This window comes from Tachyglossus aculeatus, chromosome Y4, assembly GCF_015852505.1.
Source record: "Tachyglossus aculeatus isolate mTacAcu1 chromosome Y4, mTacAcu1.pri, whole genome shotgun sequence".
In the NCBI taxonomy this organism is placed as follows: domain Eukaryota; kingdom Metazoa; phylum Chordata; class Mammalia; order Monotremata; family Tachyglossidae; genus Tachyglossus; species Tachyglossus aculeatus.
In genome coordinates this window covers 1148459-1219154 of record NC_052096.1, presented here as the reverse complement: position 1 = coordinate 1219154, position 70696 = coordinate 1148459, and the positions used below count along the sequence as shown (strand labels likewise).

Below are 70696 nucleotides of genomic sequence, written 5' to 3'. Positions count from 1 at the left end.
CCACTGACCCACACTGCTTCTCTAACAGGACAACAGCGAGGTGAGGTAGGAGGGGGCAAGGTGATTGAGTGCATTAAGGCCTGTGGTAAGGAGCTTCTGTTTGATGTGGAGGTGGAGGGGTGAATATCAGGTGCCCTTGCTACACGTTGCAAGGAACTCGAATACCATATTAGAATATTTCTCTGATTCTTTGCACTTGAATTTATATCCTTAAATCACCCCTTCCTTAGCCCTACAGTACTTACGTCCATATCCCATTTGCACATGTATATTAATGTCTGCCTCCCCCTCTAGACTGTAAGCTCGTTGTGGACAATCAATCAATCGTATTTATTGGCGCTTACTGTGTGCAGAGCACTGTACTAAGCACTTGGGAAGTACAAGTTGGCAACATATAGAGACGGTCCCTACCCAACAGTGGGCTCACAGTCTAGAAGGGGGAGAATAATAATAATAATAATAATAATGATGATGGTACTTCTTAAGCGCTTACTATGTGCAAAGCACTGTTCTAAGCTCTGGGGGGATACAAGGTGATCAGGTTGTCCCATGGGGGGGCTCACAGTCTTCATCCCCATTTTACAGATGCGGTAACTGAGGCCCAGAGAAGTGAAGTGACTTGCCCAAAGTCACCCAGCTGACAAGCGGCGGAACCAGGATTTGAACCCATGACCTCCGACTCCCAAGCCCGGGCTCTTTCCACTGAGCCACGCTGCTTCTCCTCTCCCAAACGCTTAGTGCAGAGTAAGCTCTCAATAAGTATGACTGGTGGATTAATCAATCCCCCAGGAAGCTCTTTCTACTTGAGGAAAGGAAGGTTAGCAAAAGTCTCATTGATTTTCATTCTAGAGTTGGCCTAGAAGGGTCTAGTTGGGTATCTGCCCCTTAGAGATCCAGCCCCATAAAGGCCAGGAGCTGTTTTTCAAAGTGATTGCAAGTCCATCAATCAATCAGATTTTTTCAATCAATGTTATTTATTGTTTACTGTGTGCAAGCACTGCATGAAACACTTGGAAGAGCCCAGTACAACAGAGTTGGCAGACCAATTCCCTGCTGACAAGGCACTAATACAGTTTAGAGATTAGTTTACAGCTTGAGAAGCAGCATGGTATAGTGGCTAGAGCCTAGTAGCCTGGGAGTCCGAAAGACCTGGTTCTAACCCAGCTCTGTCGCTTGTCTGCTGTGGGATCTTGGGCCAGTGACTTCAATTCTCTAGGCCTCACTTACCTCATCTGTAAAATGGGAATTAAGACTGTGAACCTCATGTGGGATGTGGAGTGTCCAATCTGATTAGCTTGTATCTACCCCGGTGCTTAGAACAGTGCCTGGCACCTGAAAAAATCCTGGGAGATTTAATAATCACAGTAATAATAATGAATACCGGTGAGAGATTGATAGGAGCGTCATCTTCGAATCAAAGCACACCTCTGCCTCGCTGTCAGATGAGAAGTGAGAGGAAAACCAAGATAGTATATCATTTAGGTAACCCGACACACACAACCCAAGACCTCAATCAACAGCGGGAACCAAATAATCTCATGGTGTCCTATTACCTAAAGGGCCCAGTGCCCAGGGATGGAACAACAGACGAGGAAGCAGAAGTCGAAAAGGGAATCGCGAAAGTTGGTCAGGAGGCCTTCCCAGACTGAGCCCCCTCCTTCCTCTCCCCCTCTTCATCCCCCCTGCCTTACCTCCTTCCCCTCCCCACAGCACCTGTATATATGTATATATGTTTGTATGTATTTATTACTCTATTTATTTTATTTGTACATATTTATTCTATTTATTTTATTTTGTTAATATGTTTTGTTTTGTTGTCTGTCTCCCCCTTCTAGACTGTGAGCCCGCTGTTGGGTAGGGACCGTCTCTATATGTTGCCAACTTGGCCTTCCCAAGCACTGAGTACAGTGCTCTGCACACAGTGAGCGCTCAGTAAAAGCGATTGAATGAATGGTCAACCTATTCAGGAAGTTGTCGGAGAGAGGGGTGGTGGTTATCATTAATACCTCTGATTGACTGACTGTATTGCAATCAGTGGCATTTATTGAGCACGTGCTGGGCTCGTCAAGTGCTTGGGAGAGTCCGATGCAACAGGGTTGGTAGGCACGGTCTCTCTCAGGTGCTCAGTACGGTGCTCTGCTCACAGTAGGCGCACAATAAATACTATCGACCGCTGGGATGAAAGTTGCGCTTCCTGTCCCCCGCGGGCTGATGTCTCTGGGGCGAGTCTGAGGTCGTTGACTTTTCCCTGGAGCGGTGCATTTCCCGGTAAGGCCGGCAGGGGGCGGGAGTCCGATGCAACAGAGTTGGTAGGCACGGTCTCTCTCAGGTGCTCAGTACGGTGCTCTGCTCACAGTAGGCGCTCAATAAATACTACCGACTGCTGGGATGAAAGTTGCGCTTCCCGTCCCCCGCGGGCTGATGTCTCTGGGGCGGGCCTGAGGTCGTTGACTTTTCCCTGGAGCGGTGCATTTCCCGGTAAGGCCGGCAGGGGACGGTCCAAGCCAGTCGCGGGCGGGAGGCCGCCAATGTTGCCAATGTTGCCAATTGGCAACATTGTTATGTTGCCAATTTGTACTTCCCAAGCGCTTAGTACAGTGCTCTGCACATAGTAAGCGCTCAATAAATATGACTGATCGATTGATTGAGGCGAACGGGCCCGGTCCGGCGCGGGGAGGGGGCGACGAAAGAAGCGCCCCCCATGGCCTCCTCCCAGCCCCCCAAACCCTTTCCTCCTCCCTTCCGGCTCCCCCAGATTCTGCTTCTCTCCCCCTTCCCCACTCACTCATTCATTCAATCGTATTTATTGAGCGCTTACTGGGTGCAGAGCACTGGACAAGTACGAGTTGGCAACATATATTCATTCAATCATTCACTCAGTCGTATTTATTGAGCGCTTACTGCGGGCAGAGCGCTTGGGAAGTACGAGTTAGCAACATATATTCATTCACTCAGTCGTATTTATTGAGCGCTTACTGCGTGCAGAGCACTGGGCAAGTACGAGTTAGCAACATATATTCATTCAATCATTCACTCAATCGTATTTATTGAGCGCTTACTGCGTGCAGAGCGCTTGGGAAGTACGAGTTAGCCATATATATTCATTCAATCATTCACTCAATCGTATTTATTGAGCGCTTACTGTGTGCAGAGCGCTTGGGAACTACGAGTTAGCAACATATATTCATTCAATCATTCACTCAATCGTATTTATTGAGCGCTAACTGTGTGCAGAGCGCTTGGGAACTACGAGTTAGCAACATATATTCATCCACTCAATCGTATTTATTGAGCGCTTACTGCGTGCAGAGCGCTTGGGAAGTACGAGTTAGCAACATATATTCAATCATTCACTCAATCGTATTTATTGAGCGCTTACTGTGTGCAGAGCACTGGACGAGTACGAGTTAGCAACATATATTCATTCAATCATTCACTCAATCGTATTTATTGAGCGCTTACTGCGTGCAGAGCGCTTGGGAAGTGCGAGTTAGCAACATATATTCATTCACTCATTCACTCAATCGTATTGAGCGGTTACTGTGTGCAGAGCACTGGATAAGTAAGAGTTAGCAACATATATTCATGCAATCATTCATTCAATCGTATTTATTGAGCACTTACCATGTGCAGAGCACTGTACTGAGAGCTTGGGAAGCAGCGTGGCTCAGTGGAAAGAGCCCGGGCTTTGGAGTCGGAGGTCATGGGTTCAAATCCTGGCTCCGCCAATTGTTAGCTGTGTGACTTTGGGTAAGTCACTTCACTTCTCTGTGCCTCAGTTACCTCATCTGGAAAATGGGGATTAAGACTGTGAGCCCTCCTTGGGACAACCTGATCACCTTGTATCCCCCCCAGCACTTAGAACAGTGCTTTGCACATAGTAAGCGCTTAATAAATGCCATCATTATTATTATTATTATTACAAGTTAGCAACATATATTCATTCAATCATTCATTCAATCGTATTTATTGAGCTCTTACTGTGTGCAGAGCACTGTACTAAGTGCTTGGGAAGTACAAGTTGGAAACATATAGAGACGGTCCCTACCCAACAGCAGGCTCACAGTCTAGAAGGGGGGGGGGGAAGTGCTCCAGCCCCTGTCCCCCTCCCCGCAAATAATAATAATAATAATGGCATTTATTAAGCACTTCCTATGTGCCAAGCACTGTTCATTCATTCATTCAATCGTATTTATTGAGCGCTTACTGTGTGCAGAGCACTGTACTAAGCACTTGGGAAGTACTCGTTGGCAATATATAGAGACGGTCCCTACCCAACAGCGGGCTCACAGTCTAGAAAGGGGAGACAGACAACAAAACATATTAACAAAATAAAATAGAATAAATATGTGCAAGTAAAATAAATAAATAAATAGAGTAATATGTACGGAGGGAGGGCATTCCGGGCCAGGGGGAGGACGTGGGCCAGGGGTCGATGGCAGGACAGGCAAGAACGAGGCACAGTGAAGAGGTTAGCGGCAGAGAAGCGGAGGGTAAAGCGCTGGGGAGGATACAAGTTGATCAGGTTATCCCACATGGGGCTCCCAGTTTTAATCCCCATTTTACAGATGAGGTAACTGAGCCACACAGAGGTTAAGTGACTTGTCCAGAGTCACACAGCTGACAAGCGGCGGAGCAGGGATTTGAACCCATGGCCAAATGCCCCTGCCCCCTCCCCATGACACCTCCCACCGAGGTTCAGGGAGTTGGCTGGGACTACAGTGTGGCTCAGTAGCTAAGGCCCGTTGTTGGGTAGGGACTGTCTCTATTTGTTGCCGAATTGGACTTTCCAAGCACTTAGTACAGTGCTCTGCACACAGTAATTGCTCAATAAATACGACTGAATGAATAAATCCTGGGCCTGAGCGTCAAAAGGATCCAGATTCTAATCCCGGCTCCGCCACGTGTCTGCTTTGTGACCTTGAGGAAGTTGCTTCACTTCTCTAGGCCTGTTACCTCATCTTGTAAAATGGGAATTGAGACTGTGAGCCCCAAGTGGGCCAGGGACTGTGTCCAACCTGATTAACTTGCATCTACCCCAGTGCTTAGAACAGTGCTTTGCACATAGTAAGCGCTTAACAAATACCAACATTATTATTATTATATAGGAAGTGCTAAACAAGTACTATAATAATTAATAATAATAACCACCAGGTTCTGGCTCAGTTTACCCTTTTTCCAGCCATGGTGGATGGGACACACCCAGCCAATCCAGAGGGGAGAAGCCCCGGCCTATCCTGGGGGGTGGGGAGCCCCATCTGATCCCGGGGGGAGAAGCCCCAGCCGATCAGGGCGGGGCGGAAGACCCTGCCGGATAGATCAGCTTGAACAAAGGACAGTTTCGGTCCAACAAAAACCAAATTGTGGCCCAGCCCTGCAGGAGCAGGTATTCCGGGGGTTCTGGGTTCGGGGCAGGAAATGGAATCAGAGCCAGCTCGGGATGAGAGGCAGGAACAATTTGGGGAGCGTACTGGATCCTGCTAATCCATCCCCCAAGGACCATCACTCATTCCAAATCACCTGGGCGCAGGCCATCAATCAACATGTTAAGCAGGAGTATTTACTGAGCACTTCCTGGGTGCAGTGCACTGTTCTAAATGCTTGGTACTCAGGGTGAGAATGAACCTAACACCAGTCAATCATCAATCAATCCACAGTATTTTGGGAGAGCTTATTGTGTGAGGGCACTGTACTAAGTGCTGGGGAGAGCACGATACAACAGAGTCGGTAGACACACAACGAGCGAGGGGGAAGGTGGACACTAAAATAAGTTACAGATGAGGAAAATGGAGAGTACGAGGATAATATGGATCAGTACACTTACCTGTGGGGCTGAGGTAGGTATCAAAGGGTTTAAGGGGCACCCAGTCAAGTGCAGAGGCGATGCAGTGAATGGAGGGTGAATAGCGTGGGGGAAATGAGACATTAGCTTTCTCAAATTCTTAGAGTGGCCACTGTTGGAACAAAAGAATTCCGTGGCCCCCTAAGCCAAGCCCACCCTCACTTGTGCATTCTAGCTTAAAAAGGTACTGTAAATAAAAATGACTATTAAAATAACAAAAATGAAGGCTAGTTTGTCTCTACTTTGCAGGCATAATAATAATAGTATTTGCTAAGCACTTCTTACATGCCAGGCACTCTACTAAGCACTGGGGTACATACCAGATAATCAGGTTGGACATAATAATAATAATAATAATAATAATGGCATTTATAAAGCACTTACGATGTGCAAAGCACTGTTCTGGGACATAGTCCCTGTCCCATACGGGGCTCCCAGTCTAAGGGGGAGGGAGAACAGGGATTGAATTCTCATTTTGAGAAGCAGCGTGGCTCAGTGAGAAGCAGCGTGGCTCAGTGGAAAGAGCCCGGGCTTTGGAGTTAGAGCTCATGGGTTCAAATCCCGCCTCCGCCTCATGTCTACTGTGTGACTTTGGGCAAGTCACTTAACTTCTCTGCACCTCAGTTACCTCATCTGTAAAATGGAGATTAAGACTGTGAGCCCCATGAGGGACAACCTGATCACCTTGTAATCTCCCCAGCGCTTAGAACAGTGCTTTGCGCATAGCAAGCGCTTAATACATGCTATCATTATTACAAATGTGAAAACGAAGGCACAGAGGAAGGGAAATGACTTGCCTAGGGTCACACAGCAGGCTAGTGGCAGAGCTGGGACTAGAACCAGACTCACAGGCCTGTGTTCCTTCCACTAGCCCACACTGCCTCCAATCTACTGAGAGCCAGAGTCTGGGATGGGGGGGAGTTAGATCTGCCTGGAGGCAGGGGATTGACTGTGATGATCCCTCTACACTGTAAGCTCATTGTGGGCAGGGAATGTGTTTGTAATATTGTTATAGTGTCCTCTCCCAAGCAGTTAGTACAATGCTCCGCACACAGAAAGCGCTCAATAAATACGATCGACTGACTGACTGACCTCCAGAGAGTGATTCTAACTCCTCAAAACCATCCACTCTGTTGTATTGTCCTCTCCCAAGCGCTTAGCCCCAGGCTCCGCACAAAGTATGTTTGTACATATTTATTACTATATTTATTTATTTTCTTTGTACATATTTATTCTAATTATTTTAGTTTGTTAATATGTTTTGTTTTGTTCTCTGTCTCCCCCTTCTAGACTGTGAGCCCACTGTCGGGTAGGGACCGACTCTATATGTTGCCAACTTGTACTTCCCAAGCACTTAGTACAGTGCTCTGCACACAGTAAGCGCTCAATAAATGCGATTGAATGAATGAATGAATGAAAAGTAAGCGTTCAATAAATCCCATTGATGGATTGATCAATGCTCCCCCCGACAGCATCACTTGGGGACCAGGGCTGGAGTCCTGTCCTGGCTGTGTGGGTGAGGTCAGAGGAAGGGGAAGATGAGAGTTCCTTCTCCCAGAGGAGCAGACAGCTACTAGATGACCTGCCTGCCCCCAGCCACCCCATCCCTTTCCCCTCCTCCCCCACTTCAGTCTAGGCTTCACCCGGCGGGCCGGATTATTTTGCAAAAATACCATTCAGACCACATCACTCCCCTCCCCGGAAGCCTCCAGTGATTCCATTTCTCTCTGCCTCAAACAGGAATTCCTAACTGCGGCCTAACTACTACTAATAATGGTAAATATGGAGTGCTTACTACGTGCCAGGCACTGTACTAAGTGCTGGTCTAGATACAACTTCATCAGATCTGATGCAGGCCCAATCTCACGTGGGGTTCACATTTTAGTGAGGAGGGAGAATGGGGAGGGCATCCCCATTTTACAGATGAAGGAACTGGAGCACAGAGACGTGAAGTGACTTGTCCAAGGCCACACAGCAGACAAGTGGCAGAGCAGGGATTAGAACCCAGCTCTTCTAACTTCCAGGACCAGGCTTTATCCATTAGGCCATGCTGCTTCCAGGTTAGTGGGAAAGTCCAGGACTAGGAGACAGAGAACAAGAAGGAAGAGGAGGAAGGGGAGGAAGAAGGGGGAAGGAAGAAGGGGACGAGGAGGAAGGAAAGGAAGAGGAGGAGGTGGAAGGGGGAGGCAACGGAGAGGAGGAAGAAGGTGGGAAGGAAGAAGGCGACCATTAGCCGCGGGCTTTCTGCCATGCCTGTTGTCCCGGCTGCTGCGGCAACCTTGCCCCCTCTCCCCGCGGCCCCCACCCCCCACCGTCGGCAGACTGGGCCCATCATGGGCCGCTCCTTAACCTGCGGCCCCATGGACACTCTGAGCAATGAGCGGTAGGTGCCTGGATGGGCCGGATCCACCTGCCCACCATCCGCCCTTCTCCTGCTCTGCTCCCCTTTCCGCTTCTCGGAGGCTGGGGCTAAACCCGTTTTTCGGGTCCCAAAAAGGAGGGGGGCCATCGGGCCACGGGGCACAGTTGGACAGGACGGTTGGCTCGGGGACCACCACGCTCCCGCCCGCCCCAAGACCACCAACTCTGTTGTACTGTCCCTTTCCCAGGGGAAAATCCATCAATCAATCAATCATGGCATTTATTGAGCTCTAAATGTGTGCAGAGCACTGGACTGAGCACTTGGGAGCAGGAGGCCCGGCCTCGGTCATCCTCAGTGCACCCGAAAAGCCAGCTGGGCCGAGGCCTGCAGGAAGCGGGTGGAAGACGGTCAGAGGGCAGCCCGAGGCTTCTTTTACTGGCCGGGGCTGCCGCTCAGGAGATGGACGGAGACACGACGTCAGCCAGGCGGGGCCGGGCCGCCGTGAGCAGGCCAGAGGCCGCGAGCCAGAGGAGGCGGTCGGGCCCCCCCAACTCCTGGTACTCGTTCCAGGAGCGGATTTTCCCAGCTTTCATTTCCCCTCCCTCCGGCCACCCCACTCCGGTAGCTCCTGTCTGGCCTTGCTCAGTCCCTGGCCGGGCTCCAGGAGGGGCCTGCAGTTCCTGTAGGAAAATGCCAGGTGCTGCCGCTGCTCAGGGAACCAGAGACTCTCCCCACTCTTTTTCACGGTCTCCGTCTCTCTCTCTTCTTCCATATATCAATCAATGGTATTTATTGAGCGCTTACTTGCGCATTGGACTAAGCGCTTGGGAGAGGACAACAGACACGTTCCCTGCCCACAACGATCGATCAATCATCAGTGCCATTTATAGAGCGCTTACCGTGTGCACAGCACTGTACTAAGCGCTTTGGAGAGTACGTTACAACAGAGTTTGTAAACCTGTGCTCATGATAAGTTTACAGCCTAGAGGGAGAGACAGACACTTCCACTCCCTTCCACATCACCCTGCCTTGCTCCTTTTATTCATCCCCTCTCCCAGCCCCATATCACTTTTGTACATATCTGTAATTTTATTTATATTAATGTCGGTCTCCCCCTCTAGACTGTAAGCTCATCGTGGGCAGGGACGGTGTCTGTTATATGGTACTCTCCCCAGTGCTTTGTACAATGCTCTGCACACAGGAAGCACTCACTGAACGGGATTGACTGACTGACATTAAGATAAATTACAGAGAATGGAAAATGGCCTGTAATACTATATACAGTCTGGAGGGAATCATGGTCTCTCCCTGTTTTGCTCTGTCTCTCACTGTTTTGCTCTCTGTCTTTCACTGTCTCCCTCTCTGTCTCTCTTTTTCCCTGTACTTCTCAATCTCCTTCTCTCTCCCTCTTTTTCCCTTTCTCTCTCCCAATTTGACCCCACACCCCCTCTCTGTCCCTCCATCTCTCCCAGTTGGATAGCTCACACACACTGTCTTTCTCTCTGATGATGATGGCATTTATTAAGCGCTTACTATGTGCATTGCACTGTTCTAAGCGCTGGGGAGGTTACAAGGTGAACAGGATGTCCTAAGGGGGGCTCACAGCCTTAATCCCCATTTTACAGATGAGATACATGAGGCACAGAGAAGTTAAGTGACTGGCCCAAAGTCACACAGCTGACAATTGGTGGGGCCGGGACTTGAACCCATGACCTCTGACTCCAAAGCCCGGGTTCTTTCCACTGAGCCACGCTGCTTCTTCTCTGTCCCTCCTTCTCTCTCTGTCACCGTCTCTGGCCGCCTGCCAGTGTGTCTGTCTGTGTCTCACTGTGGCTCTCTCCAGCTGAGATCCGTCCGGTCTTGAGGTCAGTTTGGATCAGACTGCTGAAAACCCCTGCCTCTTGGGGGTTGGTGGTGAGGACGGGGGGAAGAGCAGTGAGGAGTGAGGGGGCGGGGAGGGGCACGTGAGACCTGGGCCTTGCCCAGCCACGGAGCAGCGGAGATATCTCGGGGCCATCCCCGTGCACATAAGATGTCCACACATGGTGTGTGGACATAGCACTTGGGCTGCGTGCAAAACCCTTGGGTGCGTGCTGCGAGAGCAAGCCCGGGCTGGATCCCGGGAAGCCTGGGGCGATGTGGGCCGGGCACGGGAGGGAGGCACGGGGGACCCCACCCACGGTGGTGCATGTACCTGTGCCAACCTGCTCTGCCCTGGACCAACCCCAAGAGCAGGCACTGGAGCGGGTGCCCTCCTGCTCAGAGGTCAGAGAACATCGGATTCTGGGGAGGGGGAGAAACTGATGACTAACTCCGTCGGACTCTCCCAAGCGCTTAGAACAGTGCTCCGCACACAGTAAGGGCTCAAAAAACCCATTAATTGACCAATTGATCAATTGCTATTCTATTTTTGTTAATATGTTTTGTTTTGTTGTCCGTCTCCCCCTTCTAGACTGTGAGCCTGCTGTTGGGTAGGGACCGCCTCTATATGTTGCCAACTTGTACTTCCCAAGCGCTTAGTACAGTTTTCTGCACACAGTAAGCGTTCAATAAAAACGATTGAAAGAATGAATGAATTGCTGTCCTGAAGCAAGATGGATGACATTTTTCAAGTGCTATTTTTTTTGTAATGGTATTTGTTAAGTGCTTACTATGTGCCAGGCACTGTACTAAGCACTGGAGAAGACAAACACTAATCAGGTTGGACACAGCCCGTGTCCCATCCGGGGCTCTTAGTCTTAATCCCCATTTTTACAGGTGAGGCAACAGAGAAGTTGGGTGACTTGCCCAAAGTCACACAGTAGACATGGGGCAGAGCAGGGATTAGATCCAGGTCCTCTGTGATGCCAGGCCCATACTCTATCTACTAGGCCACCCTGCTTCTCATGTCCTATGTGCGTTATTATTATTAATAATAAAAATAATAATAATAGTATTTATGTGCTTACTATTCATTCATTCATTCATAGTGCTTACTATGTGCAAAACAGTGTACTAAGCACTTGGGAGAGCACAATTCAACAATAGACACATTCCCTGCTGTAGCTTATAGTCTAAGAGGGGGAGGTAGACAATATAAATAAATAAATAACGGGTATGTACTTAAATGCTGTGGGGCTGGGAGGGGGTTATGGATGAAGGGAATAAGTCAGGCTGATGCAGAAGGGAGAGGAAGAAGAGGAAAGGAGGGCTTAGCCAGGGAAGGCTTTGTGAAGAAGATGTGCCTTCAATAAGGCTTTGAAGGAGGAGAGAGTCACTGTCTGTCAGGGACGAGGAGGGTTCAGGCCAGAGGTAGAACATGGGCAAGAGGTTGACAATGAGATAGATAATAATAATAACAATGATGGCATTTGTTAAGTGCTTACTATGTGCAAAGCATTGTAAGAGACTGAGGTACAAAGAAAAAGATAGCATTAGAGAAGCAAAGTGTTGGGGCTGGGTTGTAGTGGAGAGTAGTGAGGTGAGGTAGGAGGGGGCAAGGTGATGGACTGCTTTAAAGCCAATGGTGAGGAGTTTTTGTTTCATGCTGAGGTGGATGGGCAACCACTGGAGGTTCTTGAGGAAGGGGGAAGCGTGGCCTGAACGTTCTTGTAGAAAAATGATCCGGGCAGCAAGGTGAAGTAAGGAGTGGAGTGGGGAGAGACAGGAGGCACGTGGTAGCAGTTTGGATGGAGAGGAAAGAGTGGATTTTGGCAATATCGTCAGGGTGGAATTGACAGGATTTAGCGATGGATTGAGTATGTGGGTTGAATGGGCCAGAGGCCTCAAGGATAACGTCAAGGTTATGTGGATTGAATGGCTTGTGAGACAGGAAGGATGGTGGTGCCCGGCTGTAGTGACTGGAAAGTCAGGGGGAGGACAGGGCTTGGGTCCTGGGCCCCACCTGCCCCCAACCAAAACCCCTGCCCTCCTTTTGCCCCCTACTGAGAGTGAAAAGTTCTCACCCACCACGACCTCCAAACTCGCCACAGCCAAGCCTCTCTGCTCCCACCCATCTACCCCGTCCACACCACGCACACACAAACCCCCACCACTCTGCCCTCCCATCCCAACTCTCACCATGCTCCTCCCCCACTGACCACAGCCCCCCGCCTCACTCCTTCCCCATACCCGTCCCTCACGCCCACCCACCCCATCCCCACCCACAGTCCGTTCACGTGCCAAACACATGCCACAAGCCCAGCTCACTCTCCCACGCGAACACGCCTCATTCCCCGCTCCCTGGCGCGTGTCTGAACCCCTCCGGCGGCGGGGGCCGCGCCCCTGAAACTCTTCCTCCACCTCAGGAAGACAAGGGCCCTGGGGACACCCACCGCTCCCCTCCCCCGACACTCCCCATGTCCACTGCTGCTCCCCTCCCCTCCAAGAAGCCTTCTCTGACTAAGCCCCCTTTTCCTCTTCTCCCACTCCCTTCTGCGTCACCCCAACTTGCTCCCTTTGTTCTTCCCCGCTCCCAGGCCCACAGCACTTATGTCCAGATCTGTAATTCATTTATTTCTATTCATGTCTGTCTACCCCTCTAGACCGTAAACTTGCTGTGGGCAGGGAATGTGTCTGTTTGTTGCTATATTGTACTCTCCCAACCACTTAGTCCAGTGCTCTGCACACAATAAGTGCTCAGTAAATCCAATTTAATGAATGAACACCCTCCCACCCCCTTCCCCTGCCGGCTCCCCCGTTGACGGCCGCCCTCCCCATCCCTTCGCTCCCTAGGAGGGAGACGGTCTGGATGGCCTAGTGGATAGAGCCAGGGCCTGCGATTCAGGAAGACCCGGGTTCTAATCCCGGCTCTGCCACTTGTCAGCTGTGTGACTTTGGGCAAGTCACTTAACTTCTCTGTGCTTCAGTTACCTTGTCTGTAAAATAGGGATTAAGACTGTGAGCCCCATGTGGAGCAACCTGATTTCCTTGTATCTACTCCAGTGCTTGACACATAGCGCTTAACAAATACCATCATTATTATTATTATTATGGCTTCCACCACCCCATCCTCCCCTCGTGCCCTCACCAGACCCCAGAAATCTTGCCACCTCCCCGCCACACAGCCCCTTCCCCGTTAGAGTGTAAGGCTCTCGTGGGCCGGGCCAGGAACGTGGTACTTTGGTTCTGCACTTCCTAGGGGTACAGGACTGTGCGTAGCCCCCAGGGGAATCTTCACTGTGGTACTAAGTGAGCACTTACTGCTGCTGCTTCTAATACAGTAATAATAATTGTGATATTTGTGAAGAGCTTACTCTGTGCCAAGCACTGAACTAAGCGCAGAGGTAAATGCAATGAAAACAGACCAGACACAGTACCCTTTTCACGTGGGGGACGGAGAAGGGGTAATGAAACACTTACTATGTGCCAAGAGATGGAACAGATACCAGGTAATCAGATGGCACAATCCCCATGGGGCTCACAGTCTAAGAGGATGGGCGAACACATATCTTATCTCCATTTTGTCTTGTCTTATGCCGTCGAGTCGTGTCCGACCCATACGGACGCCATGGACACATCTCTCCCAGAAGGCCCAACCTCCAACTGCAATCGTTTTCGGTAATGTATCCGTAGAGTTTTCTTGGTAAAAATCCGGAAGCGGTTTACCATTGCCTCCTTCCACGCGGTAAATTTGAGTCTCTGCCCTCGATTCTCTTCCACGCCGCTGCTGCGCAGCAGAGGTGAGTTTTGACTTGTAGCAGATTGCCTTCCACTCGCTAGCCACTGCCCAAGCTAGGAATGGAAGCAGCGTGGCTCAGTGGAAAGAGCTTGGTCTTTGGAGCCAGAGGTCAGGGGTTCGAATCCCGGCTCCACCAAATGTCAGCTGTGTGACTCTGGGCAAGTCACTTCACTTCTCTGTGCCTCAGTTCCCTCATCTGTAAGATGGGGATTAAGACTGTGAGCCCCCCGTGGGACAACCTGATCACCTTGTAACCTCCCCAGCGCTTAGAACAGTGCTTTGCACATAGTAAGCGCTTAATAAATGCCATTATTATTATATGCCTCTGCTTGACTCTCCCTCCTGTAGTCAAGACTGGTAGCATACTCTCCAGGTGTGACCCTGAGAAGGGGATCCCCATTTTACAGACGAAGAAACCGAGGCCCAGAGAGGTTCGATGACTTGCCCAAGGTCTCACAGCGGGGAGGTGTCAGAGCCGGAATTGGAACCCAGGTCTCCCGACTCTCAGGCCTGGGCCCTTTCCAATACACCCTGCTGCTTCTCAAGCAATTAAACTACTCAGCAAATGTTACTGCTACTCACCCAGTCCTACACCCAGCTCAACTTTCGCGTGGCCTAGCCGAAAGAGCAGGGGTCTGGGCATCAGAAGACCTGGGTTTTCATCACATCTGTCTGCTGTATGACCTTGGGCAAGTCACTTCACTTCTCTGGGCCTCAGTTCCCTCAACTGCAAAATGATTCAATCCCTTTCTCCCTTCCCCTTAGCCTGGGAGCCCCACATGGGATGGGACCAGTTCCAACCCGATGCTCTCGTTTGTCCCCCGAGCACTTACTACAGTGCTAGGCACATAGTGAGCGCTTCCCAGATACCTCCATTACTGTCCCTCCAGGGGTAGGACCTGGTGTAGGTGTAGCCGGATTCTGGGGACCGACCCTGACCGAGTCTGCCTTAGCAAGTGGCAGGAGTCAGAGTCTTTAGGACTAATTAATCATAATTATGGTTTTAGCTACTATGAGCCAAACATTGTACTAAGCACTGGGGTATTTATAAGATAATAAGATCAGGCGGAGTCCCACATGCGACTCACAGTCCAAGAAGGAGGGAGAACAGGTTCTGAACCCCTATTTATTCATTTATTAAACACCGGCTGAGTGCAGAACATTTTACTAAGCACAGGGAAGGATATTCAGCCTGTAGACTATAAGCTCCTTTTTTTAATGGTATTTACTAAACACTTACTATGTGTCAAGCATTGTACTAAGCACTGGGGTAGATACAAGATAATCAGGTTGGACACAGTCCCTGTCCCAGCTCACAGGCAAAGTAGGAGGGAGTAGGTGAGAAGTGAAGCGATTTGCCCAAGGTCACAAAGCAGATAAGCGGTTGAGCCGGAAATAGAACCCAGATCCTTTACTCCCAAGCCTGGGCCTATCCACTAGGCCATGCTGCTTCTCTTATTTTTACCTCCCAACCCTGTGCCTAGTGGAGAGGACCTGGGTTCTAATCCTGGCTCCCCCATTTGTCTGCTGTGTGGCCGTGGGCAAGTCACTTCACTTCTCTGGGCCTCAGTTACCTCATCTGTAAATTGAGGATTGCGACTCTAAGCCCCATGTGGGACAAGGGACTTTGTCCAACCCGATTTGCTTGTGTCCCCCCCAGTGCTTAGAACAGTGCCTGGCACATAGTAAACGTTTAATAAATACCCTATAATTAGTCTCTCAACTATAGGGGGCTCACAGTCTTAACCCCCAATTTACGGATGAGATCACTGAGGCCCAGAGAAGTGAAGTGACTTGCCTAAGGCCACACAGAAGACGAGTGGTAGAGCCAGGATTAGAACCCATGACCTTCTGATTCCCAGGCCCGTGCTGTATCCACGATGCCATGCTGCTTCTCTTAATCAGGTGTCTAACCTGATTACCTTGAATCTACCCCAGAGCTTGGTACCAAGTAAGTGCTTAACAAATTCCACTTTCTTAAAGAAGAAGAGAAATAAAGTGACTTACCCAAGTCAGTCAGTCATATTTATTGAGCACTTACTGTGTGCAGAGCACTGTTCTAAGCACTTGGGAGAGGACAATATAACAATATACAGATACATTCCCTGCCCACAAGGAGTTTGCAGTCTAGAGGACCCACAGCCGGTGAGTGGTGGAGCCAGAAAAGCCACATCCCTTGGCACCCAGGGTTGTGTTTAGTGAATACAGCCTGGGCCTGGGAAGTCAGAAGGTCGTGGGTTCTAATCCCACCTCCGCCACTTGTCTGCTGGGTGACACTGGACAAGTCACTTCACTTCTCTGGTCCTCAGTTACCTCACCTGTAAAATGGGGATTAAGACTGTGCGGCCCATGTGGGACAGGGACTGTGTTCAACTTGATTATCTTGTATCTGCCCCAGCTCTTAGAACAGTGTTTGGCACATAGTAAGCACTTAACAAATGCCATCATTATTATCATCATTATTATTGTGCTTCCTCAGCATGCAGTGGGGAGTGAAAAGTCGGTAAGTCCAAAGAGGGGAGCTGGTCAGGAAGAAACAGGAAATTGGACTTTCCCTGAAGGGGTTTACTGAGCACTTAACAAGGAACCCAAAGCTGGCCAGACAATATCCTTTGAATATATCAAAAGCAGGAGGCTGGACAGAAAATCATTGGGCCCCTCATCACTGTGGAAAAAGAAACCCACTCACGGATGAAAAGAAGATCACTGAGAACCTCGGGGATTCCTCGGTTCTGCCTTTACCGAAAAAGGCCTGAGAGATTCATATCTTCAGGTGGTCACACAGCGCCTGCCTTCGGAGGAACGTAATCCAACTCTGGTCACCACAGGGGATGTTTAAAGGTGAAACTGATGAGCAAGATAAACAAATCACCAGAATCAACTGAAGGGAAGTTAACGATAACTGTGGTATTAGTTACGCGCTTGCGGAGTACCAAGCGCTCTGTACTAAGAGCTGGGGTAGAGATCAGATCATCAGGTCGGATGCGGTCCCTGTCCACCGGGAGTTCACGGTCCCCATTTTACAGATAAGAAAACAGAGGCCCAGAGAAGTTAAATGATTTGCCCAAGATCACACAGCAGGAAAATTTGCGTGTTCAGTTTGTCATGAAATCCTGTCGGTTCTACCCTCACGACAGCGTTAGAATCTGCCCTTTCCTCTTCATCCAAACTGCTACCACATTAATCCAAGCACTCATCCTATCCCACCTTGATTACTGTATCAGCGTCCTCACTGCTTCCTGTCTCTCCCCACTCCAGTCCACACTTCACTCTGCCATCCAGATCAGTTTTCTACAAAAGCATTCAGTCCGCGTTTCCCCACTTCTCAAGAACCTCCAGTGGTTGCCCATCCATTGCTGCATCACATGGAAACTCCTTACCAGCAGATTCTCCCAAGCGCTTAGTACAGTGCTCTGCACACAGTGAGTGTTCAATAAATACAAATGATTTAAAGCACTCAAACACCTCGCCCCCTCCTACCTCACCTTGCTACTCTTCTACGACAACCCAGCCTGCACATTCCGCTCCCCTAATACATACCAACCTTCTCACCATAGTTCCATCTCATTTATCTCGCCACCGACTCCTCGCCCTCGTCCTGGCTCTGGCCCGGAATGCCCTCCCTCTTCATAACCTACAGACCACCGCTCTCTCCACCTTCAGAGCCTTATTAAAATCACATCTTCTCCAAAAGGCCTTCTCCAACTATGCCCTCATTTCCCCTACCCACCCTCTTTTCTTTGTTGCCTTTGCATTCGGACGTGTCCCCTTAAGGAAGTGATATTCACCCCACCTTCAGTCCCACGGCACTTATGTCCGTATCCTCATGCTCATTGCTTCGATCTGTACTTTATTTTAATGTCTGTCCCCACCTCTAGACTGCAAGCTCTTGTGGGGCAGGAACGTGCCTCCCAACTCTGTTACACTATACCCTCCCAAGCACATTCATTCATTCCATCATTCAATCGTATTTATTGAGCGCTTACTGTGTGCAGAGCACTGTACTAAGTGCTTGGGAAGTACAAGTTGGCAACATATAGAGACGGTCCCTACCCAACAATGGGCTCACAGTCTAGAAGGGGGAGACAGAGAACAAAACAAAACATATTAACAGAATAAAATAAATAGAATAAATATATACAAGTAAAATAGAGTAATAAATACGTACAAACATATATACACATAGTAAGCACTCCATCAATACCACTGATTGATTGATTGATTGGGGGGTAGGGACTGGGGGGAGAGTGGAAAAGAGGGGAAGAAAAGAAAGGGGGAGAAGGGAGAATAATAATAAGAATGGTGGTATTTGTTAAGCACTTGCTATAGACCAAGGGCTGTACTAAATACTGGGTTAAATACAAGTTCATTACATCAGATGTAATAATAATAATAATAATGGCATTTATTAAGCGCTTACTATGTGCAAAGCACTGTACTAAGCACTGGGGAGGTTACAAGGTGATCAGGTTGTCCCATGGGGGGGCTCACAGTCTTAATCCCCATTTTACAGATGCGGTAACTGAGGCCCAGAGAAGTCCCAGTCACACAGCTGACAATTGGTGGAGCCGGGATTTGAACCCCATGACCTCTGACTCCAAAGCCCGAGCTCTTTCCACTGCGCCACGCTGCTTCTCCAATCCCCTCAAAGATCCCACAGTCTAAGTAAGCGGGAGAACAAGATATTGAACCCCCATTTTACAGATGAGGAATGTGAGGCCCAGAAGAGTGAAGTGACTTGCCCAGGGTCACACATCAGGCAAGTGGTGGAGCCGGGATTAGAACCCAGGTCCTTTGACTGCCGGGTTTGGGCTCTTTCCATCAGGCCAGGAAGCCTAGAAGAAAGAGGGATGGGTGGAAACAGAGAGAGAGAGAAAGAGAGAGAGAAAAGAGTAAGCAGTGTGGCTTAGTGGAAAGAGCACGGGCTGGGAAGTTAGAGGACCTGGGTTCCCAACCCGGCTCTGCCACTTGATGGCTGTGTGACCTTGGGCAAGTAACTTCACTTCTCTGGGCCTCAGTTCCCTCATCTGCAAAATGGGGATTCAATCTCTGTTCTCCCTCCCACACAGATTGAAAGTCGCATGCGGGGACCTGATGATCTTGTATCTACTCCAGCACTTAATACAGCGCTTCGCACATAGTAAGCACTTAACAAGAAGAATGATGGCATTTGTTAAGCGCAAATACCACTGTTATTACTGTTATTTTCATATCTGTTGTATTGTGTTCTTCCAAGCATTCAGTACAGTGCTCTGCACAGAGTAAGTGTTCAATAAATACCACTGATTGAGCGATTATCCAGAAAACTCCCACCTCTATCTTCCAGCCTCCAGAGGTAACCATCTGCTCCTGACAGACTCTACAATTAAGCCTAGGATGGGTGAGTACTTAGAAAAATGACCAGTTGGGGGAAAAACACAATTTCTCTAAAGGGAATGTATGACTCATTTGTTGGCCAGAGTTCTTCAAAGTGCAGGAAATGGAAGAGGAGAGAGGTAAACCAGAGGACAGAATATATTTAGATTTTCATGAACCCTATGGCAAGGATCCAAGCCAAATTGTTGTTTTGTTTATTTTTTGGGTGGGGGGGTTGGTTGTTTTTCAACTGAATAATAAAAGATTGTTCCATGGATGGAACATGGATGAAAAACTGGATAAAAGATAAAATGCAAAGGTAATAAAATAACCTCCCAGTGAGCCTCATGTGGAACTGGGATTGGGTCTGAACTGATTGTCTTACCGCTATCCCAGTGTTTAGCGTAGAGCTTGACACCTGGTAAGTGCGTAATAAATGTCACTATCATCGTCGCTGTTTTATGGGGCATTTGATATTCGCCCCACTTCAGTCCCACAGTACTTGTGTGCATATCTATAAATGATAAGTGATTTATTTATATAATGTCTGTCTCCCCTGCTAGACTGTAAGCTCGTTATGGGCTGGGAATGTGTCTACCAACTCTATTGTATTGTCCTCTCCCAAGTGTTTAGTTCAATCAATCAATCAATCAATCAATCGTATTTATTGAGCGCTTACTATGTGCAGAGCACTGTACTAAGCGCTTGGGAAGTACAAATTGGCAACACATAGAGACAGTCCCTACCCAACAGTGGGCTCACAGTCTAAAAGGGGGAGACAGAGAACAGAACCAAACATACCAACAAAATAAAATAAATAGGATAGAAATGTACAAGTAAAATAAATAAATAAATAAATAAATAAATAGAGTAATAAATATGTACAACCATATATACATATATACAGGTGCTGTGGGGAAGGGAAGGAGGTAAGATGGGGGGATGGAGAGGGGGACGAGGGGGAGAGGAAGGAAGGGGCTCAGTCTGGGAAGGCCTCCTGGAGTTCAGTGCTTTACACACAGTAAGCTCTCAATAAATACTATTGGTTGATTAATAGTATTACCCCAGTACTTAGCACAGTACTTGATGCATAGTAAGTGCTTTATTATTATTATTACTATTCTTATTATTATTATTAGGGGTATTTGCCCCACTCCCAGCCCCACTGCACTTTCGTACATATCTATAAATTCTTTATTTATATTAAAATCTGTCTCCCCCTCTAGGTTGCAAACTCGTCGTGGCAGGGAGTATGTCTACCACCTGTGTTGTATTGGACTCTCCAAGCGCATAGTACAGTGTTCTGCACACAGTAAGTGCTCAGTAAATAACATTGATTGATTGATTATTCCATCAATCATATTAAATACTATCAGCCCGGCGCTTAGGACGGTGCTTGACGCACACCACCTTAATTAGCATCATTATTGGGATGGAGGAGTATGTAAATATGAGGATCAGGGCTAGGACTGATGTGTTGGACATCTTTCTAAATGCTCTGGGGAAGAGCAGGAGGAGGAGACCAAACCTCTCTGGGTTCTGAAATGTGGAATCGCTACAGTTAAACTGCAACAGACCTTATTGAGCAGGGGCGAAAGGTTAGAAAAAGAACAGGAAATTTTGTTCCATTAATCTCGCCCCCTCTTCACGTCACCAGCATGGGAGCGAAAAATCACTCCATCCCGCCCTCATCCCGCTGCGTACAGGCTTATGTGATCATCTGTCAGCTCGTTGAGGACAGGGAACGTTATCGGCCAACTCTGTTGTATTGGACTCTCTCAAGAGCTCAGTACAGTGCTCTGCACACAGTCAGAGCTCACTGAATACCATCGATTGATTGATTGATATGACTTTTTCCCATATGAGATGTGAACTCCTTGAGAACGGGGTTTCTGTGGACCCCACAAGTTCTTGGTATTCGCCCCTTTTGGGCTGCAAGAATTGATTCCCCAATATTCTCCCACGACCCCCTGGGTGATTCACCTGGGCGGGAGAGCCATGCTGCCCGATTCTTTTTGCACTAGACTGGCAACTCCTTGTACGCAGGAAACACATCTACCAACTTGAAGTGATCGTACTCTCCCGAGTGCTTAGTACAGGGCTCTGCACACAGTAAGCCCTTGAAAAATACCATTGATTGATGACTGATTGATTGTTTCCTCCCAAGCACTCAGTCCACTGCTCTGCAAACAGAAGACTGCAAACTCCTTGAAGGCAGGGAATGTGTCCCCTGGGGCCTGCCAGTGGGAGTTTGAGGGAACACGTGGGAAGAAGAAGGAAAGAGGACGATGAGAAAGAGCGAGCGGAAGGCGGAGAGGTGCAGGAAGCCCTGGCGTGTCTAAGCTTTGGGCTGCTAGGCTCCTTGGCTTCTCATCGTCTCAAGATGTCAATCTCAATATGCCCTCCCTTGAACAGCTCAGTCACTGCAAGTAATAAAACTATCAATCAATCCATGGTGGTTTTTGAGTACTTACTGTGTGCAGAGAGCACTGGACGGAGTGTTTGGGAGAGTACACCAGAGCAGATTTGATAGACAGGTTCCCTGCCCACAGGGAGAAGCAGTTTTACTAGTCAAAGGATCTGGGTTCTACTCCCGCTTAAGCGACCACCTGTCTGCTGAATGACTTTGGTCAAATCATTCCACTTCTCTGGTCTTCAGTTCCCTCCTCTGCAAAATGGGGATTAAGACGGTGAGCCCCACATGGGACATGGACTGGGCCCCGCCTGATTAGCTTGTATCTACCTCAGCGCTTAGTACAGTGCCTGGCACAGAGTAAGAGCGTAAAAGATGCCATAAAAAAAAAAGATCTTACAGTTCAGGAGTTACCTGGTTGTATCTCCCGGCAGATCAGTTCCTTGGCTTCTCCACTAAGTCCCTTCTGATTCCGTCTTCTCTTCCTCTTCCTACTATTTGGCCTGGAGTAAGTCACTTCACTTTTCTGTGCCTCAGTTGCCTCATCTGTCAAATAATAATAATAATTATGGCATCCATAATCTATTTTAAAGGCGTTTACAGTCCACAGGGAGAGAAAGATATTAAAATAGATTATGGATAGGGGAAATAGAGTGTAAGAATATGTACATAAGTGCTGGAAGGCTGGGAGGAGCATCACAGGGCTTAAGGGGGCACAGTCAAGTGAGGAGTTGCCACAGAGGGGAAGGCAGATGGAGGAAATAAAGGGCTTAGTTTGGGAAGTACCCTTAATTTCCCTTCCTCCTATCCCCGAATCATCTTCCAACTTCCCACCATGAAATCCTCATCTGTGAATTTATGCCAACACACCCCACCCCAGCCTGAAAGTTTGCTATTTTCTGCCTGCGCAACTTCCTGCGATAACAAGTTCTCTGGATTTTGATATGTGCAAACACATTTCCTTCTGTCTGGTCTGCCCTTTGCCATTGTTCTTGGTGGGTTGGAATTTGGTGAATAATTCCCCGTTGCCTTCTCCACGCCCCTAGAGCTGTCAGAAACTTCAATCGTGTCCCCTCTTGGTCTGGCAGATGTGATGAGATGAGGCCGAGTCACAGAGAGCCACAGATGCTGAAAAATGGCAGGAGCCAACAAGTCATTTACTGGATTTTCACATGTTGTCATTGGGTAACCACCAGGGCTGGTAATTATAATAATAATAATAATAATAATAATAATAATAATAATGGTATTTGTTAAGCGCTTACTATGTGCCAAGGACTATTCTAGACCATGGTGGCCCAGTGGAAAGAGCCCAAGCCTGGCAGCCAGGTGACCTGGAAGCAGCGTGGCTCAGTGGAAAGAGCCCGGGCTTTGGAGTCAGAGGTCATGGGTTCAAATTCCGACTCTGCCAATTGTCAGCTGTGTGACTTTGGGCAAGTCACTTAACTTCTCTGTGCCTCAGTTCCCTCATCTGTAAAATGGGGATTAAGACCGTGAGCCCCCCGTGGGACAACCTGATCATCTTGTAACCTCCCCAGCGCTTAGAACAGTGCTCTGCACATAGTAAGCGCTTAATAAATGCCATCATTATTATTATTATTCTAATGCTGACTCCGCCGTTCATCTGCTGTGTGACCTCAGAAAAATCGTTTCACTTCTCAGGGCCTCAGTTTCCTCATCTGCAAAATAGGGATTCCGTACCTGTGCTCTCTCCTCTTTAGACTGTGAGCTCCACCTGGGACTTGATTAGCTTGTATCTCCCCCAGTACTCAGTATTGTGCCTGGCACATGGTAAGCGCTTAACAAATACTATTAAAAAAAATAGACAAGCAGTGTGGCTTAGTGGAAAGAGAAAAGGTTTGGGCGTCAGGACACTTTTTTAAAAAATGGTACTTGTTAAGTACCTGCTATGGGCCAAGCGCTCTACTAAACACTGAAGTAGGGAGAAGATAATCAGGCTGGATACAGTCCCTATCATTCATTCATTCATTCATTCAAACGTATTTATTGAGCGCTTACTGTGTGCAGAGCACTGTACTAAGCGCTTGGGAAATACAAGTTGGCAACATTTAGAGACGGTCCCTACCCAACAGTGGGCTCACAGTCTAGAAGGGGGAGACAGACAACAAACAAAACATATTAACAAAATGAAATAAATAGAATAGTAAATATATACAATATGTCCTACATGGGGCTCACAATCTAGTACTTGGGTTTTATTCCTGGTTCAGCCACTAGCCTGCCAGGAGACCTGGGGCAAACCACTTCATTTCTCTCATCCTCGGTTTCCTCAAAATAATAATGATTATGGTATTAATTAAGTGCTCACTAAGCGTCAAGCACTGTACAGGTTAATCAGGCTCCACATGGGGCTTGCAGTCTAAATAGGAGGGAAAATAGGTATGGAATCCTCATTCTATGGATGAAGAAAGTGAGGCCCAGAGAAGTTTAATGACTTGCCCAAGGTTGTGCAGCAGCTACATGGTGGAGCCAGGATTAGAACCCCGGTCCTCTGACTCCAGGCTTGGCCACGCTGCTTCTCATCTGTCAAATAATAATAATAATAATGATGGCATTTGTTAAGCGCTTACTATGTGCAAAACTCTGTTCTAAGCCCTGGGGAAGAGACCAGGTGATCAAATTGTCCCACGTGGGGCTCACAGTTTTAATCCCCATTTTACAGATGAGGTAACTGAGGCCCAGAGAAGTTAAGTGACTTGCCCAAAGTCACACAGCTGACAAGTGGCGGAGCCGGAATTAGAACCCATGACTTCTGGCTCCCAAACCCGGGCTCCTTCCACTGAGCCATGCTGCTTCTTATGAAGATTAAACACCCTCCCTCCCTTCCCTGTAGACTGTGAGCCCCACAGAGGAGAAGGACTGTGTTCGACCTGATCATCTTGTATCTCCGCGGCATTTAGTACCCTGCTTGGCACTTAGTAGGCACTTAACAAATGATGCCATTATTATTAGTAGTTAGATCTGGAGGAAAGGGTTATTGCAAGTAGGTGGAGTTGGCTTCCTGAAAATCTCCAGGAAGCCCTTACTTTCTGAGGGAGTAGCCCACTGTGATATGTGTGGCAGGATTGTACGTCTGTGTGTACGTGTGTGCAGATATCACGTCCACCCACAGGGCTATGACTCTACGATTCTCTTTTTTCCACCGCGTTGACTCCACTGATAAGCACAAGTACACATCATCTGCTTGTGACAAGGAGCAGCATGACCATAGTGGGAGCCAGAGGATCTGGGTTCTAATCCCTGCTCTGCCATTTGTCTGGTGTTTGACCTTGGGCAAGTCACTTAACTTCTCTGTGCCTCGGTTCCCTCATCTGTAAAATGGGGATTAAGTAAGCTGCTCTCCCTCCTACTTGGACTGTGAGCCCCATCGGGGCAGGGATGGTGTCCAACCTAACACATATCTACCCCAACACTTAGAACGGTGGACACATAGCGTTTAGCAAATGTCATAATAAAATAATAATAATGATCTACTCCAGCACTTAGAACAGTGCTTGACACATAGTAAGAACTTAGTAAATACCATAATTAGTATAAAAATTATCCCCCTCGCTCTGATTTAGACTGTGAGCCCTATGTGGGACAGGGACTGTGTCCAACCTGATCGTCTTGTATCTAATACAGCATTTAGTACAGTGCCTGGCACCTAGTAAGCGCTTAACAAATACCATTTCAAAAAAACCCAGTACAATTATGATTGTATCACAGTGCTTTCCCCACTGACTACCCAGTTCCTTAGAATTTGTGGCTCAATATTATTCGTCATTTTGAGCTTTCTTCCCTCTCCATCTGTGCCTCTCCTCCTGGTGGTCGGCAGTCCCTTCATCTCCCCTGTCTTTCATCTATTCTATTCATTCATTCAATCAATTGTATTTATTGAGCGCTTACTGTGTGCAGAGCACTGTACCAAGCTCTTGGAAAGTACAATTTGGCAACAAATAGAGACAATCCCTACCCAACAACGGGCTCACAGTCTAGAAGGGGGGGAAAAGACATCAAAACAAGTAAACAGGCATCAATAGCATCAATAGACATAAATAGGATTATAGATACATACACATCATTAGTAAAATAAATAGAATAATAAATATGTACATATATACATAAGTGCTGTGGGGTGGGGAGGTGGGTAGAATCCCCAAGAACTTGCGAAGCAGTGTGGCCCAGTAGAAACAGCAAACAGCCCCGGGCCTGGGAGCCACTTGTCTGCTGTGGGCAAGTCACTTTACTTCTCTGCCCCGGTTTTCTCAACTGCAAAATGAGGATGCAATACCCTCATAGTTGGACTCCCAGTCCCATATGGACCAGGGACTGTATCCGGCCTGATTAATTGATATCTATCCCAGTACTTAGAACAGTGGTTGACAAATGCCATAAAAAAGCGTTTAGTATAGTGTTCTGTCACATGCCTGCTGAGTGACTTGGGTCAAGTCACTTATCTTCTTTGGGCTCCAGTTTCCTCATCTGTAAAATGGAGATTCAATTGCTGTTCTCCCTCCCCCTTAGACTGCGAGCTCCCTGTGGGACAGGAATTGGGTCTGACCTGATTCACTTGCATCTATCTCAGTGCCTTGGCAAACAGTAAGCACTTAACAAATATGTTGCCGACTTGCATGTCCCAGGTGCTTAGTACAGTGCTCTGCACACAGTAAGCGCTCAATAAATACGATTGAATGAACTTAACAAATACCACAGTTATTAGTAACATTGTGTTCTGCACTCAGGAAATACCACCAGGAGATTCCAAGTGTGTGCTTCTCTCCCTGTCCAAGTCAGCCTCTCTCCCACTCTCTCCCTCCCTCTCATTTTCTCTCTGTCTCTCTTTCTCTCTCCCTCCCTCTCACCCTTTTTTCCCCTCTCCCTTTCTTTCTCTCTCCCTCCTCTTTCTTTCTCCACTCCCCCGCCCTTTTTCTCTTCTGTTAAATATCAACCTCAAAATCTGTAAGCCATTATGCGAGAGTGTGTATCTGCCTCCAGATGTTTTCTGCTCCAATGGAACTTTTTCAAATGTTTCAGTTATAAGCGGACTGTTTCCTGAATTTTACATGCACATAGGGAACTGTTCCGTATGTTCTCGGGAACTGCCCGTTTCCAGATCTCCTTGTGTCCAGCTCAACTTGTTTCACCTTCAAGCTTGCACTACAGGGTTTCATTGAATTGCAGTATCAAATACACCAGGATTTTCCTACTAGCCTCCCCCGCCAACAAACCCTTTTTGGATCATATTATGCTTTCAACAGTTATGATGATGATGATACTTGTTAAGTTCTTACTATGTGCCAGGCATTGTACTAAGCACCAGGGTAGGTACAAGATAATCAGATTGTACACAGCCTCTGTCACACCTGGGGCTCACAATCTAAGTAGTGGGGAAGAGGATGAGGGAACTGAGACCCGGAGAAGTGAAGCGACTTGCCCAAGACCACACAGCAGATAAGCGGCAGAGGCGGGATTAGAACCCAGATCCTCTGACTTCTAGGCTTGGGTTCTTTCCACTAGGCCATGCTGCTTTAACCATCCCTGACCTCTTATCCAAATATCTCCTTGTTATGGGCTCATCTTTTCACATTTGTTTAGATCGCCTCTCACTCTCTTTTAACTAGTGCTTGGTTAATTTATGTTAGCTTGTTTTCCATGCGTCTGGTACTCCTGTATATCCTCCAAGAGCCTACTGCAATGTTCTTAATAATAATGATAATAATTAGGTACTCATCCCTCCCCCACAGCACTTATGTACATATCTTTACAATCAATTGCTTCCCTTACCTGTAATTTATTTTAATGTCTGTCTCCCTGGCAAGATTGTAGATTCCTTGTGGGTAGGGACTTGTCTACTAACTGTATTTAACTCTCCCCAAGAGTTTAATATGGTGCTCTGCACAAATCAATCAATTAATTGAGTGCTTACTGTATGCAGAGCCCTGTACTAAACGCTTGGGAGAACAGCACACCACAGAGCGGGCAGGTCCGTTCCCTGCCTACAATGAGCTTACAGTCTAGAGCATAGGGTAGGTGCTCAATAAATACCATTGATTGACTAATAATTGTGGTATATTTAGTGCCCATTTTTACAGATGAAGAAACCAAGACATAGAAAAGGTAAGTGAGGAGCCGGAAAGTGGAGGAGCCAAGATTAGAACCCAGGTTTCCTTGATGCCCAGACCTGTGCTTTTTCCACTGGGCTACAGTGCTACTTCCCAAGCTCATTATTGTGCTGCTGCTGCTGCTAATGATAATGACGATAGGAATGATCATCTAAACAGTAAACTCTCTCTTAGACCATAAGCTCCCTGCAGACTTTAAGCTCAATCGTATTTATTGAGCACGTACTGTATGCAGAGCACTGTACTAAGCGCTTGGGAGAGTACAATATAACACTAAACAGACACATTCCTGCCCACACCAAGCTTACAGTCAAGAGGAGGGGAGGTGTCTACGAACTCTGTCACAGTGGGCTTTCCCAAGATCTTAGTACAGTGCCTTTCACCCAGTAAATGCTCAACAAATACGAATGATTGACTGCTTGGTAGATAATGATGATGATGATCAAGATGATGATAACGATGATGACTGGATCGGCTTTCCTGCTTTGCGTCAGATCCATCTCCCCCAGTCTCTCCCAACCCCTGCAATATCCTCTTTCTCTGCCTTACTTAACAGATAGGGATGAATGTGGATTGAAGGGTTGCATCATAGAGATTAAATGGAGGAATTTGGCCCCAAGGGGAGAACCGGATTTTGGGGGTCTGGCAATTCTGCCGATCAGCATGTCGGCAGGGGCCACCTGAGAGGGCAGTAAGAGTCATCGTCGTTGGCCGGTGAAGCGGGTGCCAGCTAGCCGGAGAAACCCAGCCAGCTTTCTGGGCCGGATCACGCCGCCTCACGGAGGAGTCTGACCAGTTCAGATCTCGAGAGCGTGTTTACTTATTTACTACTAACTTTGAGAAGCAGCGTGGCTCAGTGGAAAGGTCACGGGCTTGGGAGTCAGAGGTCGTGGGTTCTAATCCCGGCTCTGCCACTTGTCAGCTGTGTGACTATGGGCAAGTCACCTAACTTCTCTATGCCTCAGTTATCTCATCTATAAAATGGGGATTAAGACTGTGAGCCCCACCTGGGACAATCTGAAAACGTTTTATCTTCCCCAGTGCTTAGTATAGTGTTTGGCACCTAGTAAGGGCTTAATAAACACCACAACTATTATTATCATGACTATTCTTATTATTGCTAATAATAACAACGGGGAAGATACAAGACCAACAGGTCCCAAGTGGAGCTCACAGAAGGGAGGGAGAATAGGGATTGAATCCCCATTTTGCAGATGAGGGAACTGAGGTCCAGAGAAGGCAAGTGATTTGCCCAAGGTCACACAGGAGGTGTGTGACCAGGCCCGGGTTCTATTCAGTAGGGCCATGCTGCTTCCCTGAGTTCTGGGGCTCAGATATGGCACCCAAGTTCACAAGTACCGGGAAAGGGTAACAACTTGGGCCATGAGCCCCCTTTGGGACAAGGACTGTGTCTGATCTGATTATCTTTTGTCTCCCTCACTGCTTAGCACATAGTAAGCGCTTAACAAATATCATAATTATTATTACAACAGCTCTGGAGCAAGGGGAATGCCAAGGAATCATGAATAAAAGCTCTGGGTTTGGACAAATTCCACTGGAATTGGGCAGACTTCCACAAAACGCAGCCACCATGTTGTCGATCAATCGGTGATATTTATTGAGCACTTTGTGCAGAGCACTGTACTAAGCACTTGGGAGAGGACAGTTCAATGGGGTTTTGGCTGTAGTTCTAAACTTCTAGTGTTCTGGGCTTGTGTCTACAGTCCTCCATCAGTCAATCAGTCAATTGATCATATTTATTGAGCACTTACTGTGACTTTTTAGACTGTGAGCCCACTGTTGGGTAGGGACTGTCTCTATATGTTGCCAACTTGTACTTCCCAAGCGCTTAGTACAGTGCTCTGCACACAGTAAGCGCTCAATAAATACAATTGATGATGATGATAGAGTTGGTAGACATATTCCCTACCCACAACAAATTTAAAGTCTAGAGGAGTGTGCTGACACGAGGTTAATGTTTTATAGCTTGCTTATTACTTGCTGGCTTGCTGCAGTCTTCTAGACTGTAAACTCATTGAGGACAGGGAGTCTGCCTATGCACTCCGTTATGTTGTTCTCTCCCAAGCACTTCATGCAGTGCTCTGCACAAGGTAAGTGCTCAATAAATATGACTGGTTGATCGAAGATTGAGTTTATAGACACAATCTTTGCCTTCAGGGAGCTTGTCATCAGTGGAACGCGTGTGATGTGAAACGGAATTCGGGGTCTGGTTTTAGCTGGAGAAAAAGCATGGAAGGCGAACAGACCTGGAGCAATGAACTGTGTGTCAAGATGTTTCCGAAGACTTGAATACCATGTAAGGTCTGTATTGGCTACAGTTTAATAAATAAAAGCTCTGGCTGCAACTCACTGCCATTTCAAGCTTTATGCCTCTTGAATTCCTCTGTTTCCAGTTTGCAGCGAGAAGGATCTGCATGAATCCTAGAACAGAGGATATAATACTATTATTACTATTAATGCTAAAAATAATTAATAATGATGAGCATAAGAATGGTACTGGTTAAGCATTAGGTGCCAAGCACCGCACTAAGCTCTGGGGTAGATACAAGATCGTCAGGTTGGACACACTGTAAGTGGGAGGAAGATTTAAACCCCATTTTATAGAGGAGGAAACAGAGGCCCAGAGAAGTGAAGTGACTTACCCAAGTAACACAGCAGACAAGTGACGGAGTTGGGATTCTCAAGTCCTCTGACACCCAGGCTCGTGCTCCGCCCATTAGCCCACACTGCTTCTTTGGAAACCCCTGAAAAACCAGGACCCCAGGACCCGTGATATCATCCTCAGTACACCGGCCCACGGTGAGGCATGATGACGTCGTCTGGCCACCATCTTGCAGAAGTCTGCCCAATTCAACCCAGATAGGGCTCCAACCTAGACTTGGAACGTCTCCTCAGGACACTGACCCTCATCATCGATGGTATTTACTAAGCGCTTACTGTGTGCAAGGCACTGTGCTAAACACTTAGGAGAGGACATGTGCTTAGTTCCCTGCCCTGGGCGAGCTGCTCTAGAGGCTTTGTTCTGAACTTTCTGGGTCTGTATGAAGTCAGAAGAGGAACCTGGCAGCAGGAGCCCCAATGGAGGGAAGCTAGGTGCTCAAAGATAAAACCACAGAAGTGAAAACACCTGGCACTGGGCAGCAGGCAAACTGTCTCCTCTAGACTGGAAGCTCATTGTGGGCGGGAAAGTGTCTGTTTATTGTCATATTGCACTCTCCCAAGTGCTTAGTACAGTGCTCTGCACACAGTAAGCACTCAATACAATTGACTGGCTCAAAACCTGACTGCTCGTTTGAATACCAGATGAAGGACCATCCTGCCCCATGGACTAGTGGAAAGAGCCCAGGCCTGGGAGCCAGGAGACCGAACTAATGATAATTGTGGTATTTGTTAAGCGCTTACTATGTGCCAGGCACTGTTCTAAGCGCTTAGATATGAAATAATCGAGTAGGACACAGTCCCTGTCCCACACGGGACTTGCAGTCTTTATTCTGATTTTACAGATGAGGGAACTGAGGCACCGAGAAGTTAACTGACTTGCTTAAAGTCACACAGCAGACAAGTGCGGAGCTAGGATTAGAACACAGATCTTTATGATTCCAAGGCCTGGGCTCTATCCACTAGGACATGTTGCATCTTGGTTCTAATCCCAGTTTCACTGCCTGCTGGGTAACCTTGGGCAAGTGGCATAACTTCTTGGGGACTCGATTTCTGCACCTGTGAAATGGGTATTTAATTCCCATTCTCCCTTCCCCTTCAACTGTGAGCCACATGGTGGACAAGGACTGTGTCTGATCTGATTGTATTATATCTACCCCAATGCTGAGTACAGTGCTTGGCAGATAATAAGCACTTAAATACTACAGTTACTATCATTATTATTATAGAAGGTGGGAGCCTGGTCACAAGTGTTCTGGAGGGTAGGATTAGGGCAACACAAACCAATCAAAAATCAGTGGTACTTAGACTGTAAGCTCATTATGGGCAGGGAATATGCCTGCTAATTCTGTTGTCCTGAACTCTCCCAAGCGCTTAGTACATTGCTGTGCACATAGTAGATGCTCAAGCACCGTGGCTCAGTAGAAAGAGCACGGGCTTTGGAATCAGAGGTCATGGGTTCAAATCCCGGCTCCCCCACTTGTCAGCTGGGTGACTTTGGGCAAGTCACTTAACTTCTCTGCGCCTGTTACCTCATCTGTAAAATGGGGATTAAGACTGCGGGCCCCATGTGGGACAACCTGATCACCTTGTAACCTCCCCAGCGCTTAGAACAGTGCTTTGCACATAATAAGCGCTTAATAAGTGCTATCATTATTATTATTAATAAATACCACTGATTGATTTGCACGCAATGATGGTATTTGTTAAGCGCTACGGGCAAGCAGCACTGTACTAAGCACTTGGAAGGGTACAATCCTTAGTTGACACAATCCCATCCAAACCGCTACCCTGCTAATTCAAGCTCTCATCCTATCCCGTCTGGACTACTGCACTAGCCTTCTCTCTGATCTCCCATCCTCGTGTCTCTCTCCACTTCAATCCATACTTCATGCAGCTGCCCGGATTATCTTTGTCCAGAAACGCTCTGGACATATTACTCCCCTCCTCAAAAACCTCCAATGGCTACCGATCAATCTGCGCATCAAGCAGAAACTCCTCACCCTGGGCTTCAAGGCTCTCCATCACCTCGCCCCCTCCTACCTCACCTCCCTTCTCTCCTTCTACTGCCCAGCCCGCACCCTCCGCTCCTCCACCACTAATCTCCTCACTGTACCTCGCTCTCGCCTGTCCCGCCATCGACCCCCGGCCCACGTCATCCCCCGGGCCTGGAATGCCCTCCCTCTGCCCATCCGCCAAGCTAGCTCTCTTCCTCCCTTCAAGGCCCTGCTGAGAGCTCACCTCCTCCAGGAGGCCTTCCCAGACTGAGCCCCTTCTTTCCTCTCCCCCTCGTCCCCCTCTCCATCCCCCCGTCTTACCTCCTTCCCTTCCCCACAGCACCTGTATGTATGTATATATGGTTGTACATATTTATTACTCTATTTATTTATTTATTTATTTATTTTACTTGTACATTTCTATCCTACTTATTTTATTTTGTTGGTATGTTTGGTTCAGTTCTCTGTCTCCCCCTTTTAGACTGTGAGCCCACTGTTGGGTAGGGACTGTCTCTATGTGCTGCCAATTTGTACTTCCCAAGCGCTTAGTACAGTGCTCTGCACATAGTAAGCGCTCAATAAATACGATTGATTGATTGATTGATTGATAACACTCTAGTTTGGGAGAAAGACACTAAAACAATTACAGGGAGGGAAAACATCTGAGTTTGAGGATCTGTATATAGAAGAGAAAGTGGGTCTGCAGGGCAGGGGAGTAGCCAAGGGCCTGATCCGGGGGCTCAGACGTGGCCAAATTTGAGGCTGGGGCAACTGGAACAGGTGGAGAGGGGCACACCCGGGAAAACAGACTTGCTTGGACCGGTGGAAGAGGGCACTGGGGAAAGTTTTGGTGGGCCGTCGGAAGGGGGGCAAACAGGAAAAAAAAAAAAAGGTTGCTGGGCCGGGGGTAAAGGGGAGCACCCAGAAAAACAGGTTTGCTCTGCCCGGGGGTATCCATGAATAGATCTCCGTGACTCCAGGAGGCTGCCTGGACTATGAGCTCACTTCCAAGCTTCCCGCCGGGCCATCGAGGGGAGAAAGTGAGCTCGCTTTTTCCCTAACTTGGTTCTTAGTCATTGGCTCCTTCACTTCCCAGAACCCGTCCCCCGGGGCGGCCCGCTGACACATCGCGGGCACGGAGGCCTCGCCTCGGCCCCGCCCACGCGGCCCCCTTCTCTTCCCGCCCTCTTAGGGGGCCGGAGGGACGGCGCTTGCGCGCTACGTCGACCTCGTCGCCTCCGGGGCCCGCGCGCCGCTTCCCGAGGGTGGGGAGGGCGGGGCTAAGGCGGCCGCGCCCGGCCCTCATTGGTTGGGGAGGGTCAGGGAGGTCGCGCACCGCCCTCCTTGCGGGGGGGGGGGGCGGCGCGGGGCTGGGCGCGCGCGCGGGCACGCACGCACGCGCGCCTGCCTCGCCTCAGAGCCGGGGAGGACGAGCGAGGCCGTGAAGGGCAGCATGGCGGCGAGGCTTCCTGAGAGGCGGAGGGGCCCCGCTTCAGCCTCAGTGCAAATAGCCCCTGGCCACCACTAGCCAGAAGTGGCCAAGCGCTTAGTGCAGTGCTCTGCACATAGTAAGCGCTCAATAAATACGATTGATTGATTGATTGGCCCTGCAGTGCGGCCCACTCACTCATTAACCTCCCCCTGGGCGGCCCCTTCTTCCTCTCATCATCAATCGTATTTATTGAGCGCTTACTATGTGCAGAGCACTGCACTAAGCGCTTAGGAAGTACAAATTGGCAACATAATAATTTTATTATTCTCATAATAATAATAATGATGATGGTATTTGTTAAGCGCTTACTCTGTGCAAAGCACTGTTCTAAGCGCTGGGGGGATACAAGGTGATCAAGTTGTCCCCCGGGGGGCTCACAGTCTTAATCCCCATTTTACAGATGAGGTAACTGAGGGTCAGAGAAGTGACTTGCCCAAGGTCACACAGCAGGCATGTGGTGGAGCCGGGATTTGAACTCATGACCTCTGACTCCAAAGCCCGGGCTCTTTCCACTGAGCCACGCTGCTTCTCTCATGAATTCATTCATTTAATTGTATTGATTGAGCGCTTACTGTGTGCAGAGCACTGGACTAAGTGCTTGGGAAGTACAAGTTGGCAACATATAGAGACGGTCCCTACCCAACAGTGGGCTCACAGTCTAAAAGGGGGAGACAGACAACAAAACATATTAAAATAAAATAAAAAGAAATCGAATAAATATGTACAAATAAAATAGAGTAATAAATACGTACAAACATATACACATGTGCTGTAGGGAGGGGAAAACCCCCCTGGCTACCACTCTCCCTGGGGAGGCCGGGCGTTGGCAGGCTGCCGGCCCAGCCCAGGGAGGAAGAATAATAACTATAATAATAAAAATAATAATAATTGTGGTATTTGTTCATTGCTTTCTGCGAGCCAGGCACTGCAATCATTCATTCAATAGCATTTATTGAGCGCTTACTGGGTGCAGAGCACTACGAAGCGCTTGGAAAGTACAATTCAGCAGCAATCCCTGCACACAATAGGCTCAGTCAAGAAGGGGGGAGAGAGACATCAAAACAAGTAAACAGGTAACAGTATATATAAAGAGAATTATATATACATCAAAACAAGTAAACAGGCATTAATTATAAGTAGAATTACAGATACCTACGTATACAGAAGTGCTGTGGGGCAGGAGGGTAGAGAAAGGGAACGTGTTGGGGCGAGCTGAGGAAAAAAGGGCTTAGTCTGGGAAGGCCTCCTGGAGGAGGTGAGCTTTGAATAATAATAATAATGGCATTTATTAAGCGCTTACTATGTGCAAAGCACTTGTGACTGGCAAATTTGAGGAGCACTGTTCTAAGCACTGAGGTGGATACAAGCAAATCGGGTTGGACACAGTCCCTATCCCCACGTGGGGCTCACGGTCTGGATTCCCATTTTACAGATGTGTTAACTGAGGCCCAGAGAAGCGAGGCGACTAACCCAAGGTCCCACAGCAGACAAGTGGCAGAGCCGGGATTAGAACCCAGGTCCTCCTGACTCCCAAGCCCAGGCTCTATCCGCTAGGCCGTGCTGAGCACTCGGGAGAGTAATAATGATAATGGTATCTGTTAAGCGCTTCCTGAGTGTCAACTATTCTAAGCACAACAGAGTTGGCAGACACATTCCCTGCCCAAAAGGAGCTTACAGTCTAGAGGGGCAGTCAGACATTAAAATAAATTAATGATAAAAACATAAATGCTGTAGGATTGTAGACTTGTGGGCAGGGAACGTATCTGCCAACTCTGTCACATCCTAAGCACTTGGTACAGTACTCTGCACATAGTAAACACTTGATAAATACCATTGCTTGACTGGGGAAAATAAAGGGTACAGATCCAAGCGCCAGGGCAAAACAGAAGAGAGTCGGGGAGGTGAGACAGTGGGGAAAGGCCTCTTGATAAGCGTTGGTAGGTGGTGAGAGCCATGGTTTGTCAGATTTGAAAGGTGAGAATGTCCCAGACCGGAGGAAGGATGTGGTCCTCCGATGCCGATATCGACGAGATCGAGGAATAGCGACTAAGTTGGTATTAGGGAAGCTAAGTGTGGGGCCTGAGCTGTAGTAAGAAATCAGAGATAAGAGAGGAAGGGGGCAAGCTGATTGAGTGCTTTACAGCCGACGGTGAGGAGTTTGATGCGGACATAGATGAGCAGCCACTGGAAGTTGTTGACCTGGGTTCTAATCCTGACGCCGCCATCTGTCTGGTGTGTGACCTAGGGCAAGTCACTTCTCTGGGCCTCAGTTTTCTCAACTACAAAATGGGGATTCAATTCTTGTTCTCTCTCCTACTTAGACTGTGAGCCCCATGTGGGACAGGGATTGTGTCTGACCTGATTAACTTGTATCTATCCTAGTGCTTAGAACAGTAAAAGCGATTAACAAATACCACAGAAGAAAAGAAGAAGAAAGAGATCAACCGTGGAGAGATCAGTAGAGACATTGGCCTGGGGAGAGCTGGGCTTCAGCCCACAGGGGAAAGAATCAATAATCGACGCACTTCTTGCAGTTCATTATTTAAGACTGTAAATTCCTCAGGAGCGGGGATATGTGTCTACTTACCTTATGTGCTCTCTCAAGCGCTTAGCACAGTGCTCTGCACGTGGTAGGCGTTCGATAAATGATTGAGTGATTGACAAAAATCTGAACGTTCTTCCTGCAGAGGGTCCTGGAAACAACACAGGTTGGGTGTTCCCTCCGGCCTCTGGCTTGGGTTGGGAGGTTCCCCCGTTAGACTGGAAGCTCGCTGTGTGCAGGGCACGTCTCCATCATCCCTGTTGCACTGGACTCTCCCAGTGCTTAATCCAATGTTCTGCACACAGTAAATGTTGAATAAATACCATTGATTGACCTCTAGACTGTAAGCTCGTTGTGGGCAATCAATCAATTGTATTTATTGAGTGCTTACTGTGTGCACAGCACTCTACTAAGCGCTTGGGAAGTACAAGTTGTCAACATATAGAGACAGTACCTACCCAACAGTGGGCTCACAGTCTGGCAGGGCACATCTCCGTTAACCCTGTTGTAATAGACTCTCCCAAGCACTTTCTCCAGTGCTCTTACGTACAGATCTGTAATTTAATTCATTAATTAACTAATTCATCAATGAATTATATTAAGGTCTGTCTCCCCCCTCTAGTCTGTAAGCTCCTTGTGGGCAGGAAATGAATCTGTTTATTGCTATATTGTACTCTCCCAAGAGCTTAATACAGTGCTTTGCACACAGTAAATGCTCAATAAATACGATTGAATAAACGAATGATTGCTCTACACAAAGTAAGCACTCAATAAACAGCACTGATTGACCTCTAGACTATCAACTCACTGTGGGTAGGGCGCGTGTCCACCCACACTGTTGTACTGTCCACTCCCACGTGCTTAGCGTAATGCTCCGCGCATAGTAAGCGCTCCATGAGCACCGTTGATTGATTGATTTATCCAGAGGGAAGGGATCGTGGGGTTAAATCTGGTCTCTTCCTGGTGCTGTTACCCCACTAGTACTTCATTTGCGACTCCCCCCGGCTCCCGCTCCCGCCTTGCCCTACGTTGTCCTGCCCTCCCGCCCTCCCGATTAGCAGAGGGTGTCCAGTGGTTGGCGTCGCTTGAGTCAGGCCTGCGTCAGAGAGCTTTGGAGGCCCGGGGAGTTGCGGGTCACTGAAATTGGATTCAAGTGACTTAGGTCATCCTGACCCCAATCCCCTCGCTCCCCAAATGGGGGGCCCAGACCCAGCTGGGAGCGATGGGGAAAGGGGGCAAGGGGGTCCCCGTGCAGGAGGGATTGGGCGCTGGGGGGGGCGGAGGGGAGAGGGAGGGGGAGGATGGATGGGATTTCTGAATTTCTCTCCCAGGATGACGAGGGAAGGGTAGGCCAGTAGAGCCTCCTGGCCTCCATCCAGGATCAACCCCCGGGATCAACCCGGGGAGCTTCCGTGAGACCCAAACAATAACACTGGTGGGGGGCGGAGGAGGGGGAGCGGGGAGGGACCACCCCCTTCAGACTGTTCACTTAATGATTCACTTGCAACCTTTCTTTCCCTTTCTGTGTGGGAAGGCTATTACATCATGAGTGTGGAAAGTGGGGGGCACGCAGCCAAGATACGGGAGACCAGGAAAGGAAAACGGCAAAATGGCGGGGCGGGGACGGGGACGCCGCCAGCGGAGGGGAAGGGGCAGGGGGATCTAGCTAGGGAAAGGGGATTCGGGGCAGGGGAGTTGGGAGACGGGACGCCTGGGTTCTGGGGGCCGTAGGGCCCGGGGGATGGGGCGGGCAACAGTCCGGAGACCCAGGCGGAGGGTGGGAAGATGGAGATCTTAAAGCAGTGTGGTCTAGTGGAAAGAGCACAGAGGACGTCCTCTGGGAGTCAGAGGCCGTGGGTTCTGATTCTGCCTCCCCCAGGTACCTGCTCTTGGACAAGTGGCATAGTGGATGGAGCACAGGCCTGCGAGTCAGAAGGTCATGGGTTCTAATTTCGGCTCCGCCACTTGTCTGCTGTGTGACCTTCGGCAAATCACTTTACCGCTCTGGACCTTAGTTTCCTCATCTGTAAAATGGGGATTGAGACTGTGAGCCCCACGTGGGACAGGGACTGTGTCCAACCCAATCTGCTTGTAACCACCCCAGCCCTTAGTACAGTACCTGGCACAGAGTGAAGCGCTTAACAAATACCACTATTATTATTATTATTCACTCATCTTTAAAATGGGGATTCGATCCTTGTTCTTAGCCTGTGAGCCCCAGTAGGACCTGGTTACCTTGCATCTACCCCAGTGCTTAGTACAGTGCTTGGCACGTAGCAAGTGAGCCCTAACAAACATCACGATTATTACTACTATTATTATTATTATTGTTATCATTATTATTACTATTTATTATGTAGATGCTGGGAGAGAGAATCGAGAGATTGGGTCGCAGGGAGAGAGGCAGGCTTCCTGGATTTCAGGAGGATAGCAGGGACTCCAAGATCTAGACTGTAACCTAAGCTCCTAGTGAGCAGGGAATGTGTCTACCAACTCTGGGTTATTGTACTTTCCCAAGTGCTTAGTACAGTGCTCTGCACGTGGTAAGTGCTCAATAAATAGTGGCCTAGTGGATAGAGTACGGGCCTGGGACTCAGAAGGACCTGGGTTCTAATCCCAGCTCCTCCTCTTGTCTGCTGGGAGACCTTGGGCAAGTCACTTCTCTGTGTCTCAGTAACCTCATCTGTACTGTGAGCCTCAAGTGGGACATGGACTATGTCCAACCCGATTCGCATGTATCTACCCCAGTGCTTAGTACAGTGGGGTACAGCAAGGGTCAGTGGAAAGAGCACAGGCTTTGGAGTCAGAGGTCATGGGTTCGAATCCCGGCTCTGCCAATTGTCAGCTGTGTGACTTTGGGCAACTCAACTTCTCTGTGCCTCAGTTACCTCATCTGGAAAATGGGGATTAAGACTGTGAGCCCCCCGTGGGACAACCTGATCGCCTTGTAACGTCCCCAGCGCTTAGAACAGTGCTTTGCACTTAGTAAGTGCTTAATAAATGCCATTATTATTATTATTACAGTGTCTGGCATATAGTTAAGTGCTTAACAAATACCATAAAAAAATTACCAATGATAACGATGAACCCGGAGGTTGGGGGACAGAGGAATTTTTTTTACGGTACTTGTTAAGCGCTTACTATGTGCCAGACGCTGTACTAAGCGCTGGGGTAGATCCAAGCTAATCACGTTGGACTTAGTCCCTGTCGCACACGGGGCTCACAGCCCCAATTCCCATTCTACAGACGGGGGAACTGAGGCCCAGAGAAGTGAAGCGACTTGTCGAAGGTCACGAAGCAGACAAGTGGTTGAGCCTTGTTGAGAAACCAGGTCCTTTGGACTCCCAGGCCTGGGCTTTAACTGGCTCTAACAGGCCACGCTGCTTCTCGAGGCCTTGTTTCTCCGGATCCTCACTTCGGGGTTTTGTTTTTTCGACGTGGAGGGGAGCCAGCAGGTGGTGGGGAGAGGGAGGAAAGGGAAGGGAAGGGCAGGGGCCATCCAGCTGACCCCAACTGGAGACCGGATTCCAGATGTTGATGGAGAAAAGAAGAGGGGAGCCAGGACCGGAAACACCACCCCCGCCTCAATGCCCGGGAGAAATTTTCCACTGTAAACAGGAGTCATCGCATTCCTACCTACGCACCTCCTCCAACCCGATCCTCCTAGTTTCTCTGCCCCTGGCTCAGGTCTTGCCTGTGCTCTTGTTGGGAATGTGAGCGTGTGTGTGCGCGTGCACGCCTGTGGGTACACATGTTAACACCGCTAAGTGCACATGTGTATACAGGAGAGGCGCATATGGGTCCACTTGGATGTGTATGCAGAAGAGGTGGATGTTTGCCCACTTGGATGAGTTTGTGGGTGAGGGGATGTGTGTCCACTTTTATGTGTGTGCTTAAGAGGTGTAGGCATATCAGTCTGAATGTATGTGCACGTGGGGTGAGGGTATCTACAGGAAGAACTTATATCCAAACCTAGTAGGGATGTATATTTAATGGCTCCAAAAAGGGCGTGCGTGTGTAGGCCAAAAGGCTGTGGGGTGTGAACTTTCATGTTTCTGTCCGTACACTTACCGTCTCTTGTGATTGCGGGTCTGTTTCTGAATTTGTATTGTGTCTCCATGTTTTTGGACAGCACAGCATGGACGCATGAGCTGGCTTAGTGCAGTGTACTAAGTATTTAGTACAAGCGCTCAGTACAATGCTTTGGACACAGTAAGCGTTCAATAAATATGATTGAATAAATGAGTGATTATCTGTCCATTTGTCTTTGTGGTGGGTAGGGGATCATGAATGGGACATTGTGTTGGTGTGTGGAGTGTGTGTGTGTCCGAATGTCCAAGAATGTCCAAGGGGCAGGAGTCTCCCGCTCTAGACTGGAAGCTCATTGTGGGCAGGGACCATGTCTACCAACTCCATTATACTGTACTCTCCCAAGCGCCTAGTACAGTTGACGTTGATACATACGGTAGGGTTGGCCTAGGCCTCGCTAGGCTGGTGTGTCGATGGGTCGGTGTGTCTCCAGGGAGCGTGGGCGGGATCGGAAGGATTCCAGGTGGGTGACTGTGACGTGGCTGTGGCTCCTGATGTTTGTGATTTGAGGTTGGAGTGCAGGGGTGTCAGAAGACCTCATCCCTGACTCTTCATATGGGCCCCTGGCGTACGTGGTGCACGGAAGCTTTGTGTGTGTCCATTTGCGTGTTTCTTTGTTGTCGTGGGACTCTTGGGGATCTGTGTGTGGCGATCGATCAATCAGTAGTATTCACTGAGCGTTTACCGGGTGCAGAGCACTGTACAAAGCACTTGAGAGACAACAGTGAAATAAGCAAACCCCATCTCTGCCCTTCAGGAGCTTAAGATTTAGTGGGGGTGAAAGGCACTAAAATAAATGACAGATAGGGGAAGCCACAAGTACTAGGATATACACTTATGTTGTTGCCACTTGCCTGCCGTGTGACCTTGAGCAAGTCACTTCACTTCTCGGGGCCTCAGTTCCCTCATCTGGAAAATGGGGAATGAGACTGGGAGCCCCATGGGGGACAGGGACCGTGTCCAAGCCGATTTGCTTGTGTCCACCCCAGCGCTTAGTACAGTGCGTGGCACATAGTAAGTGTACGTGTGTGCGCAGTAGGGTAACTATATGCTTAGGGGGTTTGGATCCAAGTGTATAGACTACACACAGGGGAAGGAGAGGAAATGACTTCTAGGCTGTGAGCCCACTGTTGGGTAGGGACCGTCTCTATATGTTGCCAACTTGTACTTCCCAAGCGCTTAGTCCAGTGCTGTGCACACAGTAAGCGCTCAGTAAATACGATTGAATGAATGAATGAATGAAATGAGGTTTTAGGGAAGGTTTCTTGGAGGAGCTGGGATTCAAGTGGGGCTTTGAAGGTGGCGGGGACGGGAGAGGGGGTGTTTGTCCCGCCAGATGTGAAGGAAAGGCGGATGGAGTTCCAGGCTGGAGGGTCAATGGCCACAGAGAGGAGGTAGAGGCACAGTAAATAGGCTGCTGATGGGCGAGCAAAGTGGGCAGGCTGGGGTGTAGTAGGAGAGGACTGAGAGAGTTGGGGAGGGGTTAATAATAATAATAAATAGTGGTATTTAAGTGCTTATTTATTGAGGTACTGTACTAGGCGCTTGGAAGAGCACCGTGCAACGGAATGAGCTGACACGTTCAATCAATGCGTTGGGGGTATTTATTGAGGTACTGTACTAGGCGCTTGGAAGAGCACCATGCAATGGAACGAGCCAACTCGTTCAATCAATGCGTCGGGGTTATTTCATTCATTCATTCATTCAACCGTATTTATTGAGCGCTTACTGTGTGCAGCGCACCGTACTGCTTGGGAAGTACAAGTTAGCAACATATAGAGACGGTCCCTACCCAACAGCGGGCTCACAGTCTAGAAGACTCCAGGCACAGGGAGCGCTCACCAGACACCCGTGAGGAGGAAGGATGACGATGCCCACAGGAAGCACTCACTAGACACCAAGGAGGATGATGACGGGCATAGGGAGTGCTCACTAGATAGCACTGAGGAGGAGGATGATGGACACAGGGCGCGCTCACTAAACCCCATGAGGAGGATGACGAGAGACACAGGAAACGCTCACTAGACAGTACTGAGGAGGATGATGGCGGACATAGGGAGCGCTCACTAGACACCACTGAGGAGGAGGATGATGATGGACACAGGGAGTGCTCACTTGACAGTACTGAGGAGGAGGATGGCGGACACAGGGAGTGCTCACTAGACACCGCTGAGGAGGATGACGATGGACGCAGGGGACGCTCACTAGATAGCACTGAGGAGGATGACAACGGACACAGGGCGCGCTCACTAGACCCCACGAGGAGGACGACGAAAGACACAGGGAGCGCTCACTAGACACCAGTGAGGAGGACGACGATGGACGCAGGGAGCGCTCACTAGATAGCACTGAGGACGAGGATGGCGGACACAGGGAGCGCTCAATAGACACCACTGAGGAGGATGACGACAGGCACAGGGAGTGCTCACTAGACACCCCTGAGGAGGGAGGAAGATGATGCCCACAGGAAGCACTCACTAGGCACCACTAAGGAGGATGACGATGGGTGCAGGGAGCGCTCACTAGATAGCACTGCGGAGGAGGATGACGGACACAGGGAGAGCTCACTAGATAGCACTGAGGAGGATGAGGACGGACGCAGGGAGCGCTCACTAGATAGCACTGAGGAGGATGAGGACGGACGCAGGGTGCGCTCACTAGATAGAACTGAGGAGGATGAGGACGGACGCAGGGTGTGCTCACTTTTCACCAGGAGGAGGACGAAGACGGACACGGGGTACTTATTGAGGTACTGTACTAGGCGCTTGCTTGGCAGAGCACCGTTCCTCGGAACGAGCCGACAGGTTCCCCGGCTGCCCGTCGGGGCGTGGTGGCCTCGGACTGCCCCGGATTGCGCAGCGCCCCCACCGGACGCCCTTGCTCAATACCCTGGGAAATTCCCCGCGCCAGCGCGTGCTCCTGCGCGCGCGCCCCGGCCCGGCCCGGCCCAAGGTTCCAGCCAATGGGGTCTCGGTGGTGGGCGGGGCTTCGTGATGGCCCCGCCCCCGGACCCTTTAAAAGCGCTGCGGCGCGGGGGCGCCCACTCAGCTTGGATCGCGCTCCCGCTCGAAGCGTGCTTCGCCACCGCCGCCCGCGCCCTCCCCGCGGCATGTGTCACGTCCGCAGCCCCCTCCCCGCGCCCGCCGCCGCCGCCGCCGCCGCCCTGGCGCCGCCGCCCAGCTCCCGGCCCCGCGGCCCGCAGATCTTCACCTTCGACCACTTACCCGAGGAAGCGCCGTCGCCTCCTCGCCTCCCCTCCCGGGGGCTCCGGAAACGCAGCCGCAAGGTCCTCTACCCGCGAGTGGTAAGTCCTCTGCATTCCCAATCAATCAGTCGTATTGAGCGCTTACTGTTTCCCAATCAATCGTATTTATTGAGCGCTTACTGTGTGCAGAGCATCGTACTAAGCGCTTGGGAAGTCCAAGTTGGCAACCTATAGAGACGGTCCCTACCCAGCAGTGGGCTCACAGTCTACGGAGGGGCGCGGGGGGCTCGGCCCCCTGCGGCCCTCGCTAATTCTTTTCTCCTCCCCGCTCCTCTTTTTTCCCCTCTCTTTTCCTCTTCCCTCCGAGCAGGTCAAGCGCCACGTGCCGGTCGAGGACCCAAACCCGGCGAAGCGGCTCCTCTTCATCCTCCTCACCGTCGTCTTCTGCCAGATCCTCACGGCCGAGGAGGAGATGCCGGTGTCCGCCGCCCCGGAGGTCCCTCCCTCGGCCCCCTCCCCCGGCGCTCCGCCCAGCCTGGAGCCTCTCAACCTCACCGTCGATCCCCCGGACTACACGTTGGATATCAGCCAGTTCCTCCAGCAACACCCCGCTGCCTTTTGAGGACGGACCCCCCCCCCCCCCCCGCAAAGAAAAAATAAGATAACCCCCCGGGGAAACCGAGGGGTTCAGCGGAGTGACCACGGCGTCCGGGGAACTCTGAACCCGAAGGAAAAACTACAATTCCGCGCAGTCAGGGGAGATGATAACTAGGGAGAGAGGCCGCGGGTCTCCCCCGGCTCCATCCCATCTCGGAAGAGGGTGGGAGGAGAGAGGGACTCTTTTTTTTAATTTACTTCTCGTGAAGAAGTATGGATTGTCTTGATCGTTAATATTTATGTACAGTTATTTATGCCCCTGAGTGACAAGGGGGGCGCGGGAGTGGGTATTTAGTATTTATTTAATTTATGAAGGCACGATTAGGGTGTCTCCTTGCATTGGCGATTATTGTTATTATTAATATTATCACTGTTGTTGTATTTGGTAGGCGCTTCAGCCACTGTACTAAGTGTCGGGGCAGATCCAATTTTATTCCGATCGGGTTCCCTGATTAGGACGGGTGCTGTGTCCGACCTAAATAGAAGGGACCGGTCTGTTTTCGGAGATTCTGAGAGGTAGGAAGGTGGGGACTTCGGAAAACATTAGAGTTTGGGGGGCGACAATATTGGGGAAGGGGCGATGGCTCGGGCCCGTCCCCCTTTCCCTGCCCGGGCTCCGGCGGCGCTCACCGTGTGAGCTTCAGGGCCGCAGTGTGTCTTACCCCGCAGCCGCCCCCAGGGGGCGCCCGGGAGCGCCGTCTTCCCGCGCACGGCGGCGGCCGCCCGGGAGGAAGCGGCGCGCGCTCGCTCGCGCCCTCTCGCGGTGGGGAAGGGGAGCGCCCCCCCGCCGGCCCCCTCCTCCCACTGCGGTGTGGATATGTATGTTCTGTGAACACCACGTCCCGAAATAAAGGAAGCGGCTTGTGCTCGCTACCCTCTGACAGTCTGCCTTTGTGTGTCTCTTTGCGTGTGTGTGTTGGGGGGAACGGGAAGAACAGTGGGAAGCGCCCCCAGCCCCTCTCTCAGCTTGCATGTATGTTCTGCGAGCACCACGTCCCCAAATGGAGGAAAAGACCCGTCCTCAAGCCCCTTGACAGTTCATTTAATCTACTGAAAAGACTCGTCCTCAAGCCCCATTTAATTAACCTACTGAGTGCTTACTGTCTGCAAAGCTCTGCCTCTGTACGGGGGGTGGGGAGGCACCGGCCCCAGACCCTCGACCCCCCCCCCTCCAACCAGGATTTTTTAAAATGGTATTTTAGAAGTAATAATAATGGCATTTATTAAGCGCTTACTATGAGCAAAGCACTGTTCTAAGCGCGGGGGAGGTTACAAGGTGATCGGGTTGTCATTCATTTGTATGTATTGAGCACTTACTGTGCGCAGAGCACTGTACTAAGCGCTTGGGAAGTCCAAGTTGGCAACATATAGAGGCGGTCCCTACCCAACAGTGGGCTCACAGTCTAGAAGGGGGAGACAGAACAAAAAACATACAAAATAAAATAAATAGAATAAATATGTACAAATAAAATAGAGTGATAATACGTACAACCATATGTTTATTGAGCAATTACTATGTGCAGAGCACTGTACTAAGCGCTTGGGAAGTCCAAGTTGGCAACACATAGAGACGGTCCCTACCCAACAGTGGTTTCACAGTCTAGAAGGGGGAGACAGAGAACAAAAATTAAAGTAAAATAAATAGAATAAATATGTACAAATAAATAGAGGCTCACAATCTCGATCCCCATATTTCCAGATGAGGGAATGGAGGCTCAGAGGAGTGAAGTGACTTTGCCCAAGTCACGCAGCAGACAAGAGGGCAGGGTGGGCAGGAGGGGCCGGGCCTGGGCTCCTTCCATTAGAGGCCACGCCGCGGCTAAGGTTGCCCAAGCCTGGATCTTGCCCAAGCCCGGATCTTGCTCGGATCTTCGGGGAAAAACGGTTGGGCCGGATGCGGGGGAGGCTGAGCCTTCTAGACTGTGAGCCCGCTGTTGGGTAGGGACCGTCTCTAGATGTTGCCAACTTGGACTTCCCAAGCGCTTAGTACAGCGCTCTGCGCACAGTAAGCGCTCACGTGGCTCAGTGGAAAGAGCCCGGGCTTTGGAGTCAGAGGTCATGGGTTTGAATTCCGGCTCCCCCACCTAGGCAGGTCACTTAACTTCTTGGAGCCTCAGTCACCTCATCTGTAAAATGGGGATAATAATAATAATAATAATGGCATTTATTAAGCGCTTACCGTGTGCAAAGCACTGTTCTAAGCGCTGGGGAGGTTACAAGGTGATCATGTTGTCCCACAGGGGGCTCACAGTCTTCATCCCCATTTTCCAGATGAGTGAACTGAGGCTCAGAGAAGTGCAGTGACTTGCCCAAAGTCACACAGCTGACAAGTGGCAGAGCCGGGATGTGAGCCCATGACCTCTGACTCCAAAGCCCAGGCTCAATCAATCAATCGTATTTATTGAGCGCTTACGGTGTGCAGAGCACCGTACTAAGCGCTTGGGAAGTCCAAGTTGACAGTCCCTACCCAACAGCGGGCTCACAGTCTAGAAGGGGGGGAGACAGAGAGCAAAACCCAGCGCTTAGCACAGTGCTCTGCGCACAGTAAGCGCTCAATAAATACGACTGATTGATATCACCGCTGCGCCACGCGGCTTCAGACTTCAGGGATGAAGACCGTGAGCCCCACGTGGGGACAAACCGATCACCTTGCTTGGAACGGGGCTTTGCGCGTAGTGAGCGCTTAACAAATGCCATTAAAAAAAATAAAATCAAATAAATACGATTGAATGAATGAATGGATGAATGAATGAGGCCCCGGGGCGGGCCCACCCTCCCCCTGCCCCGCCCCGCGGCGGGAGCGCGCCGCGGGAGCGCGCAGCCGCCCCCGCCCCGCCCTGCGGAGAGCGCGCGCGCCCGCCCACCCACCGGCCCCGGCCCGGCCAGGCTCGGCTCGGCTCGGCTCGGCTCGGCTCGACGAGGCCGCAGGTACCGGGACCGTTAGCGTTCCGGGTGGGTGGGTGTCCGCCCGTCCTCCCGCAGGGAAGGGGCGGAGGCTGGAGGATTTGGGGGGCGGGGAGGGGAAAGAGCGAGCGGGTGGATAAAGGCATCAATCAGTCGATCGTATTTATTGAGCGCTTACTGTGTGCAGAGCACTGGACTAAGCGCTTAGCCGAGGTGGGGTACGTCCCGCCCATCCTCCTCCATGTCCCCCTCTTTCTGTCGCCGCCCCAGCGCCCTCCTTCCTGCACCATGTTTTTCACCTGTGGCCCCAACGAAGCCATGGTGGTGTCAGGTAAGCCCGCCCTTGGCCCCCTCCCGTTCCCCCGACCCCCATCCCCAGTGGCTACCAATCAGTCTGACCCCCGGGCCTGGAATGCCCCCAATCCCTCTGCCCATCCGCCAAGCTGGCTCTCTTCCTCCCTTCAAGGCCCTACTGAGAGCTCACCTCCTCCAGGAGGCCTTCCCACACTGAGCCCCTTCCTTCCTCTCCCCCTCGCCCCCCTCTCCATCCCCCATCTTACCTCCTTCCCTTCCCCACAGCACCTGTGTATATGCCTGTACATATTTATTACTCTATTTATTTTACTTGTACATATCTATTCTATTTTGTTAGTATGTTTGGTTTTGTTCTCTGTCTCCCCCTTTTAGACTGTGAGCCCACTGTTGGGTAGGGACTGTATATGTTGCCAACTTGGACTTCCCAAGCGCTTAGTCCAGTGCTCTGCACACAGTAAGCGCTCAATAAATACGATTGATGATGATGATGATGATGATCCCCCCCCCACCCCTCCGCGATTCGGGGTCTCTCCTCGTCCCCCCCCCCAGGTTTCTGCCGCAGCCCCCCCCGTCATGGTGGCCGGGGGTCGGGTCTTCGTCCTGCCCTGCATCCAGCAGATTCAAAGGTAGTGTGGGGGCCGGGGGGATGGAGGCGGCCTGCCTGCTGATTCCCTCCCAACAACGGCCCCCCTCTCCCCGCAGGATCTCCCTCAATACGCTGACCCTCAACGTGAAGAGCGAGAAGGTTTATACGCGTCACGGTGTCCCCATCTCCGTCACTGGCATTGCCCAGGTGAGGATGGAAGAGCCTTTCCCCCAATCAATCAATCAATCAATCGTATTTATTGAGCACTTACTGGGTGCAGAGCACTGTCTTAAGCGCTTGGGAAGTACAAGTTGGCAACATCTAGAGACGGTCCCTACCCAATCAATCAGTCAATCAATCAACCGAGTGCTTACTGTGTGCAGAGCACTGTATTAGGCGCTTGGGAAGTACAGGTTGGCAACGTATAGAGACAGTCCCTACCCAACAGTGGGCTCACAGTCTAGAAGACCACCCCACTAACCTCTCCACCCTCCACTTCAGGATCAATCAGTGGTATTTAGTGAGCCCTTACTGTGCGCAGACCTGTGGACAAAGCCCAGCACGGACCCGGGGGTCAGAAGGACCTGGTTTCTAATCTCAGCCCTGCCCCTCGTCTGTTGTAATAATAATAATAATAATGGCATTTATTAAGTGCTTACTGTGTGCAAAGCACTGTTCTAAGCGCTGGGACAGTTACAAGGTGATCAGGTTGTCCCACGGGGGGCTCACAGCCTTAATCCCCACTTGACAGATGAGGGAACTGAGGCCCAGAGAAGTGAAGTGACTTGCCCAAAGTCACACAGCTGACAATTGGCAGAGCCAGGGTTTGAACTCATGACCTCGGACTCCAAAGCTTGTTGTGCTTCCCAAGCGCTTAGTACAGTGCTCTGTGCACAGTAAGCGCTCAGTAAATACAATTGAATGAATGAATGGATGCTGGGTGACCTAGGGCAAGTTATTAAAGTCGCTTTCCCCCTCTAGACCGAAAGCTCGCTGTGGGCAAGGAACGTACCTGCTTCTTGTTATAGCGTATTCTCCCAAGCACTTAGTACAGTGCCCTGCTCACAGTAAGCGCTCGGTAAAATGACTGATTCACTGTCTTAATATCTCTGTGCCTGTTATCTCATCTTTAAATGGGGATTAAGACTGGATTGTGTCCAAACTGAGGAGCTTGTACCTACTCCAGCATTTAGTACAATGTCTGGCACATAGTAAGCGCTTCAACAAATACCGTTTTTACTTTATTCCCCCTATAGACTGTGAGCTCTTTTTGATCAGATAACATGTTTACCGACTCTGTTGCATTGGATTCTTCCAGGTGCTTAGTGTAGTGCTCTGTACACAGTCAGCGTGCCATAAGAATGATCGATTGAGACAAATACGGTTGAATGAGGCATACCCAATCCTCAAGGATTTTACAGTGTAATCTGTGAATTCCTTGTGGGCAGGGACCTTGCCCAATTTGCTTATATTATATCTACCCCAGTGTATAGTACTGTACTTGGTACATAGTAAGCGCTTGATACAGACTGCTATTACTGTCACTGTTATTAACGATTGGAAACTGAAAGACAGAAGCCATTTACAAATGTCTTGGCCATTGGTAGCCAGAGTATGAAGGGATAAATAGATAAATGGGTAAATTAATTCGTTCAGTGGTTTTTTTTAAAAAAAATGGTATTTGTTAAGTGCTTACTATGTGTAAAGCACTGTTTATTGAGCACTTACTGTGTGCAGAGCACTGTACCAAGCACTTGGGAAAGTACAGTCAGTACAACAACCGTGACAATCCCTGCCCACAACAAGCTCACAGTCTCCCGTCGTGGAGACAGTGCTAGAGTGAATGAAGGGCAGGACCTGTGAAGGTGGAGCTCAAAGTAGGAGGGAGAACAGATAGTGAACCTCCACTTTACAGATGAGGAAACTGAGGCACAGGGAAGTGAAGTGACTTGCCCAGAGTCACCAAGCCGGCAAGTGGCGGAGCTGGGATTAGAGCAAGGTCCTTCTGATTCCCAGACCGGGCTGTTCCTATTAGGCCGGGCTGCTTCTTTCCCTTGCCCTCTTCCCCGCCCGTCTTCTTTCTTCCTCCATCTTCCTCCTCGCTCACTGTCTTTTCCTTCTTCTCCCTCTCCTGGGCATCTGATCCAGTGCAGGAAGATGGAGCCCTTTGAGGGAGAAGTAAGAGCAGAGGGAAGGGCTAGGGGCAGGAGCTGGGAGAACCAGGAGCTGTTCGGGGGTCTGGCTGCGGTCAATCCCTGGTATTTATTGACCGTTTACTGTGTGCACAGCACCGAACTAAAAACTTGGGGAGAGCACATTACAACGGCGTTGGTCGCGTGTTCCTGGCCTTGAAGGAATTTACAGTCTAGAGAGGGAGACAGATATTCATAAAAGTCGATAAATTCTGGATATGGACCAAAGTGCTCTGGGGCTGAGGGAGGGGTGACTAAAGGAAGCAGATCCTCCAAGTGGAAGGGCGACGCAGAAGGGTGTGGGAGAAGAAGAGATGAAGGCTTAGTCAGGGAAGCACTTAGGATAGTGCTCTGCTCAGTAAATGCCGTAATGAGCTTCCAATCTAGAGTAGGGGGCAGACCTTCAGGTAAATAAAATGATGAATATAATAATAATAATAATAATGATGGCATTCATTAAGCACTTACTATGTGCGAAGCACTGTTCTAAGCGCCAGGGTGCATACAGAGTAATCAAGTTGTCCCACATGGGGCTCATAGACTTAATCCTCATTTTCCAGATGAGGTAACTGAGGCACAGAGAAGTTAAGTGACTTGCTCAAAGTCACTCAGCTAGGTGGCGGAGCCAAGATTGGAACCCATGACCTCTGACTCCAAAGCCCGGGGTCTTTCCACTGAGCCACGCTGCTTCTCTAATGGACATGGACATATTCCAGTGGAATATGAACATAAGGGCCGTGGGGCTGAGGGAGGGGTGGATAAAAGGTGCCGATCCTTGTGCCAGGGCAATGCAGAAGGGAGCAGAAGAGGAAGTTACTATTACAGACGTTATTACATATCATCTTTCTTCATCCATTACTCCCCATTCACAACCCTTCTCTCCTCTCAAAGTCACCTTTAAACTATCTCTTCCTCTTGATTCTTTCCCCCTCTGAACTCTCTCCCCATCTTCTTGGACTCCCTCCTCCCTGAAATATGCCAAACTCAGCCAATCAATCAATGGGACTTCGGGATCGGTTATTGTGTGCAGAGTACTGTACTAAGAGGTTGGCAGAATACAATGCAATAAATTGCATTGCAATAGTAGGCACATCCCTGCCCTCAAGGATCTTGCAATCTTCCTGGGGAGAGGGACATTTTTTGGGTTTTTTTGATGGTATTTGTTAAGCACTTAGCACTTACCAGGCTCTGTCCTAAGCCTGGGGTAGATACAAACTGATCAGGGCGGAGGCAGTCAATGTCTCACTTGGGGCTCACAGTTTTAATCCCCATTTTACAGCTGAGGTAACTGAGGCACAGAGAAGTTAAGGGGCTTGCCCAAGGTCACACAGCAGGTAAGTGGCGGAGCTGGAATTAGAACCCAGGTCCTCTGGCTCCCAGGCTTATACCCTATCCATGAAGCCAGCTGCTTCCCTAACAATAAAGTTAATTACGGGTAGTATAAAAATAATTATGGTATTTGTTAAGCGCTTACTATGTGTCAAGCACTGTTTTATGTGCCTGAGGGTTGTAGGGGGGGAGGGGGAGAGTGCCTAGGGTCCCAAGTGCAGAGGTGAAGCAGTGGGGAGGGAAAATGGGGTGGGGAGAGAAAAGATTAGTCAGGAAAGGTTTCCTGGAGGAGATGGGATTCTGGAAGGGCTCTGAAGACGGGGAGAGGAGTAGCCTGACAGATATGAACGGTGCTCTGCGCTTAGAACAGTGCTCAGCGCTTAGAACAGTGCCCAGTGCTTCACACATAGTAAGCGCTTAACAAATGCCATCATTATTATTATTATTATATGAAGACAAGTGGCTAGCACAATCCTCTCCCCATGGTAAGTGCTCATCATCATCGGTGGTATTTATTGAACGCCTACCGTGTGCAGAGCCCCGTACTAAGTGTTTGGGAGAGTACAGTATGACAGAGTTGGGAGACACGTTCCCTGCCTACATCAAGCTTACAGCCTAGAGGGGGAGACAGGCATTAGTAGAAATAAATCATTTATAATATGCAATTTCTAATGTAGAATATATATCGCATAGGTGTGTAGTAAAGACCAGTGATTCATTATGAAGGGGGAGGGAGCACCGGGTAAGAGGGAGGGCGTGAAGGCATCCCCGACTAATTCCTGCAATCTGTTTTCTGTGAAACCTTGGGCCAATCATTCAATCAATGGCATTTATGGAGCGCTTACTATAAGCCGAGCACTATACTAAGTGCTTGGGAGAGCACAATACACCAAAGTCGATAGTCTCGTTCCCTGCCCCTACCGAGTTTATAGTCTAGAGCCGGGGTGGGGGTGGTGTTCCTTTCATTTCTCTGTGTCTCAGTTACCTCATCTGTAAAATGGAGATTCAGTTCCTATTCTCCTTCCTATTTAGCCTCTGAATCCCACATGAGACAGAGACTGTGTCCGACCTGATTAACTCGCATCTACCCCAGCAGTTAGAACAGCGCTCGACACATAGTGATAGCTTAACAAATGCCATCATATTCTCATAAGCGCTTAATGGGTACCATAATTATTACAGAAGAGCTCAACATGTACCATGATGACAATAACGATTATGGTGATAACGTGGAGGTTGGGCCCCGTTCCGGCAGGAGCGGAGGTGTCTCCCTCGTCCCATCTCTCGCCTTCTCTCTCTCCCCCGTCCCCAGGTGAAGATCCAGGGCCAGAACAAGGAGATGCTGGCCGCCGCTTGCCAGATGTTCCTGGGGAAGACGGAGGGGGAGATCGCCCAGATCGCCCTGGAGACCCTGGAGGGCCATCAGAGGGCCATCATGGCGCACATGACGGTGGAGGTCAGGCCTGAGGCCGGGAAGGGGCCGGGGCGAGGCTCCGAGGGGGGCTGGGACCGGACCAGGAGGGGCTGGGGACCGATAGTGTGAAAAGTGTGAAAAGTGAGAGGAGACTGCGGAAGGGAGTGGAAAGGGCGGGCTGGTGGGGTGGGGAGGGATGGAGCCTAAAGGGACCACTGAGGGTCAAGGGAAGGAGAGGGGACTCGGGCTGACATTGTGGTATCAGCTAAGTGCTTTACACTGTGCCAAACTGAGGTAGATAAGCTATAAAGCGTGGCTCAGTGGAAAGAGCACGGGCTTTGGAGTCAGTGGTCATAGGTTCAAATCCCGGCTCCGCCAGTTGTCAGCTGTGTGACTTTGGGCAAGTCACTTAACTTCTCTGGGCCTCAGTTACCTCATCTGTAAAATGGGGATTGACTGTGAGCCCCCCCGTGGGACAATCTGATCACCTTGTATCCCCCCACCAGCGCTTAGAACAGTGCTTTGCACATAGTAAGGGCTTAATAAATGCCATTATTATTATTATTAGAAGCAGGTCGGACACAGTCCCTGTCCCAGGCCCCCCGTGGGGCTCCCCCTGTAAAGGGGAGGGGAAAACAGGTGAGGCTCAAGTCAGAGTTAGGGTGGACGCTGGAGGCAGTCAAGAATACTGGACACCCCATTTCTGATCCATCCTCACACACAATTTCAAAAGGGACCAGGCCTCCTGAGAACTGGACTGTCTGGTGTAAAACTGGACAAGAGGCCAATCAGTGAGTGGTATTGATTGAGCTCTTGCTGTGTGCAGAGCATTGTACTAAGCACTTGGGAGAATACCCACAACAGAGTTGGGAGACCTGTTCCCCGGCCCACAAGGAGTTTACAGGAGAGAGGAGGAGTTTACAGCCTAGAGCACTGGATTGAATGCTTGGGAAAGTTGAATATAATACGAGGTGGTAGTCACGTTCCGTGCCCATAAGGAGTATACAGTCCACAGCAATAGACTAAGCGCATGGGAAAGCAAGATACAAGAGTTGGTCGACAGAATCCCGTCCTTGAAAGAGCTGTCGAAGGGGCGGGGCGAAGCCATCAGCTTCCCCTCCCCACCCCCTTCCCGCTCAGGAAATCTACAAGGACAGACAGAAGTTCTCCGAGCAGGTGTTTAAGGTGGCATCGTCTGACCTGGTGAATATGGGCATCAGCGTGGTCAGCTACACCCTAAAGGACATTCACGATGACCAGGTAAACCGAGGCCCCCTTCGCGACCCCCAGCCCCGTTTCCCCCAGCTCCGTCCCCTCCTGGGATCCAGATACCGGCCTCTGTTCCCCCCGCCCCCTCAAACTTGGGTCTTCTTCCTCCTTTCCCCAGCCTCTTCTCCCAGCAATTGATCAGTGGTAGTCATTGAGCGCTTATTGTGTGCAGAGCTGACTGTAGTAAGCGTGCTTGGGAGAGGGCAGTACAACAGAGGGGGTAGACACGACCCTTACCCGTGGGAGTTTATAATCTAGTGAGGGAAATTGACATTACAATAAATTATGGAGGTATATATAGGGGCCGAGGGGGTGTGGGTGGGCTGGCTATCCATCAGTCAGTGGTGTTTACTGAGCGCTTACTGTGTGCAGAGCTTATTGTAGTAAGCGCTTGGGAGAGGGCCATAGAACAGAGTTAGTAGGCATCATCTTCCATCCTGGGATACCGGCATCCTGGGTCTCCCGTCTGTGGTGGATCCCCCGGTGGCCCCCACCAGCCTCCTCCCCCTCCCGGGGTGCGGCGTTCCGCCGTCCCACAGTCTCCTTCTCCCCCAGGACTACCTCCACTCGCTGGGGAAGGCGCGCACGGCTCAGGTGCAGAAAGACGCCCGCATCGGGGAGGCCGAGGCCAAGAGAGACGCCGGCATCCGGGTGAGGGGGTGGGGCTTGGGTGAGGGGTGAGGGGCTTGAGTGAGGGTGGTGGGCTCAGAGAGAGGGGGTGGGGCCATGGAGAGGGCCCTGGGGCTTTGGAGAGGGCAGAGCCTAAGCAGTAGAGGGGTTGTCTCCGGCCCTCCTCTGTGACGGCTCCCCTTCTCCCAAATCCCCCCCTCCACCATCCTCCCTTCCGCCCCATTCCCCCCATCCTCTCCTCTCCCCCATCCTTGTCCCGCCCCTGTTCCAGGAGGCCAAGGCAAAGCAGCAGAAGGTGTCGGCGCAGTACCTGAGCGAGATCGAGATGGCCAAGGCTCAGCGGGACTACGAGCTGAAGAAGGCCGCCTACGACATCGAGGTCAACACGCGGCGCGCCCAGTCTGACCTCGCCTACCAGCTGCAGGTCGGCCCCCGGCTGCTCTCTCTACTCGCTCTGACTCTCGAGTCTTGTCTCCCCCAGTCACTCGCTTGTCTCCCCAGTTATGCTTTCTCTCTCTCAATCCGATTTTCCCCCAATCTCAATCTTTCTGGTTCTCAGTTCGATTTTTTCCCAATCACTCTCTCTGACTCTCGATTCGATCCTCCCCCAATCAAGCTCTCTCTGACTCTTGATTCGATTCTCATTTACCCCAGTTGCTCTCTCTGACTCCATTCTAGTCTCCCCATAACACTCTCTCTGACTCTCGATTCTCCCCTAGTCGTGCTGTCTTTCTGACTCACTTCTCATCTTCCCCAATTGTTCCATCTCCCTTTGACTCAGTTCTCATCTCCCCCAATCACGCTGTCTGGTTTTCAGTTCAATTCTCCACGAATCACGTTCTCTTTCTGACTTGATCCTCATCTCCCCCCTCCACGCTGTCTCGCTGACTCTCAATTCTCATCTCCCGCAATCGCTCTCGCTGACTCTCGATTCGTCTTCTCGTCTCCCCCGATTGCATCCGCTCTCTCTCCGACCTCAGTCCTCATCTCCCCCCATCGCCCCCTCTCCCACCTTCGATTCTCATCTTCCCCAATCGCCTGCTCATTCCCTCTCTCCAACCGTAGATTCTCATCTCCCCCAAGTGCTCACCTTCTCTCTGACCAGTTCTCATCTCCTCCAAGCACATGCTCTCTCTGTCTCTCCCTTGCTCTTGATTCTCATCTCCCCTAATGGCACGCACTTTCTTTCCCACCTTCGAGTCTCACTCAATCACACGCTCTCTGACGCTCTCCCGCAATCGCGCGCCCTCTCTGACTCGCGATCCTCAGCTCCCCCGACTGTGAATTCTCATCATCTCCCCGAGTCGCGATGACCTCTGACTCTCGATTCTGCTGTCCCCCCCGCCACGGCGGGCTCCGGCCCCGGGCATCGGCAGGTGGCCAAGACGAAGCAGCAGATCGAGGAGCAGCGGGTGCAGGTTCAGGTGGTGGAGCGGGCCCAACAGGTAGCACTGCAGGAGCAGGAGATCGCCCGGCGGGAGAAGGAACTGGAGGCCCAGGTCAAGAAGCCCGCCGAGGCCGAGCGCTTCCGCCTGGAGCGACTGGCCCAGGCCGAGAGGTACCAGGGAGCAGGGAGACGCCCCAGGCCCACACCCCTGGACCCCTGCCCGAAAGAGAGCTTGCTCCCCTGCAGCTCCCTCCCTCCCTTTCTCTGTCTCCCCCTCCTCCCTCCCCTAGGGCCCAGCTGGTCATGCAGGCAGAGGCCGAAGCGGAGTCCGTCAGGGTGAGTCCTTCGGAGGCATTTATTGAGCGCTCACTGGGTGCAGAGCACTGGACTGAGCGCTTGGGAGAGTCCCAATACAAAGGGCGGTAGTACATTCCCCGACCACAGAGCGCTTACGGTCTACGGGTTAGTCGATGATACGTATTCATTCATTCATTCGATCGTATTTATTGAGCGCTTACTGTGTGCAGAGCACTGGACTAAGCGCTCGGGAAGTACAAGTTAGCGACACACAGAGACGGTCCCTACCCAACAATGGGCTCGCTTTCTAGGTATTGAGCGCCTACTGTGTGCACAGCAGTGGACTAAGCACTCGGGAAGTACAAGTTGTTGACATACAGAAACGGTCCCTACCCAACAACGGGCTCGCTATCTAGGTATTGAGCGCTTACCATGTGCAGAGCACTGGACTAAGGACTCGGGAGATGACAATACAATGTTCTCTGCCCTCAACGAGTTGACGGTCTAGAGATCAATCGGTGGTATTTATTGAGCGCTTACCGTGTGCAGAGCACTGGACAAAGGGCTCGGGAGATGACAATACGATGTTCTCTGCCCTTAACGAGTTGACGGTCTAGAGATCAATCGGTGGTATTTATTGAGCACTCACTGCGTGCAGACCACTGGACTAAGCGCTTGGGAGAACCCAGTGCAACGGAGTCGGTAGAAATGTTCCCCGCCCGCAACGAGCTCACGGTCCAGAGGGAGAGTCACGTTGATATATAAGTGAATAAATGATGATAAGGATGGAAGTGCTGTGGGGCAGAGGGAGGGGTGAGGAGGGGGTGCAGGACCATGGGTGAGTCGGGGAGGGTGTCCCCCTTTCTCCCCCGGAGGGGTTGGGGCGCGGACTGCCGCGCTCTGACGTTACTCCCATAACCCATTCCCCTGAACGGCCTCCCGCCCCCAACAACGTACCTCCTTGCAGATGAAGGGGGAGGCGGAGGCATTTGCAGTGGAGGCCCGCGCCCGGGCTGAGGCCGAGCAGATGGCCAAGAAAGCAGAGGCTTTCCAGCTCTACCAGGAGGCCGCCCAGCTCGATATGCTCCTGGAGAAGTTACCTCTGGTAAGGGTCAGCCTAGGGGCCCCAGGGGTCAGGGGAGGAGTTAGAAGAGGAGATCCCCCGGACGGTCTGCCCTTCCAGAGGCGGGGGGCTGAGCAGGCGTGACCTCTCTTCCCATCCCCAAACCCACCCAGGTGGCCCAGGAGATCAGTGGACCCCTGAGCTCGGCCAAGAAGATCACCCTGGTGTCCAGCGGGCAGGGGGCCGTAGGTGCAGCCAAGGTGACCGGGGAAGTCCTGGACATTCTCAACCTCCTGCCCGACAGCGTGGAGAGGCTGACGGGCGTCAGCATCTCGCAGGTGAGCTGGGCCCTGTCCGGGAAGAGAGGAGGGTGGGGACCCCACTGGGACTCCCTGGGGGGAGGGGCGCAGGGGGGCCAGGACCCCTGGAGGCTCAGCTTGTTTCCCCTGCTCCCTCCCTCTGCCCACTTCTAAAGCCCCTCGCGCCCACCGGTCATCCCTCTCTCGCCAGCATGCCCGGTCGCTCAGCCTTTCCCGGATCCTTCCCCTCCACCTTTAACTCTCCCCGCCCCCCAGCTCCCTACATCTCCCCTTTCCTAGAACCCCTCCTCTGGTCCCCCAACTGACCCAGCCAACTCCTCCCTCACATTTCCCTCCTGCCACTCCTGGTCAAACCCATCCGTCGGGCGGGATCCACGTTACGCCCGCCACCTCCAAGTCCCTCCTATCCCCCCGAGACCGCTGTCTCTGAGCTCACTGTTGACCTCCTTGCAGATGTAGCAGTCCCTTGCTCATCGTCAGTGGTAGCGCACTGTAGGGAGCACTTGGGAGAGGACAATACAACGGAATTGGTAGACACTTTCCTGCCCACAAAGATCTTACTCCATCCCGATTTTCCTCAACCCCTTGACCATCTCTCCCCCCTACCTGGAACTACCTCTTCCTTCCTTTCCATAAGACACCCGCCCCCCGGCCCCCATCTTCGTAGCCTGTGTGAAATCTCATCTCCAGCAAACCTTCCTTGGTTCATCTCTAATCACGCCCTCCCAACTGCCAGTCCAGCCCCTTCCACACCTCACCATACCCCATCCCCCTATCGACTGCTCTCTCTTACCTGTAATTTACGTCTAGGAGACGTAGGCTCCTCGGGGTCAGGGAGCGCCTACCACTTCCACTGCATTTCACTCTTCCAAGCGCTTCGTACAGTGCTCAGCACCTACTAAGCGCTCAATAAATACCACCGATCGATTCCCTTACCGGACTGTACGCTTCCCGAGGGCAGGGATCGACGGGCGTGACTTCTACGGTCCTCTAGACGCTCCATATGTACCGACTGTTTTCCTCCCCCAGGTGAACCAACACAAGTTGGGGCTGAAGGCCTGAGCCCCCTCCCCTAGCCCAAGCATGAGCCTGGACCCCACGATGTGAAGTTACTCGAACCCCAGCAGCCCCTTCCTCGCTGAGCCACTGTGTGGGGAATGGTCCCTTGCTCCTTACCCCCCTACCCCCCACCCCCTGTGCCTTGCCGGGGACTGCGCACGGCACCCCCCGCCCTACCAGGGCCCGCCGTGTCCAACTCAAATTAAAGATGTCCTGTGCCTGAGCCTCTCCGCTCCCTCTCTCGGGGTCCCGAGTGGGTGGGATGGCCCAGCAGCAGTCCCCCCGTGAGCCGCCCGGCCCGGGTGCACGGCCGATCTCCTCCGGGGCTGCCAAGAATCCAAACTACGGCCGCCCACAGTCCCCGGACACGCCGGACCCTGATCTCCATGTCGGGTGCTACGGCAGGCCCCTCCTCCTCCACCCCCACCGCCAGGATGCCGCAGAGGCCGGCTCGGACGGGGAAATCAAAGAAACGCTTCCAATCCGCGGCCTTCCCCTGCCCCAGCTCCCGCTCTACCACATGCTCCAGACGCAGGCACGCGTTTTCTTTCATGATTTTTTTTTTTTTTATTCTTGGCTCCTGGGGCATCGTCGTCTTTTCAATATGAAAAAAAGCAGCAAGTTCAACACAAAACAAGAAACCTGGGAGGGGAAAGGGAGGAAAAGATAGGAGAGACGGAGCAGGGAGGGAGGCGGAGTGAGCTTTCTGGGGAGACGGGTGGGTGCTTAATTCCGGGTAGCCTCTGGGGGACGAGGGATGTGCGGGAGCCGCGTTTCCTACCAGGCAGAAGGAGTTGGGGGGCAGTAAAAGACGGAGGGAGGGGGAAGCCCCCCTGGCTGAGCGAGGCAGAACCCCCTCCAAAGAAAAAATAACAAGCAAAGGGAGCGGGTAGGGGGGAAACTGAGTCCAGGTAATACTGTCGGCCAGCTCCCTCTGAGTTAGGAGGGGGAGCAGGATGGGGCTTAGGAGCCCGCCTGGAGTCGTGGCAGGTGACTTCCCTGGCTCCGGGAAAAGGCCTCCATCTTGGCTCAGGTGGGCAGCCATCTTGGAACCCCTCAGGCTTTGGGGAGGTGGGGGTCGGGGGCACGAGGTGGGCGAAACCAAGGGTCTTTCCCTTCTCCTCCCCCGATTCCCCGGCCCTAAGGCAGAAAGCTCAGCCCGGCAGAGAGGAGAGAGGGAGGAAGGAAAAGAAAGGCAGAGAGGACGAAGGAGGAGGCAGAGAATACGAATCGTGGAGTGGGGGCAGGGGCTGGAGGGAGGGAGGGGGCCCCCTCAGGCCTCCTCCTCCGCCTCTTCGCCGAAATCCTCCTCCTCCTCGGCTGTGGCGTCCTGGTACTGCTGGTACTCGGAGACGAGGTCGTTCATGTTGCTCTCGGCCTCGGTGAACTCCATCTCGTCCATGCCCTCGCCCGTGTACCAGTGCAGGAAGGCCTTACGGCGGAACATGGCGGTGAACTGCTCGGAGATGCGCTTGAACAGCTCCTGGATGGCCGTGCTGTTGCCGATGAAGGTGACGGCCATCTTGAGCCCGCGGGGCGGGATGTCGCACACGGCCGTCTTGACGTTGTTGGGGATCCACTCGACGAAGTAGCTGCTGTTCTTGTTCTGCACGTTGAGCATCTGCTCGTCCACCTCCTTCATGGACATGCGGCCGCGGAAGACGGCGGCCACGGTCAGGTAGCGGCCGTGGCGGGGGTCGCAGGCGGCCATCATGTTCTTGGCGTCGAACACCTGCTGGGTCAGCTCGGGCACCGTCAGGGCCCGGTACTGCTGGCTGCCGCGGCTGGTCAGGGGGGCGAAGCCCGGCATGAAGAAGTGCAGGCGGGGGAAGGGCACCATGTTGACGGCCAGCTTGCGCAGGTCGGCGTTCAGCTGGCCTGGGAACCGCAGGCAGGTGGTCACCCCGCTCATGGTGGCCGACACCAGGTGGTTGAGGTCGCCGTAGGTGGGCGTGGTCAGCTTGAGGGTGCGGAAGCAGATGTCGTACAGGGCCTCGTTGTCGATGCAGTAGGTCTCGTCCGTGTTCTCCACCAGCTGGTGCACGGACAGGGTGGCGTTGTACGGCTCCACCACCGTGTCCGACACCTTGGGCGAGGGCACCACGCTGAAGGTGTTCATGATGCGGTCGGGGTACTCCTCGCGGATCTTGCTGATGAGCAGGGTGCCCATGCCCGAGCCGGTGCCCCCGCCCAGCGAGTGGGTCAGCTGGAAGCCCTGCAGGCAGTCGCAGCTCTCCGCCTCCTTCCGGACCACGTCCAGGACGGAGTCGACCAGCTCCGCCCCCTCCGTGTAGTGGCCCTTGGCCCAGTTGTTGCCGGCCCCGGACTGACCTGTGGCGAGACGGGGTGGGAGTTCAGGCCCCGCCTCCCCCGCCGCGGAGGACGGGGACCCCCGCCTGGGGCCTGGGTCTACCTCAGCGCAAGCGGTAAGCGCTCAGTACTTGAGGTGGGGTTGGGGAATTCCTTCACCTTCTCCCCCCCGGCTCCTCTGCGTCTGGGAAGCCCCTGTCGTCAGCCCCGTTCTCCCCCCGCCTCATCCTCCCACTTTCTCTAGCCCCCCGACCACAAAGGAAATTCTCCGTTCCCAGCCACGCAAGGAACTCCATCATCTAGACCACATCTGGCCCCGATAACTGGAGAGGAAATGGGGGCCCCGCCCATCTCACAAACCCTCCCAACTTCTGAAATCCCTCAAACTAGCCTCGGTCCCAATTACTAGGGGTAACTGGCCTCTCCGCAGGACGGGCTTCGTTTCAGAATCTGATTCCAGCTCGAGCGTGGCCCGTTCTATGCTGTACCGTGCAATCTTATCATCCAATTACAGCGAGTCGCTTAAATGACTTTCAGGCCCAAAAGGCAGGGTCTGGCTGCCACGCTGTCTGGCTCGGAAGACAAGATGGCCCCCGGGAGGCGGAACGACAGCCGGAGCCGGTTTATAGGAGGCCCCCAAATCCTCCCCGACGGCGGAGGGTCCTCTGGATTGGGTCCGTGGAGTTATTGGGGCGGGGAGGGGCAGACCCAGTGAAGAGGGTTCCAGCCCATCTGATCTGTGCACTTCCATAGATGTGGACTTCTAGCCCTGCAACCCTCCTTCGCCACGAGGCGCACACAGTTGTGTTCTAAAATACCCAAGGCACTCCAGAGGAACTGAAACACTGAGTCCACAGTAACAGTCCCCCCTCCCCCCATCCTTCCCCGCCCCCGTGAGTCCTGCCTGGAGCTGAGCCAAAAATCTGGCCCCCACTGAATGCAACTTGGAAAGCTGAAGTCATGACTCCAGCCCATCCCAGGATCCAGTTGCCCCCCTCCAGGGTCAAAAGAATCTGCAGGCAGCTCCGGTCCTGTCCCCACTTGGGCTGTAACTTCTGCAGAGCAGCAGGGGTCTGGGGCACAGTGAACCCCGCCCCACCTACAACGTGGGCAGCGGTCCCTTCCCGCGGCCCCCTTCCCGCCGGGCCCCGTTCACGTGGTCTGAGAGGACGGAGGCCACCGTGGCAACGCCAGGTGGCCGTGCCTGAATCTTCCGGCGTCCCCTGGGTGGCCCGGCCCCTTCTCATCAGACCCCCCCCCCCCCCCAACCCCGTCCCGCTCTCACCAAAGACGAAGTTGTCCGGCCTGAAGATCTGGCCGAAGGGACCCGAGCGGACAGAGTCCATGGTTCCAGGCTCCAGGTCAACCAAGATGGCCCGGGGGACATATTTGCCGCCTGCAGAGGGAGAGGGGGCAGTGAGGGGAGGGCAGGAGACCGGATCCCGGGCAAGGGGGCCGCCTACCCATCGGTAAGCCGTAGAATTTATCGGGTGCTACTCCACGCAGAGCAGAGTTGGCGGGCGCGATCCCTGACCTCGAGTTTATAATCTAGCAAGGGAGACGAACGGTAAACTAGGCGGCAAATCGGGGAAGCCCTCTAGTATAAAGCGTAAGTGTAGTGGGGATGGGGGAAGAAGTGTTTAACGCTGCGTTTTACACACGGTAAGCGCTCAGTAAATACCACCGATTCCGTAGGAGGTGCCGGGGAAGCTCAGCCCCTCTTCCCCACCACCTTTCGGGATGACGCCGCCCGAGGACGGCGGGCCCGTCGGCCGCCCCCCTCCCGCCCCCATTTACCGGTGGCTTCGTTGTAGTAGACGGAGATCCGGTCGAGCTGCAGGTCGCTGTCCCCGTGGTAGGTGCCCGTGGGATCGATGCCGTGCTCGTCGCTGATCACTTCCCAAAACTGGGGGCGGGCGGGCGGGCGGAGAAGAGAGAGCGGTGACCCCCGGGGGCCCCTCCGGACCCCGAGGGAGCCCGCACGCCACGGCCACGGGATCAGTAGGTCCCCGGTGGGGGGCTGCGGACCCGCGGAGGGGAGGGGCTGCGGACCCGGGGAGGGGCGGGGCGGGGCGGGGCGGGGCGGGGGGCTGCGGAATCCGGGAGGGGCGGGGCGGGGGGCTGCGGCCCCGAAGACGAGGGGCGGCTGGGGGAGGAAGAGATAAAGGCCGGGCGGCCCCCGCCCCGTCCAAAGGGGCTGGGGCCGCCGGAGCCCCCGCCCCCTCCTCCCTCCCTCCCTCCCTCCCTCCTCCCTCCCTCCCTCCTCCCTGGGGGAGGCGGGCGCGCGCGCGCGTCCCCGCCGCTCCCCGCGCGCTCGGACAATGGGCTGCGCGGCGGCGCGGGCGGGCGCGGGGCGGGGTGGATCGGGCGCGCGCCCCGGGCCCCGCTCCCCTCCTCCTCCTCCCGGTCGTGGTGATGGTGGCGGTGGTGGTGGTGATGGTGGTGGTGGCGGTCCGCATTGTCCCTCCCGCCGCCGGCCCCGCCCTTTGGCTCCAATATGGCCCCCACCCCAGCCCGGGCCCGCTACCCTGGCGCGCCCGCATCTCCATCTCCTCCTCTGTCCCCGCCGCCTTCTTTTTCCCGGGCTGCGGTCCCCGCTTGCCTTCCGAACGGCCTTCCCGCCCGCGCACGAGGAGGGACCCCCCCCCCGCTCCCCGAAGGCGGGAAAAACGTCCCCCGGCCCCCCCCGGATCAATGCCCAGGGCGGCCCCGCCCGCCCCGCCCCGATGCCCACGAGGGCCGGCTCGCAGCGCTTTGTTCCCCGTTCCCCCGCCCTCCTTCGGCCACGCGCTCCCCCGGAATGGCGAATCCCACCAAGCAGCCCTCCCCCGCCTCCACTAAGAAAATAAAAGAAAATAAGATTCCATCCTCCCGAGGAAGGGAAACGCCTCCTCCTGCCCCCGTCGCCTCCCTAGATAATCCCCTTACGGTCCAAGTCGCCCCACCCCGCACCGATCCGCCTTGTTCGCCTCCTCCCCCCGCCCTTAAGCCCGGGAAGGCGCCCGGCCGCTCCCACCCCCATCTTCCAACAAAGCGGCCCTGGGCAAAAACTGCAAAAAATGAAAATTTCAAAATCCTCCTTCCCCCGTCCCCGCTGGGAAAGCCGCGCTGCACGTTTCCGCGAACGCTGAATTCGGGCTAACGGTCCAGCGGCGGCAGGAAATAAAAATTTACCATTTTTTTCCCCTCCCTCATTTTTCTTTTTTTGGCCCCTTACTGACATCTTTGCCCCCACCAAAAGCGAACTCCCCCCCACCCCAAAAGCGGAAAAGCGAAGATGTCAAATTCGAATCCTCACCTTGGCACCGATCTGGTTGCCGCACTGGCCAGCCTGGATGTGCACGATTTCCCTCATGGTTAGACTTTATCGTTTTGAAATTCGGCGCTGGGGAGGGGGGGGGAGAGTCGATTTTCCTTTTACTGGATCTTTTTTCTTTTCTTTTTTTCCCCCTCCTCGGCTGAAGCCGCCCTGTGAAAGGGATGGAGCGTTTCCCGGGAGGCTGGAGCGGCTGGTGGCGATGGCGAAGGCACCGACGTTCTGAAAGGGAGAAAGAAGGGGCCGGCGAGGCGGGGCGCGCATGCGCCGGGCAAGGGCGGGATGGGGGGGGGGGCCCGCTGCAGACAAAGCCCCGCTAAGGCCGCTGCTGATTGGCTGGGCGCAGTCGTGCGGCGCCCCGCCATTGGCCAGCCGGGGCCTCTCGGGACGCGAGCGGACTCCTCTATTGTCCCGGTCGGGGACGTGCCCCCTTGGAGCTCATTCATTCATTCATTCATTCATTCATTCATTCATTCATTCACTCAATCATCATCATCATCACCAATCGTATTTCTTGAGCGTTTACTATGTGCAGAGCACTGTACTAAGCGCTTGGGAAGTACAAGTTGGCAACATCTAGAGACAGTCCCTACCCAACAGCGGGCTCACAGTCTAAAAGGGGGGAGACGGAGAACAAAGCCAAACATACCAACAAAATAAAATAAATAGAATAGAGATGTACAAATGAAATAAAGACATAAATCGTATTTCTTGGGCGCCTACTGTGTGCACGGCACCGGACTAAGCGCTTGCGGAGGACAAGTTGGCAACAACGGGCTCGCAGAAGGGAGGAGGGAGGGAGGAGGGCGAGGCCGGGCGGGCTTTTTATTGTGTTGATATCAATCAATCAATCAATCGTATTTATTGAGCGCTTACTGTGTGCGGAGCACTGGACTAAGCGCTTGGGAAGTTGGCAACATATAGAGGCGGTCCCTACCCAACAGTGGGCTCACAGTTTAAAAGACTAATATGTTTTGTTTGGTTGTCTCTCTCCCCCCTCTAGACTGGGAACCCGCTGCTGGGGAGGGACCGTCTCTATACGTTGCCAACTTGGGCTTCCCAAGCGCTTAGTACAGTGCTCTGCACACAGTAAGCGCTCAATAAATACGATTGAGTGAGTGATTAGTACAGTGCTCTGCACACAGTAAGCGCTTAATCTGATTGAATGAATGAATGCTGCAGCCCAGGGGCGGCACTGCTGACATCAGCGGAATCCGGGCGAGAGCACAAGACCTCCTCCGGGGACGGACGGACACACACACACACACACACACACACACACACACACAATTTTTGCTGCCCAGCCCCCGCCCCTGCCCTGTCCTAGGCACCCCCTCGACCCCCAACCGTGATGCTCCTGGACCAGCCCCCGCCGCTTCATTCAATCGTATTTATTGAACGCTTACTGTTTGAAGAGCACTGGACTAAGCGCTTGGGAAGTCCAAGTTGGCAACATCTAGCGACGGTCCCTACCCAACAACCGGCTCAGAGTCTAGAAGGGGGAGACAGAGAACGAAACAAAGCATATTAACAAAATAAAATAAATAGAGTAAATATGTACAAATAAAATAGAGTAATAAATACGTACAAACATATATACATATATGCAGGTGCTGTGGGGAGGGGAAGGAGGGGGCTCAGTCTGGGAAGGCCTCCTGGAGGAGGTGAGCTCTCAGTAGGGCTCTCTGACTCTCTGACGCTTGACTCTCCCCTGCAACCCCTTGGGTGTTCTGACCCCCCCCCCCCCGGCTTTGAGGATGGCATTTGTTAAGCGCTTACTATGTGCTAAGCACTGTTCTAAACGCGGGGTGGGGGGATACAAGGTAATCAGATGGTCCCACGTGGGGCTCACAGTCTTCATCCCCATTTTAATAGTAATAATAATAATGGCATTTATTAAGCGCTTACTATGTGCAGAGCACTGTTCTAAGCGCTGGGGAGTTTACAAGGTGATCAGCTTGTCCCATGAGGGGCTCACAGTCTTAATCCCCATTTTACAGATGAGGGAACTGAGGCACAGAGAAGCAAAGTGGCTTGCCCAAAGTCACACAGCTGCCAAGTGGCCGAGTCGGGATTAGGACCCATGACCTCTGATTCCCAAACCCGGCCTCTTTCCACTGAGCCACGCTGTCAGGCTTTAAATTTAATCCTGGGACCCGAGGGTCCTGGTCTTCAACATGGCTCAGCGGAAAGAGAACGGGCTTTGGAGTCAGAGGTCATGGGTTCAAATCCCAGCTCCGCAACTTGTCAGCTGCGTGACTGTGGGCAAGTCACTTGACTTCTCTGGGCCTCAGTTCCCTCATCTGTAAAATGGGGATGAAGACTGTGAGCCCCCAGTGGGGCAACCTGATCACCTTGTAACCTCCCCAGTGCTTAGAACAGTGCTTTGCACATAGTAAGTGCTTAAAAATGCCATCATTATTATTATTATTCAATCACCAGTCCCCTCTCCCTTCCCGGACATCCTTGCCCCATCAGTTCCTGGGTCTCCCAAGGTCCCCTGCTTCCCATTCTTCTTTCCCTTCCCCAACACCAGGTCTCTTCACACCCCGGGTCGAGAGGGGATGTGGTGAATTTTGCTCACAGGGAATTTCTGAAACTTCTGCGCAAGGGGATTTTCAGGACAGGGAAGCGGGTGCCGAGAGGGGTCGGCTGAAGGGACAGGAAACTGGAGAGCTGGGAAGGGAGAAGAGACTGGGAACCCTGAAGTGCTGGGAAGGGAGAAGAAACTGGGAACCCAGGAATCCCGATCCAGGAACGGGAAGAGGGTGGGGAGTGAGAGGCAAGAGATTAGTCTGTGGGGTAGGACGCCCTGGGAGAGGGAAGCAGAGCGTGTCAGGGAGAGAAATAAGGGGAAGGAGAGAGGAGGCTCAGATTCTGGGAACCAAGGGTACAGGGCATTTGATTGCTGGAAGAAAAATAACAGGTTTTTTTATGGTATTTGTTAAGTGCTTACTATGTGCCAGGCACATGGGGTAGATCCAAGCTAGTTATATCGGACACAGTCCATGTTCCAGTTGGGTCGCACAATCTTAATCAGATGCGGTCACAGAGACACAGAGAAATGGAGTGACGTGCCCAAGGTCACCCAGCAGACACGTGGCAGAACCGGGATTAGAACCCAGCTCTTTTTTACTCCCAGGCCCGGGCTCCCTCCACTAGACCACGCTGCTTCTTTGCAGGGGAGATAGGGATTACTGGGAGTTGGATGCCTGGTTCTATTTCGAGGCCTTGACTTAAAATTCCCAGTACTTTCCCTCCGGCCACCTTCAGGCTATTCACTCCATTCATGAGCCCTTTAAAGTGAAGTTGGCCTCTTAAAACACTCATCCTTCCACACCCCATTTATAGCCATCTTCCCGGTGATGCCGGCCGTGTTGCCAAGGCAACGTGGTCAAATAGCTCACCATGGTAACCTCTAGTCACCTCAGCTAGACAAGCGGTGAGGGTGCTTTGGGAGGGTGGTCCATAGTGAGATCAAGCAATCGATTCTATTTATCGTGCGCTTACTATGTGCAGGACACGGTACTAAGCGCTTGGGAGAGTACAACACAGCAATATAACGGATACATTCCCTACCCACAGTGAGCTTACGGTCTAGCAGGGGAGATGACTGCGTGGGCCTGGGATGGCGAGGGAGGGAGGCACTTAATCCGTATAGAACAGTGAAAGACTAATGGACCCAAGCAGCATGGCGGAGTGGATAGAGCACAGGCCTGAGAGTCAGCAGGTCTTGAGTTCTAATCCTGACTCTGCCACTAGTCTGCTGTGTCACCCTAGGCAAGTTACTTCACTTCTCTGTGCCTCAGCTACCTCACCTGCAAAATGGGGCTCGAGACTGTGACTGCGTCCAATCTGACTTGCTTGAATCCACCCCAGTGCTTAGTACAGTGTCTGGCACATAGCACTCAACAAAGACCATCATCATCATCAAGTCAGTGGATCACAGTCATTGGTTCAACTTTCTCAAGGCTCCACTGGAACTCAGTAGAATCGCCCTTCATCATCCTCAGTGGCGTTTCTTGTTCACTTCCCGTGTGAGGATCACTGTACTAACCGCTTGGGAGAGTCCAGTACAACAGAGTTGGTAGACGTGCTCCCTGCCCTCGAGTCGATCAGTCAATCATTATTTACTGAGCGCTTACTGAGGGCACAGCATTGTACTAAGTGCTTGGGAGAGTCCAATATACCAATACAACAGAGACTGCAGTCTAAGCGGGGGAGACTGACATTAATATAAACAAATAATTGATGTTTGAAGATGCTGAGGCTGGTAATGAGAACGGATCTGTGGGTATGAATAATGAGCGTCTCTGAGAAAGAATCTCTTGCTCTAGGGTGCGAAGCTCCTTTTGGGCCGGGAATGTGTCTACCACTCTGTTCTTTCGTACTCTCCCAAGCTCTTGGTACAGTGCTCTGCCCCCAGTAAGTGCTCAATCAGTGTCATTGATCGATCGATCGATTGATTCACTCAATTGTATTTATTGAGCGCTTACTGTGTGCAGAGCACTGTACTAAGCGCTTGGGAAGTACAAGTTGGCAACATATAGAGACGGTCCCTACCCAACAGCGGGCTCACAGTCTAGAAGGGGGAGAGAGAGAACAAAACACATTAACAAAATAAAATAAATAGAATAAATACGTACAAGTAAAATAACTAGAGTAATAAATACGTACAAACATATATCCTTGCAGGCAGGGAACATGTCTACCAACTCTGTTGAATTTTCCTCTCCCAAGTGCTTAGTCCAGTGCTCTGGACACGGTAAGTGCTCAGTAAATATGTTTGATTGATTGCTTGACTGATTGATTGCTCATTGGGTCCGTGAAGATACAGTGGGGCTCATTTAGACTGTGAGCCCACTGTTGGGTAGGGACTGTCTCTATATGTTGCCAATTTGTACTTCCCAAGCACTTAGTACAGTGCTCTGCACATAGTAAGCACTCAATAAATACGATTGATGACGATGATGATGATTTGCTGGCCCCTGTCCAATCAGGGTGACATTGTTCAGATACACCGATGGTTACGAGGACCAAGGTGTGCCTGACCACCGGCTGGGCAAGCAAGAGTTGTCGGTTGCGGGTATTCTCTTCCCCCCAAAATCATACCATTAAACTGTGAGCTTTTGGGGGGCCAGGAATCAAGTCTAATTGCCACTTCTGAATAATTTTCCAGGGCTGACTGCAGTACTCTGCGCACATTACATACCTATTACGCTACTACTACTGCTACTACTACTAGTGGTGACGTCTGCTGTGGGGCCTTGGGCGTGTCACTTCATTTTTATGTGCCTCAGTTACCTCATCTGTAAAATGGGGATGAAGACTGCCAGCCCTATGTGGGGCAGGGTCTGTGTCCCCCCTGATTAATTTGCACCTATCCCAGCGCTTAGTACACTACCTGGCATGTAATAAGTGCTTAACAAATACCATAAATAAAAATGATTTGCGATAAGGCCACATCTGTACAGTCAGGAAGTGTTGTCTCTGAGTCTTAACATCACTACCGTCCAGCCAAAGAAGCCCTAAGCAGGGAGATGAAAGACTTCTATGTGACCTGAACCCTCTTGGGGCCTGTGTCCCTTCTCTTTTCAGTGAAAAAAAAAATCCCTGCCCCTCCCTCCTCACCTTTGAGACTGAGAGAATGCTATTGGATGACCGATTAAATAAAAGGGGGTCAGAGAAATTGAAAGCCCTTGAGTTCCTAGTTGGAAAGTACCAGAGAAATCCCAATAACAATGACAGAAGGGTGAGTAGGGCACCATCTCCGTGTTGAGATATGGCATGAGAGGGAATGATGTCATATCACCCCTTTGGGAAGGGCCTGTTCACCTCCAGTTTCCTTTCTGTCCCAGGAATCCAACTGACGGCATCATGCCCCTGAC

The 70696-nt window shown here is 51.5% G+C and overlaps 3 protein-coding genes across 3 annotated transcripts; 2 read left to right on the top strand and 1 right to left on the bottom strand.

Moving 5' to 3' along the window:
- The first annotated feature begins 43664 nt into the window (after positions 1–43664).
- Positions 43665–45303, top strand: IER3 (immediate early response 3). Its single transcript, XM_038768837.1, has 2 exons — positions 43665–43859; positions 44131–45303. Exons 1-2 carry the CDS (start codon positions 43665–43667, stop codon positions 44380–44382), a joined length of 447 nt encoding a protein of 148 aa, XP_038624765.1. The 3' UTR covers positions 44383–45303.
- Positions 45304–47330: 2027 nt separating this feature from the next.
- Positions 47331–59405, top strand: FLOT1 (flotillin 1). Its single transcript, XM_038769085.1, is given in 14 exon segments — positions 47331–47345; positions 47592–47652; positions 48186–48199; positions 48201–48262; positions 48339–48429; positions 53056–53199; positions 54298–54417; positions 54982–55077; positions 55328–55480; positions 56433–56614; positions 56734–56779; positions 57708–57845; positions 57977–58141; positions 59153–59405. Coding segments are annotated over 13 exon segments (1287 nt in total). The 5' UTR covers positions 47331–47345; positions 47592–47609; the 3' UTR covers positions 59186–59405.
- A 1022-nt stretch (positions 59406–60427) lies between these two features.
- TUBB (tubulin beta class I) lies at positions 60428–65032 on the bottom strand. Its single transcript, XM_038769084.1, has 4 exons — positions 64791–65032; positions 63290–63398; positions 62778–62888; positions 60428–61513 (listed from the first exon to the last, which is right to left on the bottom strand). The coding sequence occupies exons 1-4, from the start codon at positions 64845–64847 to the stop codon at positions 60456–60458; spliced, it is 1335 nt and encodes a 444-aa protein (XP_038625012.1). The 5' UTR covers positions 64848–65032; the 3' UTR covers positions 60428–60455.
- Positions 65033–70696: the final 5664 nt, after the last annotated feature.

Excerpts from the sequence above, each read along its gene's own strand:
- IER3 (XM_038768837.1), top strand. The coding sequence starts at position 43,665 with ATGTGTCACGTCCGCAGCCCCCTCCCCGCGCCCGCCGCCGCCGCCGCC. Across the intron at positions 43,860-44,130 it reads AGGTCCTCTACCCGCGAGTG|GTCAAGCGCCACGTGCCGGT; the intron begins GTAAGTCCTCTG and ends CCCTCCGAGCAG.
- TUBB (XM_038769084.1), bottom strand. The coding sequence starts at position 64,847 with ATGAGGGAAATCGTGCACATCCAGGCTGGCCAGTGCGGCAACCAGATC. Across the intron at positions 63,399-64,790 it reads GCAACCAGATCGGTGCCAAG|TTTTGGGAAGTGATCAGCGA; the intron begins GTGAGGATTCGA and ends GCCCGCCCCCAG. Across the intron at positions 62,889-63,289 it reads CTACTACAACGAAGCCACCG|GCGGCAAATATGTCCCCCGG; the intron begins GTAAATGGGGGC and ends CTCCCTCTGCAG.